Genomic DNA, 72,089 nt, shown 5'->3' with positions numbered 1-72,089 from the left:
AAAAAAAAAAAGAGAAAAGAGAGAAAAAGAAAGTATGATGAAAACAATTCTTATAAACATTTAAACTTCACTTATTGGAAGAAGAAACTCAGTTTCTTTATATTTTACCAAACATCAAGTTTGGTGTCTTCCAAAGGAAGTATCACGGTTTAAATGAGACAAGAATTGATGGTTCATAAAGTTTTAATAAAAAGTACACACTTGCTACGGTTAGATGAGACTAATGTGTGTTGTCTTGTTGTGGTGACTAGGAAGTCAAAGAATCTTCAAGGAAAAGGACAAGACAAAGGAAAGCATAGCATAAGGACAAAATCCTATCACATACCTCAAGGAAGAAATCTGCCACTCCTTGAGAATGGTCACGGCAAAGGCAAGGGAAGGAGCAAATTTTGTCTTCATTCATCCATACATGCACACCCTTGATCCCCATAGTGTCTAATTGCATCCTAGCCCTTCATTGCTCATTTAAAAGCATACCACCTTCAAGCCATGCACATAACCGAATCACTCCTCAACATTACAAGCCTTGTGCAACTTTTTCTTTTACATTAAACTCCAAACACTTAATCTTCTCTTCATAACTCCCTAGCAAGTCTGAACCTAATCTCTTTTTCCTCCAAGCACACATCAAACTCCCCAACATTCTTCACATTCCCTCTCAACTAACCAAGTGATCATGGCATCTTCCTCAAGAACCAAAAGACGAAAAGGAAAAGATCCAATAGTAGAGGAAGAAACATATGAATATGACCAATGGAAGTTCAAGACTTGGTCTCATCAAATGCAAATTCAATGGATGAACGAGAAAAGAATCTATCCTGAGATTCCATTCATGTTGCCAGATGATGGATGTCAAGAAATAAAGAACAAGATCCGGAAGAGGAGATGGGAGGAACTTACATCACCAATCTCTCGAATTAATACCAATATCATAAGAGAGTTTTATGCAAATGTCCCAAGAATTGACATGCGTGAACCCCCAACGTACAAGAGCTATGTGCGTGGGGTGGAAGTAGACTTTGGCCCGGATGCAATCAAGAAAGTCTTGAAACTAAAGTCAGTGCGCTTTGATGAACCGGGATACCAACAAAGATTAACTGAGGATCAAAATTATGAAGAGATCGCAAGAGACATTTGTTTTGAGAACTCAGAATGGGAGGGAGATAACAAGAACAGATACAAGTTCCTGAAGAGATGTAACCTCATTCCGGAGGCAAAAGGATGGTATGAGTTGATGAAAAGGTCAATTCTGGGGACGGTGAACACCTCAGAAGTTAACAGGGAGAGAGCCTTAATGCTGCATTGTATCATGGTGGGTGGAGAGATAAGAGTTCATGAGATCCTGGCAAGAGACATTCTAAAGATAGCTGAAAAGAATTCGGCCGGATCTTGGTTGTACTATCCGAGCACCATTTGGAAGTTGTGTGCAAAGGCCAAGGTCCCATTGGAAGAGGAAAATCCAATGTGGTTAAGCCAAGGCATGCCCATAACTATTGAACGAATGATGATGCCCCTTGAAGCACACCAAGGCCGAAGGCCACATGGAGGAAGGGAAAGAGAAGAGCAAATGGAAGAATATGAGCCACACATGGAAGAAGAGCCACAAGATGAGGAAGAGCAGCCACACTTTGTCCCACATGGCAATATGGATATGACTCAAATGCAAGAAGCAATAGGAAGGTTATCTCAACAATACACAAGAATCCAAGCAAGGCAAGAGGAATATCATTCTCTGTACATGCAAAACCAACAAGCACAAGAAGAAAGAGAGCTGAGAATAATCAACAAACAAAATGAATTTGAGTCAAGATTTCTTGCGATGCAAGAAGAACATGCCTTTCAATCTCATGAATCTTTTGGGAAGCTGGAACAAATGCAAGCTGAAAGTTTGAAGGCCTTCAAGGAGTTCACAACACTCCAAGAAGCAAGGTATGAAGTGCAAGCCGATTATAATGTCAATAGCCAAATCAAACTAAACTATATCGGAGAACATATGCACAACATGGATCCGGCATTCCCAACTTTTGATGAATTTTTCAAAATGAGAAGTGAGATGGAAGTGAATAGGGCTATGAGACTTGAAGATAGAGTGGAAGAGGCTATGAATAAGGCTGGCTTTTGGCAAGATCAAGAACCACCAAACAAGGATGGTGGGAACACTAGCAGCCAAGTGTATGAAAGGAGGAAGAAGAGGCATGACAAATGAAAGGTGGACTTGCTCCTTGTTCAAAGAAAAAGCATGCATTCTATCTGTTCTAAATTGTCTTTGCATTTCTAAGTAGTCCATTTTAAAATCTTTGCATTATGTGTGTCTCTTTTAAAATAAATAGGCTAGTTTATGTGTGTACTTGTGTGTTCATTTTCACTTAACAAGAAGCATATGTTATCCCCTGCATCTTTTAATTCAATAAAAGAACAGTTTGAATGTGAAGAATAATAGTCTCTGTTAGTTAGAAGTGGAATAAAAGTAAGTGGTGGTATGTGTGTGATTGTATAATAGCTCACTTTTAGTGAATAAAGAGCTAGGATATCTCCTTCTAAGTAGAGAGTGGCCTACTGTCTATGAATCTCAATTGAATAGAATTCCTTGGTTAGAAAGAAAAACAAAAAGAAAGAAAGAACAAAGAAAGCTAAAAAGTGGCAAAACAAAAGAAAAACAAAAAGAAACAAAGCTGGACACCAATAGCTTGAACTCTGAAATATATGCCTGTGATGTTTTTGTACTAGGATCTGCTTGGATTAATAAGCTCTTAGGAGTGCCTCAACACTTGATGACTTGGGTTAACTAACCCGGGATCATCAGCTGAAAATCCACTATCAAGAGCAACCTAACTACAAAGCATTTAGTAGCCCAAAGAGGTGCTGGGCATCAATGTTTTAAGAAGGAATGTGAGCCAAGTGTCTATGGTGAATAATGTGTCAAGTAGAAAGAAAAGAAAATGAACTTGCTACACATGACACTCAAATAAAGCTTGTGAATAAAGTAAAAGCCAAGGATAAAGGAATAATGAGAGGTCATAGCAGTATGTCACTTGAAGCTTGAAGGAGACTTTCTAGGCCTAGGAGTCAATAAGAAGTGAGCATTTGCATATCCACATAAAACCCCATGAACCATCAATAACACTCTGCTAGCATGAACTTCCTCTTCCATTTCATTCTTTCTTCTTAATAATTCATTTCTTGCTTGGGGACAAGCAAGCTTTAAGTTTGGTGTTGTGATGACAAGTCATCCTAGCCCATTTTAGCTAGTCTTTTTCTTTAGTTTTCATTAGAATTATGCACTTTCTTGAGCTACAAGCAAGCTAATTGAGTAGATTTTCATGTTTCCCTTGATTGAACCAACCATATGTGAATTCATGCCATTTCATGAGGTTTTGTGCTATATTTGTTGCATATTGTGGAAGATTGAATACCTCATGATTTTGAGCAAAGCTTTGATTAGTTTGGTTGATCAATGATAGGTGAAGAAGGCTTGGAGAAAGGTTGAAGCAAAGAGGAATGGCTAGAAGTGAAGAAAGGGATAAGTGAAAGTGAACTTGGAGGCATGAAGTTAGCCCCAACGTTAGCCCCCTAACTTGGAGGCTAACGTTGGGCATGAAGTACTCCCTGGGCTCCCACGTTTGAGCCAACGTTAGCCCCCTAACTTGGAGGCTAACGTTGGCACATGACATTGCAAAAGAGGTGGCCAACGTTAGCTCCAACGTTAGCCCCCTAACTTGGAGGCTAACGTTGGAACTTGAGAGTTTCTCCCCTGGGCACCAACGTTTGCGCCAACGTTAGCCCCCTAACTTGGAGGCTAACGTTGGCACATGAACCACAAAGGGAGGGGCACCAACGTTTGCGCCAACGTTAGCCCCCTAACTTGGAGGCTAACGTTGGCACCACTAGCATATAAGGAAGGCCAACGTTAGGGTCAAAGTTAGACCCCTAACGTTGGCACCAACGTCCAAACCAGGGAATTTAGCTTGCTGATATGAAAAGTTAGGGTCAAAGTTAGACCCCTAACTTTGACCCTAACGTTGAGACCAACTTTGGCTAACTTCATTTCCGGTTCAATTGGTTCACTTCGGTTCTTCTTCAATCTTCAAAGAGCAATCAACCAAGGCCTCTTTCAACCCAATTCCACCAAGAACAAAGGCCCAACTCAAGGCTTGAAGATCATTTTGGAAAGTGTATAAATAGGATAGAATTCAAGTTATTCGGGGAGCTTTCCTTTTAGAATTTTCATAATAGCTTTCCTGGGAGAGTTTTCCTTAGGAGCTTTCCTTTTAGAATTTTCATAATAGCTTTCCTGGGAGAGTTTTCCTTAGGAGCTTTCCTTTTAGAATTTTGATAATAGTTTTTGGGAAGCTTTTGTTACTGAGTGAACTTGAATTTCTTTGTTTCCTTTTACTTTCAATTTCATTTTACTTTTGTCTTGGATCTTAGATTGGAGAATTGAAGAAATTCTGTTTCAATCTCAATCTTGGATCTCTCTGCTTTCTTTACTGTTAATTGAATTTCATTTCCGGTTCATTGTTCTTCATCTCTGTTCTTTGCAATTTACAATTCCCTTGCAATTATCTTGTTGGATCTAGGAAGGCATTGAGATCTAGACTTGGTTTTCTAGTCTCTGGGTCCTGAGATCTGAATTTCTCATTTCAATTCCCTGTTTATTGCTTTTTTTGTTCATTTACTTTACTGCTTCAAGATCCGGTTCAATCCCAATTCCCTTTCCCTCTTCTGTTTGATGCAATTTAGTTTTTCCTTGTTTAATTTCTGCAAATCCACATCCCAATCCCCTTTACATTTCAAGCAATTTACATTTCTTGCACTTTAAGTTTCTGCAATTTACATTTCTTGCACTTTAAGTTTCTGCCATTTAATTTCTTGTTCTTTAAGTTTCAGCAATTTACTTTCCCGCTCTCTTTAATTTCATGCAATTTGCTTTCTGCAAATCACAAATCACCCAACCAACACTTGATTCGCTTGACTAAATCAACCACTAAACTAAAATTGCTCAATCCTTCAATCCCTGTGGGATCGACCTCACTCCCGTGAGTTTTTATTACTTGATACGACCCGGTACACTTGCCGGTTAGTTTTGGGTGTTTTGGGAGAGATTCGTTTCTCACCAAAATATCTCATCATAAACCTTATACTTCTTCGATTCGGCTTGAGTTTGTTTCAAACTGATGCGCTGGTTTTCTTCTTATTGATCCTATTGAACTTCTTTGATCAAAGGGTTATCTTTGAAGTTGTCAATCAATTTATTTCTAGCAAACTTCCTTGCTTGAACGTCTTTGTTTATCTGGAAATTGGATACATTCCCCTAAATCTATGATTATTATTCTTGACATATATCTTTCCTTTCCGAATCTGGTATCCTTCTGAGTAGACTCGAGAATTGTTTTGATATCACATACGACTTGTAGACGTAGTAGTGCGATGCGTTAGTTCTTTAAGACGTGATATGTGTATATGGAAGTTGAAGCGGTAGTGTGCGACGTTATAAGTTATGGGTGTTTTGTTCCTTGCGAACGGGTTTGCGGTTGTCAGGCTTGTGATCGAGTATGGGGATTGTAAAGTGCTTGATGGAGTTGGAAAGTTGAAGCATTGAGGTTGATGTGAGATTAGAGTGCGAATGTTGAGCACGTCGTTTTAACCCCATCCTGTTTTATAGCCTTTGATGCTTTGCCCTTCTATCACATGATTGACCCATGTTATATTTTGCATTGAGCCTACCTTGTAATGTTTGCTTTGCAATCACACTCCTACCTTTACATCCTTATGCTTATGACAATCAAAGTATTTGAAAATCGTATATATGATTATATTTTGAGATATTTTTGCTTCTTCCTTAAATGTGTTCAAGGATGAACTGTTATGGAATTTCTTTCATTTTGTATCAATTTTTGAGGGCAAAAATTTTTATAAGGTGGGTAGAATGTAAGACCCAGAACTTTTGAAAAGTCTTATTATGATCAAGTCTCAAATCATATAGTTATTTATAGCCTTAATTTCAGAGATTATTTTATTAAAGGTAATTAACGCAAGTTTTGATTTATTGAACTTGAGATAAGTTATGATTATTATCCAATTTTATAATTATTGGATTATTTTCTATATTTAAAGTATAAGGTTGATAGTTATGAGATAATAAGGATTTTATATGATTTAGATTAGATAAGTAATATTTTAAATATTATTACTGCTATTTTGGAAAATGAAGAAATTAAGTATATTACTTCTAATTATTTGATATGGGCATTTTATTGAAAATAAATTGTAAAATTGATGAGCAAATAGTATTTTTCTATATATAATTAGTGCTGGATTTAAATTGAGTTTCAATTACTATATTTTCCCCAAATTCGTTTGAAATTACTATAATGCCCCTAACCCTAATTTTGCTAAACCCATTCCCTTCCATCCTCCCTCCACGCTGCGCAGTCCAACCCCTTTCCTCACTGCCTTTGCTGCGTAGCAACAACAACAACAACAACACACGCAATTTCCTTTGTTCTCCAAGAAAGAAAGAAACAAAGAGAAAGAGAGATCTGAGGGGGAGTAGAGGAGACCGGAAAAGAAAGGGGAAAGGAGGCCACGTTGCTGCCGCTGCTACCAATCCGCTCCGCCAGGGTCGTCCCGTCCACGGAGCCATGAGTCGCGCCGTGTCACTGAGAGGAGAAGGGGAACTCACCGCGTCGCTGTCACCTATAAGCCGCACTGTTGCCCGTGCCGCCGCTAGTCCACCATGGAGCCAACGTCAAGCTCGCGGGTGAGGGGGAGACACAGCGCCGCCGACTTCGCCAGTATTTCGCCGTCGAATCCTCCTTGCCGCCGCCGTTCAAATCGTGATTCGGAGAGGGAAGAGATGCGAGCCATGGCCGGAGGAGAGAAGACGCCGTGTCTGGAAGCTGCCGTCATCCTCGCCACAGGGTCAGCCGCTGTCATGTATGGCAGAGCCAGAAAGAGAGAGTTCGGGAGCAGAGCAGGCGAGAGAGATCTAAGGCTGAGCTGGGAGTCCAACCACCGCGTCCAGCCGCTGTTTGTGTCGCCGGCGCTGCCTCTGCTGGAGTTGCCACCATCAGAAAAGGGGTTTCGACCGCCGTAGGTGTCGCTGCCGGAAAAAGGGAGCTGCGTCTCTGTGTTTCTGATCGCCGGGAGTGGTTCTACGACTTCTGGGAGCACCGCTGGAGCCTTTGGCTACTTTTGCCGTCGCCGGAAAATTCTATCGGTAAGGACTTTAAGTTGGTTCTCCTTTCCGTTGAGTTTCTGGGAACCTCATTGTCACTGCACATGGTTCAGGTCACCGCTGCTGCTTGAGGTAGCTGTCGGGCTGTCGCCAAACCGGTTTGAAGACCGCCGCTGTTTCGGTTCAGCCGTTCCTTCTTCGGTTTGGTATGCGTTTCGATTTGAAAGCCTTTTCGTTACTGTTCTGTAATCTCACACTAAGGTTTGTGGCATTAATCGCTATAAGATTGAGTTTCGGTTGTTGTATGTTGCGATTAGAGTTGCTGAGACTGTTGAGAAAACAAGTGGAGCCGGGTTGTTGGTTGCCGCCAATTTGTGTAGAGGCGGAAAGGACTCTGTGACGCCTTTGGGCTATGGTTTTGCGTTTAGGTAGGGGCGCTTTCCGAAAACTATAGTTTATTGTTGGAATTATTACATACGGATACTGATATGAGATATTGTGTATTTGGTGATTGTATCTGCCTTATGTGTTATTTGATTGACTCGAGAGATTATGGATGTTGGTGTGGTTGAATTGTTGTGCGGCTTTGTGAAATGTAATGTTTTGAAGTTGATTCTTTAGAAGATTTGAAATCTGAGTTTAATCCGTTGAGGATTGGTTTGAATTGAGTCAATTATTTTGATGATGTGAAAAATAGAATACACTCTTGAATTCAGCTTGGCTTGCTTTAAATGATCTGGTTTTTGATAAATGATTGTTATTGAACCGTTTCTTTAAAGCTTTGGAAATGAGTTTATTCGGCTGATAACGATTTGATTTTTGAAACGGTTTCCTTGAAATATGGAATTGAGATGACTGTTGGATTTGGCTTGCCTTGAACTGATTTTGGAATTTGGGCTGTTGGAAAAGGATTGTGGAATGGTTTTGTTGGGACCCGAACCGGGTTGCAAAGTCCAAGTTTTAGGGGAGATGCTGCCGGAATTTCTATAAAATCCGAGTCTTTATTAAAATATTGTTTGGAAAAATGATGAGTTAAAGACTTCTACTATTTTATTTGAATTATCAAGAAAAGGATGGTTAATGCTTTTGAAATGAATTATTAAAGAGGAAATTATGATTTAGTCTTACTTCGTAAGAAAGGCATTGTATCTCTTTCAGGAGAAAGTTAATTAGGTGAAACTTATGTTTTAAAGTTGTTTTAAATGTGACAAGGGCAATGCCTTTGAATTTGACTCGAGGGTTTCAATTAGAGGAGTTTCAATGACTTTGAAAGAACCTAAATGTCTATTGACAAGTTCCATTTTGAAATGTTTTGAGAAAGGTTTTAAGTACTCTTTGAATCCTGAACTTTTGCAAGACAAACAATTTTGAACAGTTGAAACGCTTTAGAATTTGTCATGGGGGTTGAAGCTGGTTTTGCCTAAGTAAAGGAAACGGCTTTGAAGGAAGTAAATGATTACATGACTCGGTTTGGCTTAGATCTTATTTTATTACTCAAATCGGAAAGCCAAGGTCTTAATGATTTTAAATGAATTTGGCGAAATGAGTTTTGCTATTCTCCCCTAAGGACTTGGGACTCTGCCGAGAAACTTTTGTTACAAAAATCCCATTGTTGGATGGGTGATTTTGAATGTTTCAAAAGGAATCTTTAACTTTCCATGGTTTTGAAAGTTTTGGAAAGAGGAAGCCGAGAGTGGCTTGTTTTAAAAAGGGGAATTTTCCTTGAGTAAAAGTGGCTTATGAGCCTGAGATAATTTGAGAAATGAGATCTTTAAAGAGTTGAAACTTGATTTCAAAGTGAAATGAATTGAGAAAATGATTTATGGCTTAAATGCCGATTTCATGAATTTGATGATTTTGAATGTGGAAGTGTTGTTTTGTTGAGAGCCGGAATGGCTGTGTATGATTATGAATATTGGCTGGTTCTGGATTGAACCGTGAGCCAGATGGCTGAGATGGATGTTGATCCATGGCTGAGAATGAATGCATATATGCTGAGATATTGATAATTATGAATGTTTGCACTTCCACCATCGGAGATGAGGGTTTCCCTGGGAGGAAGCAGTGGCTAGCCACCACGTGCTCCAGGTTGAGACTCGAAGCTCTTGTGACCCTATGTCGTAAGTGTGGCCGGGCACTGTGAAAGGCCCGAATGAGCTCGCCCCCATAAATATTCACCAGTGAGGGTGATGGATATGGATCATGATTATGATCAAGTTTATGATGAGTATAACTCGAGTTGGGGATGCGCGACAGAGGGACAGTCCAATGGTTAGCTACCAGGACTTGTCGGGTTGGCTTTATAACCGACAGATGATATCATCAGTCACTAGGGACAGGCATGCATCATATGCATCTATGTGACATTTTTTGGGTGTGCATATTATACTTGGTTTGCCTATGTGACTAATTGCTAATTGTCCTACTTGCAATAATTGTTTGTTTGTGCTTGCATCTTCCTATTTGTGTTTGCTACTGGGACTCTGTTGGACTGTGGTGATTGGTTGATGGTTGGATTGTTTGGGCCTAGGGCCATGGTTGAAATGAGATGAACCGATGGTTGATTTCGGTTTTGTGTTTTTGGTTTGGAATAAAATATGAAAGGCTGTTTTGGTTCAGCATAGATAAACCATTTTGAAAGGCTTTTGAGTTTTTGAGAATTGAACGGTTCTTCTTTCAGAAAAGATTTTCAGACTTTACTTTTACTGTAAACCGTTATTTTTGAAAAGGAGGCATAAGATGGTTATTAATCACTGGTACGGTTTATCTTCACATATCCTATTACAGTAATTCCCAAAAACCCTCTACTGAGAACCCTTTCGAGGATGATGTTCTCACCCCCCTACATTTTTCCCCTTTTAGGATATGGCGTAGAAGTTATGAAGAGTTCATTTAGTTGTTGTTGAGATGCTCTGTATTGCTTTAGTATATTTTTGTTCCCTCGCCTTTATCTTGATACATTTTGTAAGAGGGATAGGAATTGTATTGGTTAATGCTTGTAATATGATATATAGATCTATGTATATATATGGATGTATCCTTTATGAGATTTTGTAAGTTGTATGGTATGTATGGATGTATGTTATCGAACGAAAGTATTTTGGGAGCGTTATTGAACAGGCTCATTTTTTAGTATTAAATATTATAAGTATCGTCGTAATGTCCGAGCTATCAGAGTTGCGTAGCCGGAAGCGTGAGCTTTGTTAGTTAGGGTATTACACTTCTTCTATTGGAAATTTTTCAGTTTGAATTTTGAAATGGAACCAATTTTAAATAAAACTTTATTTCTATTATTTTAATACCGTAAAATTTCGGAACAATTGGACTTGTAGTTTTAAAGATATGAATTTTTAAAAGATGATGCATTATGCAGAAAATGCCAGATTCTGTTTTCCTAAATTAGTAACTTTGGGAGTTTATAACTTTTGATCCTTGATAGACATTGAGATGCAACCAATTGGAGGTGAAATTAAGTATGTTTAGCATATGTGATTTAAATTTCAGGGTTTTCCATGTTTTAATAAGTGAGTTATGGGACTAGAAAGAGGTTGTGTTCAATGATTTGTAAAACAGAATTCTGCAGAGAATTATCTAACTTCAAAGCTACGTTACTTCTTCATTAAAAATGGAATGACCCTGGAACGAATTGAGAAAGAAATTTGGATGAGTTATGTTTAACCACATTAATTTTGAAGGTAGTTGGATTTAATTTGGATTTTATATGAAATTTTGAATGTTGTATGCTGCTGCTGTCTTCTGGTTTTAAAACATTGCAAAGTAGTCACGGTTTTGCTTATATTCCCGAAGCTAGAGTCAGCGAAAAATTGTGATTTTTGGTTAAATAGAAAGCTTAATCCGAGACGGTCACATGGATATAAAGTTTGCGTGATTCCGATTTCATTGGATATTTTAAAAACAAAATGGAAATCAGGCTGCCAAGTTGTGTCGGTAATTATTTTGGATATGGAATTTAAGAAATAGATTTTCTATTCTATTATCAAATGTTTTTGAGAATATATTGTTGTGGCAATTGCTGAAAGAGGCTGATGAAATGTTGAGAAAGAAGGAACCCGTAAGGGTGGCTAAGTCGTATTTTTAAAGGAGATTATGTCGAAATTTTTATAAAAGTATAAGGACTTAATCAAAATCAATATTTAAGGTTTATTTAATGATAATAACTTCAATGATTCTTTTAAGAAAATATTATTTGGTATACGAGATTGTTGGCAAGGGCGTGGGTCTTGTCCCGCTTGCGTATTTGCAATTATGAAAGAAAAAGGAAAGAGTAAAGTACTTACTGTATGATTATCTGTTGCTTGAGGCAACCCAAGAGATATTTGTTTATTTGTTTGTTGTTTGAAGCAACCCAAGAGATGTTTGTTTGTTGCTTGAGGCAACCTAAGAGATATTGTTTGCTTATTTGTTGCTTAAATACAACCCAAGAGATATTATATATATATATATATATATATTTGTTGCTTAATGCAACCCAAGAGATGTTTGTTTATTTATCTGTTGCCCTGAGACAACCCAAGAGTAATTTTCCGTTCTCAAGAGTATATTTCCTGCGAGTAGAAAGCAGAGGCTATCTCAATAGAGCTGCTAATAATTATATGCACATTTATTTGAATAGAAAATCGTATTCGGTAAATCGTGAACTTGTGACCGTATAAATGTCGGGAATGCAGTTGCTAACCGACACATGAGCTCATGGCCTGCACTAGGACTAGACATTCATCATATGCATCTACGTGACATTGTTTGGGTGTGTATATTATAATTGGTTTGCCTAAGTGAATAATTCTGTTTAATTGCTAATTGATATACTTGATGTAATTGCTCTTAATTGTGTTTGAACCTCATTACCTGTGTTTGTAACTGATTGTTTGGATTGTGGTGATTGGATGTTGATTGAGTTGTTTGGGCCTGAGGCCGTGACTGGTACGTTTGAGGTCTAGTTTTGTATAAAGTATCTGACTGGTTTAGCATAGACTTAATGAACCTATGCTTGGAGCAGGATGATCATTTATACCGCGTAGGTAACTTCTTTTACGTTATGGTCTAGTAAAGTATGAAAAATCAAACTGGTTCAGCATAGACTTAATGAACGTATGCTTGGAACAGGTTGGTCATTCATACAGTCTAGGAAAACTTTTAAGAGTTTTATAAAGAAAATGTGGGTCTAGGATTTTGAATAATTAACTAATGCTTTTAAAGAAGGTTAATTTTCTTTTAGATGTCTCTGAATGAAATTAACTATTTGCGCTTTATTCTATACTTTTGCAGCATTCTCGACCTCTACTGAGAACATGTGGTTTGGTTCTCACCCCCAAATTTTTCACCCTTTCAGTGACACAGGTTTGAAGATGCAATATGAAGCTGCAAGCGATTAGTAGGCTTTCTTTATGGTTTTAATTGCTTTCATAGAGTCCCCTCGCTCTTGTCCTTTGAGCTTTTATTTTAACAGAGGGGTAGGTGTTGTATTTGGGTTTATATGACTTCTTATGTATAAGAATTATTATTAATAATACTTATGTGATTGTTATTATTATTTGCAATATTTATCCTTGATACATGTCCTTAATAAATAAAAACAGAATTTTCTGGCATTTTCTTAAAACTGAAATGCGATCTCAATACAAAGGCTCGATAATTAAGTAGTTAATACTAGAAAAGGTTACGTAATGTTCTTTCTAGTAGAAATACGCTGACTTAAGCAAGGTATTTTGCTGGAAGGGATGTTACAGCTTGACTAACAAGAAACTAAAAGATATGATTCTAGAATTTAAAGATTGAACCTTTCTTAACAAGAAAGTAACAAACTTGAAATTTTTGAATCAAAACATTAATTGTTAGCAAGGATTTTCGAAAATATGAAATAAAATTAAGAAAAAGATTTTGAAAAATTAGTTTTAAAATTTTTGAAAACATTAAAAGAAAAATAAAAAAGATTTTGAAAAATTTTAAGAATGAAATTCGAAAATCATAAAAAAATGAAAAAGAATTGATTTTGAAAAAGATTTGAAAAGATAAAGTTTTTAAATTGAAAATTTGACTTGACTAACAAGAAACAACTAAATTTTAAAAATTTTTGACCAAGTCAACTCAAAATTTCAAAAATTATGAGAAGAATACGGAGAAGATATTTTTTTTACCTTTGAATTTTTAATGAGGAGAGAGAAAACAACAAAATGAAACAAAACATAAAAATTTAAGATCAAAACAAATAATGCATGCAAGAATACTTTGAATATCAAGATGAACACCAAGAATACTTTGAAGACCATGATGAACATCAAGAACATATTTTTAAAAATTTTTAAGAAAAGAAAGATATGTAAGACACCAAACTTAGAAATTTTTAATGTTTAGACACTATGAACTCGAAAATGCATATGAAAAACAACAAAAAAACACAAAACAAGAAAATCACAATATTAAACAAAGAAAATCATCAAGAACAACGTGAAGACCAAGAAAGAACACATGATGAATTTTCAAAAATTTAAGAAAAATTAAAAATATGCAATTAACACCAAACTTAAAATTTGACACAAGACTCAAACAAGAAACATAAAAAGTTTTTTTGGTTTTATGATTTTATTAAATTTTTTTGTTTTTTTTCGAAATTATTTTAGAAAAAGAAAATAAAGAAATTCAAAAATTTTAATAAGAATTCCAGGATTCATGCAATGTTAGTCTAAAGCTTCGGTCCAAAAGAATTAGACATGGCCAAATGGCCAGCCAAGCTTTAGCACAGTATTATAAATGAGAATCCAAAGGCTCCTCCAATAGCTGCAATGATAAGTGGAAGCTTCAGTCCAAAGGAATTAGACAAGGCTTAATAGCCAGCCAAGCTTCAACATATCATCATGGAGCTCTAAGGTGGAATTCATTATTAAAATTTTTTAAGAACATTTTTTTCGAAAACTTTTTTTTTGAAATATTTTTATAAACTTTTTGAAAAGAAAATAAAGGTTGAAACAAGAAAGAAGGTTACCTAATCTAAGCAACAAGATGAACCGTCAGTTATCCAAACTCGAACAATCCCCAGCAACGGTGCCAAAAACTTGGTGCACGGAATTGTAATCACACGTTTGCAACTCCGGTATAACTAACCAGCAAGTGCACTGGGTCGTCCAAATAATAAAACCTTACGCAAGTAATGGTCGATCCCACGGAGATTGCCGGCTTAAAGCAAGCTATGGTCATCCTGTAAATCTTAGTCAGGCGGTTCAAATGGTTATGATGTTTTGATAATTAAAAGATAAATAAAACATAAAATAAAATAAAGATACTTATGTAATTCATTGGTGGGAATTTCAGATAAGCGTTTGGAGATGCTTTATTGCTTCTGAACCTCTGCTTTCCTATTATTTTCATCCAATCATGCGTGCTCCCTTCCATGGCAACCTGTATGTTAGTGGATCACCGTTGTCAATGGCTACCATCTGTCCTCTCAGTGAAAATAGTCCAGGTACGATTTCTGTACGGCTAATCAACTGTCGGATCTCTCGTCTCGGATGAAAAATACCAGGCACAGCTACTGCATGGCTAATTATCTGTCGGTTCTCACTTGTGTCAGAATAGGATCTCTCTATCCTTTTGCACACTGGCACTACGCCCAACATTCGTGAGTTTGAAGCTCGTCACAGTAATCCCGTCCCAGATCCTACTCGGAATACCACAGACAAGGTTTAGACTTTCCGGATCTCAGGAATGCTGCCAATTGGTTCTAGCCTCTACCACGAGGGTTCTAATCTCACGGATTCGAATGCTCTATTGTCAGGAGAGGCAAGTCAAATCTGTGGATCAGAGACCCAAGAGACTATACTATGGCTGTCATCCAATGACTACGTTGAACATCATGTAGACCGGTTGTGGTTGTCAGGCACACGGATCTTGGCTAAGCGAGTAACGAAGATAGTGGGTGATTGTCACGGGTCACCCCTTTATTCTGACTTAACTGAATTAAGTACGAGAGTATATCTTGGAGAAGAAGTAAGCGTGAATTGAAAGAGAAATAATAGTACTTGCGTTAATTCATGAAGAACAGCAGAGCTCCGCGCCTTAATCTTTTAGGTGTAGAAACTCCACCGTTGGAAAATACATAAGAGAAAAAGGTCTAGGTATGGCAGAATGGCCAGCTTCCCAATGTGAAAAATGGCATAAGATGATAAAAGTCTTCGAATACAATAGGAAAGACTAGTATTTATGCTAAACTAGTTACTAAGGATTACAGAAATTAAGTAATTAAGTGCAGATAGTGCAGAAATTCACTTCCGGGGCCCACTTGGTGTGTGCTTGGGCTGAGCATTGAGCTTTACATGTGCATAGGCCTTTTCTAGAGTTAAACACCAGCTTGGATGCCAGTTTGGGTGTTTAACTCCAGTTCTGGTGCCAGTTCCGGCTTTTTACGCCAGAAAAGGGTCTTTGGCTGGCATTTAAACGCCAGTTTGGGCCATCAAATCTCAAGCAAAGTATGGACTATTATCCGTTGCTGGAAAGCCCAAGATGTCTACTTTCCACCACAATTGAGAGCGTACCAATTGGGCTTCTGTAGCTCCAGAAATTCCACTTCGAGTGTAGGAGGGTCAGAATCCAACAGCATCTGCAGTCCTTTGTCAGCCTCTGAATCAGACCTTTGTTCAGGTCTCTCAATTTCAGCCAGAAAATACCTGACATTACAAAAAAACACACAAACTCATAGTAAAGTCCAAAAATGTGATTTTTTCATAAAAAATAATAAAATTATAATAAAAAATAACTAAAACATACTAAAAACTACCTAAAAACAATGCCAAAAAGCGTATAAATTATCCGCTCATCATGCTCCTTCAATCTCTTCAAGAGGAGTGCCTTGATCGGATGAGCGTAGTAGAACCAAGTGGTTCACCGCTTCGGCTATGGTATCCATGAATTACCCTTGTGTGCTTTGGAATCCTTCTTGCTCTTGGAGAAAGGCTTGAAGGTCTTGTTGGTCTTGGGCCAAGGGTGGAAAAGCTTCACATTAGGGTGAAAATTGAGATTCATAGTTTGGGAGAAAGGTTGTATTTGTAGGAGGTGACTCATGTTGGCAAGTATTTAGAGGTGGTATGTAAGAAGGTGGATGTTGGTATTGGTGTGGTGTTTGAAAATGTGGTGATTGAGGGTTATATTTGGTGTATGGGTCATAGGCATATGGTGGTGGAGGTGCATAATCACAGTGAAATCCACCATATCCTTGGCTTGGGTATGTGCATTGGGAAGGGTATGGCTTATTGTAATATAGAGGAGGTGGCTCTTTCCAAAATTGATGCTCCAATCCCATGATGTAATCCAAAATTGAGGTTATCAAGCCCTACAAAATAAGCACAACCAAACTCCAAACCAAGAGGGTGATAACTCATAGAGAAAATTGAAAATAACAACTAAAGACATCAATTAACAAAATAAACAAAATGATAATTACCAACAAAAGAAAACAAGCAACCAAAAAGTATCTATTCACACTATGGACATATTTACAACAACCAAAATATAGCACTCATGATGCTAGTTCCCCGTCAACGGCGCCAAAATTTGACGACGACCAAAAGCATGGGTTTGGATTTTTGTACTAAAAATAGGATTGACGTTGCAAGTATAGTTCAAACCCAACCATTGATCATCAATCAAATTATCATTCTAAAGATTGTCACAATTCAAAACACAATTATAACCGAGAGTATTTAGACTCTCGGGTCTTTCTCCCTAGGAACTAATGCCAATGAATGCACACAATTTTAGTTGTGAGTAGCAAGGGAGTTTTCAATGATAAGGAAGCAAACAAATAAAGAGATAAAAGAACTAGATAAAATTGTAATTAATAAACTAATAAAGGAATAAAAAAACTATGTATGTAATATAAACAAGTAAGGCTAAAAAGTAATGGAAAAGTAGTTTAAAACATAAATGAAACCTTGAATTGGAATGAGTTATGGAATCCCTTCCTTACCATAACCACAACTATGATAATTATGATGGATTAATCTCACTAAGTCAACCCTCACATCGGTGAGTAAGTTAAATGAGCATAAGTGTTCTTAACCCACAATTCCTAGCTTGCTTGCTAATTACCTTAGTAACAAATTAGCGTTAGTGGGAACAAGAACAATTAACAACCCAAGAATTATCACTAAATGTTGCACATTATGGCTCTAGTAATCCATACACTCATTTCCCCCAAGCCAAGGGGTTGAAATTACCCCAAAATCAAAATTAGCATTTCATCAAACACATAGTGGGCATAAACATAAAACATGGCAAAATTGGGAAATTGATAAAATCTATGAATCATAAATGATCAAAATTAATAAAGGTAACTTAAACAAATATATAAAAGCCATTAAACATCAATTTAAACAACTAGAAATCCAAAATTAGAAAACTATATAAATTGGCAAGAGAAATGAAAATATGAGAAAGTGTAGAACAAGTAATGTCATAAAAGAGAGAATTAAAGAAATACTTACAATAAGATAGCAAAATCCAAGAACAAAATTGAAGTATAAAATGCTACATTGAAATCCTAATTAAAACCCAGAGAAAACCTAAACTAAACTACTCTAAAACTACTCCTAAAAACTCTTCTATGAAGTATGGTAATGTATGGTATGATATATAGTTGCTTCCCCCTTCAAATATGCTCCAAAGCCTTCAAAAATGGGCTAAAAAGCCCCCAAAACGTGAGTCCACGTGCAATTTTAATAGAGGCACACGCTGGTACCTATGCGGACGCACAGGTCTGTGCATGGGCACACTTGCTGATTTTCCTCCTGTGCGTGGGCACAGCCCTGTGCGGACGCACAGGTCCTGATATCCATTCTGTCCTGAGCATGGGCACAGGTCCTAATTTTGACCCATGTGCGTGGGCACAGAAGGTGTGCATGGGCACAAGCTGAAATACTTTTTTCTGTTTTCTTCATGTTTTCTTCCTTTTTGCATACTTTTTTCCACTTCTACCAATCCATTCTTGTCTCTACGACCTGAAATCACTCAACAAACATATCATGGAATCAAATGGAATAAAAGTGGGATTAAATTGCTCAATTTAAGCACAAAAATGCATGTTTTCACATTTAGGGATCAAACACAAAAGTATGCTATTTTGGTGAATAAGTGTGAGTTTATGTGATGAAATCCATCCAATTCAAGCTAAAATATATCATCAAATATGGACTCATCAGACCTCTATAGTGTGAGCTTGAAAGTAAGGTCAGAGCCTTCGGGAGGTAAGGATATAGGCATATGTGAACTTTTCTATCTTTTGTTAGTTCAGCTCTGCCCCTTGTAAGGCTTTGCTATCAAAGTAGATAGGTTGTTTCCCAGTGTCATCTTCTCAGACCAAGGATGAATCTATAGCTCGGCTTCCCACTGCCAGGTAGAGGATGAGCTCTTCTCCCGTGACTAGTACTCATGGAATTATTCAAATTGCTTCCCCTTTCTAAAGTTTGAAGATAAGGGTAGAGACTTCAATGCTGACCCTACCAAAAATCTGGATAGTGCCGCCAGCCTTCCATTTAGCTATTGGACTTTCGTGAGACAAGTCGGGCTCTTCCATCTAGTATGGCTGAGTACTTGTTTAGGTTTGCTTCTATGTCTCTTTGAGTGAGCATGAAACCTAGGAACTCTCCAACTTCTACTGTGAAGGTGCATTTTGAGGGATTTAGTATCATTTCATATTTTCTGATTATGGAGAATACCTCAGATAGGTCAGACAAGAGGTCTAAGTTTTCTTTAGTTTTGACGAGCATGTTGTCCACATAGACTTCCATGAGTTTCCCTAGGTGAGGAGAAAACACCTTGTACATCAGTCGCTGGTATGTTGCTTCGGCATTGCTTAATCCAAAAGGCATTACTACATAATAATAGTTAGCCTTTGATGTGATGAAAGTGGTCTTTTCTTGGTCCGGTTTATACATCTCATAAAGGAAAGGTACCGATAACCGGAGGCTGAGTCGACCAAAGCGTCAATACTAGCGAGAGGGTATGGATCCTTAGGGCAAGCTTTGTTGAGGTCTATATATAATCTACACACATCCTCCTCTACAGTGGGAAACTTCATGCACATGTGAGGTGTGGAGAAAACTGTTGTAAGTTATTTTAAGGTTGTCCAACCTATTAGGGCGTTATATGCTGAAGTGACGTCAACCACGATGTAATCGATGCGTAACGTCTTTAACTTCGTTCCCTTTCCAAAAGTAGTGTACAGGGAGATAAACCCAAGAGGTTGGATCGGCGTGTCTCCCAGTTCGAAGAGGTTATCTGAGTACGCCTTTAGATCCTTCTCTTCCAATCCGAGTTTGCCAAAAGCGGGTTTAAACAATATATCTGCCGAACTTTCTCGATCCACTAGGGTTCTATGGAGGTTTGCGTTGGCAAGGATCATTGTTATCACTACTAGGTCATCATGGCTAGGTGTTACCCTCTGAGCATCTTCTTTAGAGAACGCAATGGTTGGCATATCAGGAGTTCTGTCATCTTTTCTGACTTGATACACTTCTTTAAAATGCCTCTTTTGTGATGATTTCAAAATTCCTACTCCAACAAATCCTCCATTTTTCAGGTGTATGTGTCGTTCTGGAGTTTGAGGTGGACACTCTTGTCGACCTCCATCTTCATCTCACTTTCTTTTCCTATAGTCATCTGACTTATCAGCTAAGTACCTGTCTAGCCAACCTTTCCTGGCTAGCTTCTCTATGACATTCTTTAAGTCATAACACTCATTGATAGAGTGTCTGTAAAGCTTGTGGTATTGGCAGTATTCCATCCGACTTCCTTCCTTTTTGTGTTTGAATAGGAGAGTAGGTGGAAGCTTCTTGGTGTGACATATCTCCCTCTATACATCTACAAGAGAAACTCAGAGTGGTACCTTTAAGGTTTTTCTCAGTTGTACTCTTCTTTTTTCTTGGCTTCTTTCTCCTTTTTTCTGAGGTGGGTAGGACAGGTTGGGCCTCGGGAGGGGATCTCTTAGTCACAAATTCTCCTCATGTTGATATATTTCTTTGCTTGCTCTTGTACTTTATACAAGGAAGCCAGATGTCGCTTGGATATGGACGAAGAGAACGACCCTTCTTTAAGGCCATTAACTAGTCCCATTATAACTGTTTAGTAGGTAAGCTTTGTATTTCCAAGCATGTTTTGTTGAATCTTTTCATGTAATCCTGGAATATTTCTCCGACTTCTTTCTTAACTCCTAGAAAGCTCGGGGCATGTTTCACCTTGTCTTTCTGAATTGAGAATCTAGTAAGAAACTTCTTTGCCAAGTCATCAAAACAAGTTACCGGCCTAGGAAGTAAGTTATCAAACCACTTCATCGTGGCATTTGTTAGGGTTGTCAGGAAGGCTTTGCAACAAGTAGCATCAGAGGCATCGGCTAGGTATATCTGACTTTTGAAATTGCTAAGATGATACCTCATGTCGGTCGTTCCATGATAGAGATCCATGTCGGGGGTTTTGAAATTTCTTGGTACTTTGGCCCGCATGATTTCTTCAACGAACGGATCCTCACCTCCCAAGGGGCTTTCTTCCCGATCCGCGCTATTGCTCTTTCTTCGGATGTCAGCTTCCAATCTTAAAAGCTTTTCTTCCATCTCTTTTTGTCGTCGTACCTTCCTTCGCAGTTTCTGTTCTGCTTCTCATTGTCGTTTAGCTTCTAACTCAAGTTACTCCAGTCATCCACGGTTTTCATAGACTAAACCGAGTATCTCCGTTAGATGGGGAGGTTCTTCATCCTCTAGCGGATGGATCTCTTATTGGATCCACCTTGGTTGGGGTTTTTCGAAGTCCCTTCTCTGTGGGGGATGTGCTTTCTTTCCCGAGGAGGAGATATTAGTAGTGTGAGATCATCGCGGTGGAGTTCTGGTTCTGATTCAGATGCTGTGTGACCGTCTTTGTATTGATCATCCTTCATTATCAAGGGTTGAATTACAAGTCCCCGGCAATGGTGCCAATGTTCCGAGGGTTACCTAAAACATTCATTTGGGCCTGAATGTGAGGTCCAGACTCCTTATGAGGCATCGTCCGGCTTGTTCTTAAATCGAGGTGCCATCGTCCGATTTTCTCGCGAGGAGATGAGGGGTGGTACCTACAAGAGACTCCGATGCTTAAGTTAGCAAGGGCTTTAAGCAAGGTTTTAGTAGAATAGAACGTGTGTATACCTGAAGGGGTGTCAGTGTATTTATATTAGAGTTTGGTTACCACTTTTTTTTTTGGAGTAGTTCCATCTTTAATTGATGGATAACTGTTTCCTTTATCTTTGAGAGTTTGTTGGTATGTATCTTTTAGGAGAGATAGAGATAGTACTGGAGATTCGAAGAGGTAGCTAGTTATTTGGATAAGTAACGCTAGTATTATCGCTGTGTCCGACTTCTTTTAAGAGGTCGAGTGAATAGTAGAGGCCACCCTTTTTGGGTGGGCCTTTTTGTCTTTGTTGGTTCTGGCTTTATATTTTAGGTCAGGGTATGAACAAATATTATATATAAATTAAAATACAAAAAAAAATAGACATAAAACAGTAAAAACAGAGAAAAAAAGAAGAGCTGAAATAAGAAGAGAAATAAAAGTGATAATTTTTATAGTTTTATTTGGTCATCTATATATAGAAGATCAAAAGACAATAATTATGTAACTAAATTAATTTATATTTATTGCATTCAATTTGAATAAGTAAAAAATTATCTTATTTTGATTTAGTTCTTAATTCAAACAGTTTAATTTTAAGTCGGTATATATGATTTGATTTTATTTAATTATTTAATTATTAATTAAAAATATCTTTGTTATCTATTTAAATATTTTAATTTAGTCCTTATATGTGTGTCTACTGAAACAACATAGGCACCGTAGTAATTTTCTTAATCTAATCTAATTTAAATATTTTTATTTTAGATTGGATTAATTATTTTGATAAAAATAAATTAAATTAAAATAAATAAAGTCAATAAAAGAAATATTATATAATTAAAATAATACATAAATAAAAATAAATTATATAATAAGTTAAATATATTAAATAATAATATTACTAGTGTATTCATCTATCTTTTTTATTTATTAAATATATAATATTACAAATATTAAATTAGTCAAGATGGTAAATACTTTGCAATTTAATTAAAGAGTTTTGGATTCAAGCTTTAGTAATATCAAAATACATTCTTTTATAGATAACGAAAGGTATATTTATACATCAAACTTTTCCCTAATTCTCACTATATATAAAAATATCTTTAATATGGTTTAAATTGGATTGAATCTGTTTGCCAAAAATATTTGAAACTCAAGCCAATTTGTATGTGCAGATTGATAAATTTGAGATATATAACTCAATTCAATTTGTATTAAAGATTTTAGCTTGGATTAGATTGAATTTTTATGCCCTAGATGTTTCCGTACCCTTTTTCAATTATGTTTGGGATTTTTCCGTGGGCAAGAATATTTCTTTTTACTTTTTTGGTCATGGTCAAGAATATTTCTTGGATTGAAGTTTATGGAAGGTTCGTGATTTCGGAGAATAGAATTTCTGCGATTAATTTAAATGATTGCAAAAAATATTGGACCGGAAGCAGACACGGATATGGGCCCAACTTTATTCTTGGCTCTGGCTCATTATTTTTCAATTTGTGCGTTGTATTGGGATTTGGGAGAGAGGAAAAACAATGAAAAGACAAACAGAATCTTCTTTCTCTTTTATAATTATAAATTTATTTTTATGTGTTTTTTTTTAATAAATAAAAAAGTAAAGTATATTTTTTATCTCTAAAGTTTGACAAAAGTTTTAAAAATATACTTAAGTTTTATTTTATTTTAATTTTGTCCCAAAAATTTTCGATTTGCATCAAATATATCCTTGATAGTTAATTTTTCAAAAAATTTAAGACCAATTTAACAACAATTTCATAAGAATAACTTTTAACACAAGAAAATTAAGCATAATTTTCATGCATTATTATTAGATTGGTCTTAAATTTTTTGAAAAATTTAGCCATCGAGGGTATATTTGATGCAAATCGAAAACTTTTGGGACAAAATTGAAACAAAATAAAACTTAAGGGTATTTTTAAAATTTTTGTCAAACTTCAGGTACAAAAAATATACCTTACCCTAAATAAAATATTCTATTTTTATCATTTACTTTTACATATAGTATTTTTAGTTTTACAACTAGTACAACTTTGTGAAACTTGACAGCAAAATGGGCTAATAATGCAATTTACCTGGTATTGCTAGCGAAGCTAGAAAGAAAAAAAAATAGCTCTATATAGTAAAGAAATACTTCTATTTTAATTCAAATAAAATATAAAAAATTAAATTAAATAAGAATAGAAATTTAAAATTTGTGTTTAAGTTCAAATTTAGAAAATTTGCATTTAACAAACTTATAAATAACAGGACGATTAACGATTTCTTAAAATTTATTAAAAATTATCCTTTGATATTAGCATCTAAATAATTATTATCAAGATCTTGATGTTGAAAAGTAAATACAAAATAAATTATAAATCCAAAATCCTAAACCTTAACGAGGCAAAGCATAATTTTTAATGAAATTTAAGAAATTGTTAATCGTTTTATTATAAATTCATACATTTGAAAAAATGCATATTGTACAAGACTTGGCTGGTATGGGTGAGAGAAGGATCGGAGACTCGCCAGTCTTGGTGATGATGGGCGAGATTGGACCTCTAGAGCGGTGGGGGTGGTATCTGCAAAGACATTCCAACGCTTAAGTCAGAATGGATCTAAAAAGTAGAAGTTATGAGTGTGAAAACGTACTAGAAGGAGCCCTTGGCTCCTTTTTTTATAGTTTGTCTTGTTTTCTTAACTTATCTTGTTGGTTAAGATAAGGGAGGTATTTGAATTTGAATGTTAGTTATTGGTTCTCGGCTTCTTGGCCAGTTTGGGCCATAAGAATGTCGTGGGATTGGGGACTAGGTCGTCGTTGGGCCGTTTGGGACTCCAGACACTGGGGTCCGGAATAGTTGCCCCCGCAGCATGAGAGCAAATGTACACTTGGTCTCATCGTTGGATGATGAGTTCGGTTTACTTGAAGTTCAGAAGGTCGTCTGACCGTAGTCAGAGTGTAGGTTATTTCTGCATTTGTCCGTTGCATTTTCTAATAGTGGGTCTTGTCTGTTATGTTTTCCAAGACGCCATAATGATGCGTAGTGGGAGAGAAAAGGGCTTTTCTCTTTTTTTCTGTTCTCACCCCTTGTCCCTCCATATTTTTACTATTCTTATCTCACTCCAGATGCTTTTTGCTAACTTTGGTGCTGCACGTTGGCTTGGTGTTTGGGGTTTCTTCAAGGGTCCGTGGTACCACATTTCCAGCGTCTGTTGTTGCTCCACCGTTGGGGTTCGACTTCTGAGAATAGGTTGGTGTTTTTTACCTTGTTCTTCCATTTCGTACATTGCTTTGGTTTTGTTTCTTCTTTTCGAAGGTTTGCTCTCCATAGCAGTAGTAGGAAAATAGTAGGGTACCATTGTTTTAATATGTCTTATATTTTTTATATACTTTAGTGTAGAATTTTGTGCTCTTTTGTTTCCTAGGGAATGGACTGACGGTGGTGCCCTTTTTAGATATAGGTATTGTTCCGAGGGTTACCTAAAACTGAAAGTCGATCTCGGATGAGATCTTCGGGTGTAATCGGAGTTGTTGGGTCCGACTTGCTGAATCTTGAAATGCTGCTGATCCTTGATCACCGGAGGGTGGTGGTACCTACAAGAGACTCTGATGCTTAAGTTAGCACGGACTTTAGGCAGGTTTTTTGTGTAAAATCAAAGTGTGTGCTATACCTGGGTGCTCTAGCGTATTTATAGTAGTGGGGAGTGACCTTCCTTGAGATAAGTTTGTTATCTTATCTTTTCTTTTATGGAGGAGATATTTATCTTTTAGTACACCGCCTTTTGGTGAGCGGTGATCCTTTGCTTTGGGCATGCTTTGGGCCTACATGGTGATTTGGCCGAGCTCTTTAGAAAGAGGTCAGTGACGAGCCAGCCTTCTAAGAGGTCGGTCGTTTTGGTCTTCGTCCAACCCAGATCGCATAGCTCGAGCCAAGGTCTGAACAGTGCCCCTGCTTGAGCTTCGATCTTCCCTTGAGGTCGTGTTTTTAAACTTCGACCCCTTAGAGGAAGTTGTGCTCAAGCATTAGTTTTGAGTAGCTCATTTCCGCGCGAGTCTGGCGTTTATTCTGCTTGAATGCGAAGCGTTTTTTAGCTTCTTTAACTACGGCATGATTTCCGAGAGCGTTTCCCTAGAAACGTGCGACCGCTTTAAAGAGTTTCTTTAATTTTTTAATTCTTTTCTACTGTTTTATTCCCTCACTTTTGATTTCAAAAAAAGGGGTTTAAACCTTGTTTTTCCATTTCTTTGCTTTTATCTTGTTTCCATTGTCTCATACTTGAAAGAATTTCTCTTCTTTGGCTCTTGCTCCTCTGATCTCTTGCCCTAAGCTTCCTACTTTCCTTTCTGAGGCGCTCATTGGTGTGGATTTGCTCATCGCGCTTACTCCTTCTTCATCGTAGGTTGGTACTCTTCTTTTAATAGTCATCTTTCTTTTGTACTTTACTGTTTGCATGCTTTTCTTTTCCGCACAAAGTTTCGATCTTTTGTTGAGCTTTCTTTAAAAAGGTTGAGGCTTTCTGGAAAGATTGCATGTCCTTGATCCCTTCAAAGTTGTGTTTTTTTGTTTTGCTATCTTTGTAAAGAAGTGTTGCTGTCTGGATTTCTATTTGCCTCTTCGTAATTTCTTTTGCTTGAGCGGGCTAGGGCGAGTGTTTTTTGCGTCATTTCTTTTTCTGCATTCTGCTCCGTTGCCTCCAAAGGGTGCCTCTGGGATTTGGTGAGCCCTGGGGAGCCCTTTGTTTACCATACCCGTTGCTTGTCAGTTGCTTCTCCCTCTTTTTTTTTGTTTCTGTCCGAGTTGTTTTGGTAGTGACCCTTTGTTATTTTCTTTTGCTGTAGGTGTAGTTTGTTGTGTATCTCTTCGTAAAAAGCATTGTCGAGATATCCACCAAGGTTCCTGCTGGTATGGCCGATTGGTTAGATTCGATTGTCCTAATGTGTGTGACTGTGGCCGATCCTAAGTACTGTGAGAGGCTTAGGAGGTTCCATCAGGTGTGTAGTAATAGGGAGGACGAGAAGAATTACGAGCTGGTGTCTCCTAATCCTGAGGAGAGGGTTAGTTTCCCTCCCTTAACTCGGGGAGAACGTCCTTTCTTCTACGCTTATGACTATTTCTTCAGCCAGCTAGGTGTTACCCTTCCTTTTACTGCTTTCGAGACCGACCTCTTGTGGACCTGTAATGTGGCCCCTTCTCAGCTTCATCCGAATTCTTGGGATTTTATAAAGATTTTTCAGCTGTTGTGTCAGGAGCTGGACCTGCCCTAGCTCTCTTCCTTTACTTGTTTGTTTTGACCAAGCCTGGGGTAGCCAAGAAGAAGGCCTCTTGAATTTCCTTCCGAGCTACTCAAGGGAGAAAGGTGTTTTCGATATTTGACGAGACTTTTCGTGATTTCAAGAACTACTATTTCAAGGTCCGAGCTGTTGAGGATGCTCGGCCTTTCTTTTTAGATGAGAATAATGAACCCACCTTCCCTTTGTGGTGGCAGAAGGATACGGTGGTAGTTAAGTATCCTTGGGAGAGTTTAAACGAGGTAGAACAAGCTTTTGTGGGTGTTTTGGAAGAGCACTGGAGGGAACCTCCTCATTTGGATACTAAGAGGTTTCTGGGAGATCCTTCCCTCCTCCGTGCTGAACTGGGTAGCGTCCGACTTCTTTTTTGATGGCTTTCTTCTATTATTTGCCAATTTATCACTTTCTTATTTGTAACTTGTTTTCCTGGATTCTTTTTTCAGAAATAGTGAAATGTACAGACTCTATGAAGGCCTTCCGTAGGGCTAAGAAGGCGACGGCTGCACAAAACTTGACGGTGAAGACCTCGGGAGAAGAGTCTTCTCAGGTGCCCATGAAGAAGCCGACTTCTGATACTTCGGGCCCGAGGAAGATCATTCCGACACCACAAGTTTGGACGATTCCATTTGACCCTGTTCAACCGAGCTCTGCTGCTGCCTCCTCTCCTACTGCTGCTGGTCCTCCTCCAAAGCGGCAAAAAACTATTGGTACTTATGATCTGAATAGCAAGGATTTTGACGGCATGGGTTTTGCCACCGAGGTGATATCTCCTCATGGTAAAGTTCCGTTGGATGATGTGTCAATCCTTTATCATTTGGATTTTATTACTAGCAATAGTATTCGGATGGCCAACCCGGGTGCGGCCTTATTTCATGTTGTCCGGGATTCTCCAGTTCATGCGACTAAGGCCTTTATGGAAGACGCCAAGTCAGAGTTTAATAGAATTAAGGGTTTGAAGGATGAGCTGGATGCTAGAGTGGCTAAATTGGAGTTGGATGTGGAGAAGGTGAACTCCCGAGCTACTGCTGCTGAGGCAACTGCGAACCTGACTGGAAAAACGGCGAAAAAATACAAGGAGAGCTACACCTGTACATATGGCGAGCTACTGGAAATTAACGAGAGGCTTCAGTCTGCCCAGGCTTATTACGTCGAGCTCCAGGGTCACATGGTAGACAGTGTGACCGATGCATATGAAAATTTGAAGGCCTAGGTCCGGGTTCTTGCCCCTGAGCTCGACCTCACTTTATTCAGTCTGGATAATGTAGTGGAGGACGGCAAGATCGTGCCTGCCCCAGATGATGAAGATGAGGGTCATCCTCCTGTGCCGCCAGCCAAGGCTTCTGCAGCTTCAGCCTCTTCGACTCCTTCTGCCGAGGTGGTTTCGCCTGGCTCCGATCCTTATGTGGAAATACTAAATGTCCCAGATGGAGTTGTCAATGCCACCCCTCTTGCAACTAGGCCTCCCTCTCCAAAAGATGTAGCTGCCGAAGAGACTTCGGATCCTTAATGACTTTTTATTATGTTCATGTATTTGTACAGTCCGATCTGTGGACTTTTGATAAACTTATTGTTTTGTAAGTTTCTGTGGATGATTTCCTTGACACTTTAGTTGCTTCCTAGCAACTTTTATTTTAAAAACAAGACACTTTTAAACTCTTTGGGCTCCCTTTTGGAGGGCCCATGAGTCTTTTAATGTTTTTAATTGATGATTTTTATCTGTGTTGAGATGTATATATTTGGAGGTTGTTTTGCAACCTTTGCTTGGAGGAAGTTTGACTTGTCTGATCCTTTTGGTCAGCTATCTTACTCCTAGCTGTTCGGGCTCTTTAGTTGAGTTTGCCTCTTAGGTTGCCGTCCGGGCTTTTTAGTCAAGTCCTTATAACTTTTTAGGTATAGTTCCTTTCTAGTTTGCTTTGGACGACTTTTTAGCCTCATTTTGAGATCGTGCTTTCTTTGAGCGAAGTTGTATCCCTTTTAGCTAAGCACCTTTGAGCCTTAAGTTATTTTTTAACCTTTTTGGAGTTTCACTTGTTCTTGTCGAGGTCGTATTTGTCCCTTTAGGTTATGTCCTTTTGGGTGCCGACCTGTGATGCCAGGGCATCTTAGGCTAGTTTCACTATCCTTTTTCTGAGTTTTTAATAGGTTTTATGCACTTTTTTGAGCTATAAGTAAGCAAATTGGGTGGAAATTCATGCATACCTAGATTCATCTAACCATGGTTAATTTGATGCAATTTCATGAGAATTCTGCTATAATTACCTGTGTGCTAAGAATGATGAGAATTCTCATGACTTTAGCAAGGCTTTGATGCATGTATTGGTTGATGACAGGTGAATGAAGGCTTTGAGAAAAGTTGAAGAAGGAGCCTGGAAAAGATAAAGAAGAAGCAACGTTGGTGGCCAAGTTGGACCACCAATGTTGCCTCAAACGTTGAAAGGGAGGCAGAGTAATTGTCTGCATAATTTGCTGATGCTCACGTTGGAGGGAGCATTGGACATCCAACGTTACCCCCAACGTTGTGAACAAATGAGCTTTCTAGGAATTCTGAAAAACTGTAGCGATACGCACGCATGCTGTACGTGTACGCGTGGATTTGAAATTTTGACAATCCACGCGCACGCGCAGCTGACGTGCTCGCGTGGGTGGGTGACGTTAGACCCCAAATGCTACCTCCAACGTTTTTGGCCAACGTCCGCGATGTTGATCTCAAAATTTTGAAACTGAAAATGCGCAATGACGCGTGCGCGACCATGGCGCGTACGCGCAGGCGTAGCTTCTAAAGAATCCACGCGCACGCGTGTAGCACGCGCACGCGTTGATTGGCAGACGTTGGAGGGAACGTTGCCAGTCCAATGCTGAGGCCAACGCCCTTCTACCTTTGTTTAAAACTGGAAAATGATATTTTTGCATCCACGCGCACGCGTGCAGCTCGGGCACGCGTGGGTAGAAAAATGTTGGCCCTCCAATGTTGAGTTAACGCCAATGACAGCAACTTCATCTGGTTTTTAAGAAGGAGTTTGAGTCAACATTGGCCATCAAACGTTGACTCCAACTTGAAGAATCAGAACTTGCAATTCAAACAGATCTCTTCTCAACAGCAAGGAAAACCAATTGGAGCTATTTCAACCCAATTATATCAAGGCCAAAAGCCCAATTCAGAGATTAAGGATCAATGGAAGAAAATGTATAAATAGCTTAGAATTTATGTTAGAAAAAACCCTTTTTTTTTCTCACGGAGGACTTTTTACTTCATTTTTGGCTTTCATTTCAAATTCCAGAATGTATCTTTCAATTCGAATTTCTATTTTGAGAGCTATGAACAACTAAACCCCTTTCATTGGGTTAGAGAGCTCTATTGTAATTCATTGGGTTATTTTTCTTTAATTTCTCTTACTTCTTTACTTTCTAGCAAAACTAACCCACTAACTCATTAACTATTTGATTAATTACCTCAATTTCTCTAACCACACTTTTTCATTAATTGTGAAATTCTTCACTTGTTGGTTACTGCTTGTTGTGCTACTTGTATGACAGGTAGAAGAGAGGTTTCAACCTTTTTTGACAGTGAACCGAAGAGAACCTTCTTGAGATTAAGGAGGGAAGCAAAAGGAAAGAGGGCTGTTGGTGCAGAAGAAGAGGAGGAAGACTTGGATATAGCAATGGAGGATGATATGGAAAACCATCATGAAGGAGAGGTGAACAATGATGCCAGAAGAGGTGGAGCCAACCCTGCTGGACAAGAGAGGAGAGTTCTGGGAACATACATAAATCCGAATCCAGGAAATTGTGGCAGTAGCATTCAAAAGCCAATTATCCATGCTAATAATTTTGAAATGAAGCCTCAACTCATAACTCTTGTGCAAAACAACTGTTCTTTTGGAGAAAGTGCCCAAGAGGATCCTAATGAGCATCTCACCAAATTCCAAAGGATATGTGACACAGTTAAATCTAATGGTGTACATCCTGACACCTATAGATTGCTACTGTTCACATTTTCTTTGAAGGACAAAGCATCAAAATGGCTAGAATCATTTCTCAAGGAAAGCTTGACCACCTGGGAGGATGTAGTGAATAGATTCTTTACAAGGTTCTACCCTCCACAAAAAGTAAACAGGCTAAGAACTGAAGTGCAGACATTCAGACAGTAGGATGGTGAGACTCTTTATGAAGCCTGGGAGAGATTCGAAGATTTGACAAGGAAATGCCCCCTGATATGTTTAATGAGTGGGTGCAACTTCATATCTTTTATGAAGGACTGAATTGTGAATCAAGGAAAGCTGTAGACCACTCATTTGGAGGTTCTTTAAACAAGAAGAAGACCATTGAAGAAGTCATTGATGTTATAGAGACAGTGGCTGACAATGAGTATTTTTATGCCTCAGACAGAAGCAACAACAGGGGAGTCTTGGAATTAAACCATATGGATGCAATCCTGGCCCAGAATAAGATGATCACCAAGAAACTGGCTGAATTGACCAAGCAAATGGAGAAGAATAAAGCTACAAATATCCACACTCAATCATCACCTCAAGGAGATTTGGACATAGAAGAAGGAGTTAACTGGGAGGAAGCTAATTACCTTGGAAACTCATCTAGGCAGGCTAATGATCCATACTCTAAAACTTATAACTCTGGTTGGAGGAACCACCTAAACTTTGGGTGGGGGAACCAACAAAACCAAGGCCAAGACCACAGACCCCATAATCCTAACCAGTATAACAACTCCACTCACCAAAACTCCAACCAAAAACCATACCAGACCACACAAAATACTTATTCACAGCCACTATACCAAAGCCACAATAACCACTCTCAACACTCCAATTTCAACCAATTATCACCACATGATGAAGACAGAATGGCCAAAATGGAAGCTATGCTTGCAAACCTTTGCAAGGAGTTTAAAGACATGAAGAAATTCCAAGAGGAAGTGATATCCAATTTACAAAACCAAGATGCTGCTACTCAAAAACTTGAAGCACAAATTGGATATGTGTCAAAGCAAGCTCCTGGCTACAGTTCAGGTAATGCCACCAAAACAACTTCAAGAGAGGAATGCAAAGCTATTACCCTCAGAACTAGAAGGGAATTGATAGAAAATTCAAAGTAGACTCAAGAGAAGAAAGCAGAGGATAGTTTAGATGACAAGGAAGAAGCACAAACACCTGCTCCCACTTCATCAAAAGAAAAAGAAGTGCTAAAGCCATATGTCCCAAAGGCTCTTTACCCTCAGTGCGTAATGAAGAATGCAAAGGACAGCCAATTCTTCAAATTCTTGGAGATTTTTATGAAACTTCAGATCAACATTCCCTTTGCAGAAGCACTAGAGCAAATGCTACTTTATGCTAAGTTTCTGAAGGAATTGATGACCAAGAAGTGAAGCTGGAGGAATGATGAAATTATGGTATTAACTGAGAAATATAGTGCTATCATTCAACACAAGCTGCCTTAAAAATTGAAGGACCCAGGAAGCTTCTAAATTCCCTGCATCATAGGGGAAATAACAGTTGAAAAAGCCTTATGTGACTTGGGAGCTAGTATATATTTGATGTCGTTAACTATGATGAAAAGAATGAATATTGAGGAAGCCAAACCAACAAGAATGGCCCTTCAATTGGCAGATCGATCATTCAAATTCTCTCATGGAATAGTGGAAGATTTGTTAGTGAATATGGGAGACTTCATCTTCCCTACTGATTTTGTGGTGTTGGATATGGAGGAAAAAGCTAAGGCTTCAATAATTTTAGGGAGGCCATTTTTAGCTACTGCTGGACCCATCATTGATGTCCAAAAGGGTGAACTTGCCCTTAGGCTACATGAGGAGAGAATGGTATTTAATGTATTCAAAGCCATGAGCTATCCACCAGAGTCACTAGGGGAGTGTATGAGGCTAGATACAGTGGGAACTGTGGTGCAAGAAACCTTTGAAGAAGCACTTGAAGGATTGACAGAGGGTGATTCCATGTTAAGTGTTGAGGTTGCTGATGCCAACTCAGCTGAAATGTCTATTCCAAGCACATTGGAGGAGAGGAAAAAGGAGAAAGATGCACCCAAACTGGAGCTAAAAGTACTACCTCCTACTCTCAAGTATGCATACTTGGGAAGTGATAGAAGTTACCCAGTGATCATCAATTCTGCCCTTAGTCAAGAACAGGAAGAGGAATTAATCAAGGTGTTGCAAAAGCACCAAGATGCCATTGGATGGACCCTTGCTGACTTAAAAGGGATAAACTCATCCATATGCATGCATAAGATCTTGCTGGAAGATGATGCCAAACCCTCCATTCAAGCCCAAAGAAGATTGAATCCTGTCATGAAGGAAGTGGTCCAAAAAGAGGTTATGAAGCTATGGCAGGCAGGATTAATATATCCCATTTCAGACAGCCCATGGGTGATCCCTGTCCATGTGGTTCCAAAGAAAGGAGGGATCAGAGTTGTACCCAATGAGAAGAACGAACTCATCCCCACAAGAACAGTAACAGGCTGGAGGATGTGCATTGACTATAGAAAACTCAATGAGGCAACTAGAAAATATCATTTTCCACTCACTTTCATGGATCAGATGTTGGAAAGATTGGCAGGACATACATACTACTGTTTTCTTGATGGATATTCGGGTTATAATCAAATAGTGGTTGATCCAAGAGATCAAGAAAAAACATCATTCACCTGTCCATATGGAGTTTTCGCTTACAGGCGCATGCCTTTTGGATTGTGCAATTGCCCTGCAACTTTCCAAAGATGCATGTTGTCTATTTTCTCAGACATGATTGAAAAATTCATTAAAGTCTTCATGGACGATTTTTTAGTTTTTGGAGATTCCTTTCCCAATTGCCTTAATCATCTTGCCTTAGTGTTAAAAAGGTGCCAAGAGATGCACCTAGTTCTAAACTGGAAGAAATTCCACTTTATAGTGACAGAGGGGATTGTCCTTGGCCATAAAATTTCAGAAAAAGGCATAGAGGTAGACAAAGCCAAGGTGGAATTAATTGAGAAATTATCTCCACCTAGTAATGTCAAGGCAATTAGGAGTTTTTTAGGCCATACTGCTTTCTACAGAAGGTTTATTAAAGATTTTTCTAAAATTGCAAAGCCTTTGAGCAACCTATTAGTCTCTAATACACCTTTTGTGTTTGATCAAAAATACACACTAGCATTTGAAACACTGAAAAGAGAACTTTTCTCAGCACCTATCATTGCCCCACCTAATTGGAATTTGCCTTTTGAACTGATGTGTGATGCATCAGACTTTGCTGTTGGGGCAGTGCTTAGACAAAGGAAAGGCAATTTAGTGCATGTTATATATTATGCCAGCAAGGTTTTGAATGAAACTCAAAGGAATTATATGGTGCACAAAATTGTGATCCCTGGTAATGGCCCCAAGAACTTGGTACTCTATCTTAATTCATAATTTGTCACAACTTCGATACAACTAACCAGCAAGTGCACTGGGTCGTCCAAGTAATAAACCTTACGTGAGTAAGGGTCGATCCCACGGAGATTGTTGGTATGAAGCAAGTTATGGTCACCTTGTAAATCTCAGTCAGGCGGATATAAAATAGTTATGGAGTTTTCGAAAATAGATAAGAAAATAAGGATAGAAATACTTATGTAAATCATTGGTAAGAATTTCAGATAAGCGCATGGAGATGCAATCGTTCCTCTGAACCTCTGCTTTCCTGCTGTCTTCATCCAATCAGTCTTACTCCTTTCTATGGCTGGCTTTATGTAAGGGCATCACCGTTGTCAATGGCTACATCCCATCCTCTTGTGAAAATGGTCCAAATGCTCTGTCACAGCACGGCTAATCATCTAAGGTTCTCGATCATACTGGAAAAGGATTCACCCTCCTTTTGCGTCTGTCACTACGCCCAGCACTCGCGAGTTTGAAGTTCGTCACAGTTATTCAATCCCAGAATCCTACTCGGAATACCACAGACAAGGTTTAGACTTTTCAGATTCTCATGAATGCCGCCATCTATCTAGCTTACACCACGAAGATTTTGATTAAGAGATCCAAGAGATAATCGTTCAATCGAAGGTAGAATGGAAGTGGTTGTCAGGCACACGTTCATAGGGAATGATGATGATTGTCACGTTCATCACATTCAGGTTGAAGTGCGAATGAATATCTTAGAAGTGGAATAAGTTGAATTGAATAGAAAAACAGTAGTACTTTGCATTAATTCACGAGGAACAGCAGAGCTCCACACCTTAATCTATGGAGTGTAGAAACTCTACCGTTAAAAATACATAAGTGAAGGGTTCAGGCATGGCCGAATGGTCAGCCCCTCTGATCTAAGAACTAGGCATCCAAAGATGATCTAAAGATACAATCCCGGATTCAAAGATATCTAATACAGTAGTAGAAAGTCCTATTTATAATAAACTAGTTACTAGGGTTTACAGAAGTAAGTAATTGATGCATAAATCCACTTCGGGCCCACTTGGTGTGTGCTTGGGCTGAGCTTGAAGTCTACACGTGGAGAGGTCATTCTTGGAGTTGAACGCCAGTTTTTGTGCCAGTTTGGGCATTGAACTCCACTTTGCAACTTGTTTCTGGTGCTGGACGCCAGAATTGGGCAGAGAACTGGCGTTGAACGCTAGTTTGCGTCATCTAAACTTGAGCAAAGTATGGACTATTATATATTTCTAGAAAGCCCTTGATGTCTACTTTCTAAAGCAATTAGAAGTGCGCCATTTTAAGTTCTGTAACTCCAGAAAATCTGCTTTGAGTGCAGGGAGGTCAGAATCCAACAGCATCAGCAGTCCTTCTTCAACCTCTGAATCTGATTTTTGCTCAAGTCCCTCAATTTCAGCCAGAAAATACCTGAAATCACAGAAAAACACACAAACTCATAGTAAAGTCCAGAAATGTGAAGTTAGCATAAAAACTAATGAAAACGTCCCTAAAAGCAACTAGATTCTACTATAAACATACTAAAAACAATGCCAAAAAGCGTATAAATTATCCGCTCATCACAACACCAAACTTAAATTGTTGCTTGTCCCCAAACAATTGAAAATCAAATAGGATAAAAAGAAGAGAATGTACTATAAATTCCAAACTATCAATGAAACATAGCTTCAATCAGATGAGCGGGACTTGTAGCTTTTTGCCTCTTGAATTGTTTTGGCATCTCACTTTATCCATTGAAGTTCAGAATGATTGGCTTCTATAGGAACTCAGAGTTCAGATAGTGTTATTGATTCTCCTAGTTCAGTATGATGATTCTTGAACATAGCTTCTTTATGAGTCTTGGCCGTGGCCCTAAGCACTTTGTTTTCCAGTATTACCACCGGATACATAAATGCCACAGACACATAATTGGGTGAACCTTTTCAGATTGTGACTCAGCTTTGCTAAAGTCCCCAGTTAGAGGTGTCCAGGGTTCTTAAGCACACTCTTTTTTTTGCTTTGGACCTTGACTTTAACCGCTCAGTCTCAAGTTTTCACTTGACACCTTCACGCCACAAGCACATGGTTAGGGACAGCTTGGTTTAGCCGCTTAGGCCAGGATTTTATTCCTTTAGGCCCTCCTATCCACTGATGCTCAAAGCCTTGGGATCCTTTTTATTTGCCCTTGCCTTTTGGTTTTAAGGATTATTGGCTTTTTGCTCTTGCCTCTTGGTTTTAAGAGCTTTTGGCTTTTTCTGCTTGCTTTTTCTTTTTCTTTCTATTTTTTTTCGCCTATGTTTTTTTCTGCAAGCTTTGTTCTTTGCTGCTTTTTCTTGCTTCAAGAATCATTTTTATGATTTTTCAGATTATCAAATAACATGTCTCCTTGTCATCATTCTTTCAAGAGCCAACATATTTAACATTTATGAACAACAACTTCAAAAGACATATGCACTATTCAAGCATACATTCAGAAAACAAGAAGCATTGTCACCACATCAATATAATTAAACTAAGTTCAAGGATAAATTCGAAACTCATGTACTTCTTGTTCTTTTGAATTAAAATATTTTTCATTTAAGAGAGGTGATGGATTCATAGGACATTCATAACTTTAAGACATAGTTACTAAATACTAATGATCATGTAATGAAGACACAAACGTAGATAAGCACTTAACATAGAAAACAAAAAACAGAAAATAAGAACAAGGAATGAGTCCACCTTAGTGATGGTGGCGTTTCCTTCTTGAGGAACCAATGATGTCCTTGAGCTCTTCTATGTCTCTTCCTTGTCTTTGTTGCTCCTCCCTCATTGCTTTTTGATCTTCTCTTATTTCATGAAGGATGATGGAGTGCTCTTGATGTTCCTCCCTTAATTGTCCCATGTTGGAACTTAATTCTCCTAGGGAGGTGTTGATTTGCTCCCAAAAATTCTGTGGAGGAAAGTGCATCCCTTGAGGTATCTCAGGGATTTCTTGATGATGAGCTTCCCCATGTGTTTCTTGAGCTCCATGAATGGGCTCTCTTGCTTGCTCCATCCTTTTCTTAGTGATGGGCTTGTGAGATGAATCTTTTCATCTCCCATGGCTCAGAGGTAGAAGCAATTGCCTTCCCTTTCCTCTTTCTTGAGGTTTCTCTGGCCTTAGGTGCCATCAATGGTAATGGAAAAATAAAAAGCTAATGCTTTTACCACACCAAACTTAGAATGTTGCTCGTCCTCGAGCAAAAGAAGAAAGAATAGTAAAAGAAGAAGATATGGAAGAGATGGAGGGATATGTGTATGGATGTGAGTGGTGAATGGAAAACAGAAGGGATGACCATGAATGGAGAGGGAGAGGGTGAGGTGGGTGGGGATCCTGTGGGATTCACAGATCCTGAGATGATCCTGTGGTGTCCACAGATCCTGAGGTGTCAAGGATTTACATCCCTGCACCCAATTAGGCATGCAAAATACCCTTGCACACAACTCTGGGCGTTCAGCGCCAGATTGGTGCTTGTTCTGGGCGTTGAACGCCCATTTGTTGCTCATTTCTGGCGTTGAACGCCAGAACCATGCTTGTTCTGGGCGTTCAGCGCCAGCTCTTCTCCAGGGTGCATTTCTGGCGTTCAAACGCCCAGATGCTGCCCATTTTGGGCGTTCAGCACCAGAACCATGCTCTGTTCTGGCGTTGAACGCCAACCAGGTGCTTCTTACTGGCGTTTAAACGCTAGTAAGGTCTTCCTCCAGGGTGTGATTTTTCTTCTGCTATTTTTGATTCCGTTCTCAATTTTTTTGATTTATTTTGTGACTCCACATGATCATGAACCTAATAAAACATGAAAAACAATAAAAATAGAGATTAGATAAAAATTGGGTTACCTCCCAACAAGCGCTTCTTTAATGTCAATAGCTTGACAGTGGGCTCTCATGGAGCCTCACAGATGTTCAGAGCATTGTTGAGACTCTCCAACACCAAACTTAGAGTTTGGATATGGGATTTCAACACCAAACTTAGAGTTTGGTTGTGGCCTCCCAACACCAAACTTAGAGTTTGACTGTGGGGGCTCTGGTTGACTCTGCAATGAGAGAAGCTTACTGTGCTTCCTCTCCATGGGTACAGAGAGAGATCTTTGAGTTTTAAACACAAGGTTGTCCTCATTTAATTGAAGGATCAATTCTCCTCTGTCCATATCAATCACAGCTCTTGCTGTGGCTAGGAAGGGTCTTCCAAGGATGATGGATTCATCCTCATCCTTCCCAGTATCTAGGACTATGAAATCAGCAGGGATGTAAAGGCCTTCAACCTTTACTAACACGTCCTCTACTTGTCCATAAGCCTATTTTCTTGAATTGTCTGCCATCTCTAATGAGATTTTAGTGGCTTGCACCCCATAGATTCCCAGTTTCTCTATTACAGAGAGGGGCATGAGGTTTATCCTTGAACCAAGGTCACACAGAGCCTTTTCAAAGATCATGTTGCCTATGGTACAAGGTATTACGAACTTTCCAGGATCCTGTTTCTTCTGAGGCAATCTCAGTTGATCCAGATCACTTAGTTCATTGGTGAACAAGGGAGGTTCATCTTCCCAAGTCTCAATACCAAATAATTTGGCATTCAGCTTCATGATTGCACCAAGGTACTTGGTAATTTGCTCTTCAGTAACATCCTCATTCTCTTCAGAAGAGGAATACTCATCAGAGCTCATGAATGGCATAAGGAGGTTTAATGGAATCTCTATGGTCTCTAGATGAGTCTCAGATTCCTTTGGTTCCTCAAAGGGAAGCTCCTTATTGATCACTGGACATCCCAGGAGGTCTTCCTCCTTGGGATTCACGTCCTCTCCTTCCTTCACAGGTTCGGCCATGGTAATTAATTCAATGGCCTTGCACTCTCCTTTTGAATTCTCTTCTGTATTGCTTGGGAGAGTACTAGGAGGGATTTCAGTGATCCTTTTACTCAGCTGGCCCACTTGTGCCTCCAAATTTCTAATGGATGACCTTGTTTCATTCATGAAACTTACAGTGGCCTTGGACAGATCAGAGACTAAGTTTGCTAAATTAGAGGTACTTTGTTCAGAGATCTCTGTCTGTTGCTGAGTGGATGATGGAAAATATTTACTATTGTTAAACCTATTTCTTCCACCATTATTAAAGCCTTGTTGAGGCTTTTGATCCTTCCATGAGAAATTTGGATGATTTTTCCATGATGAATTATATGTGTTTCCATAAGGTTCACCCATATAATTTACCTCTGCTATTGCAGGGTTTTCAGAATCATAAGCTTCTTCTTCAGAAGATGCCTCTTGAGTACTGTTGGATGCAGCTTGCATTCCATTCAGACTCTGAGAAATCATATTGACTTACTGAGTTAATATTTTATTCTGAGCTAATATAGCATTCAGAGTATCAATTTCAAGAACTCCCTTCTTCATAGGCGTCCCATTATTCACAAGATTCCTTTCAGAAGTGTACATGAACTGGTTATTAGCAACCATGTCAATGAGTTCTTGAGCTTCTGCAGGCATTTTCTTTAGGTGAATGGATCCACCTGCAGAAGTATCCAATGACATCTTAGCTAATTCAGACAGACCATCATAGAATATATCCAAGAAGGTCCATTCTGAAAGCATGTCAGAAGGACACTTTTTGGTCAGTTCCTTGTATCTCTCCCAAGCTTCATAGAGGGATTCACCTTCTTTCTGTCTGAAGGTTTGAACATCCACTCTAAGCTTGCTTAGCTTTTGAGGAGGAAAGAACTTGGCTAAGAAAGCCTTGACCAGCTTATCCCAAGAGTTCAGGCTATCCTTAGGTTGAGAGTCCAACCATATTCTAGCTCTGTCTCTTACAGCAAAAGGAAAAAGTATGAGCCTGTAGACTTCAGGATCTACTCCATTAGTCTTAACAGTATCACATATCTGCAAGAATTCAGTAAAGAACTGAAAAAGATCTTCAGATGGAAGTCCATGAAACTTGCAGTTCTGCTGCATCAGAGAAACTAGCTGAGGTTTCAGCTCAAAGTTGTTTGCTCCAATGGCAGGAATGGAGATGCTTCTTCCATGTAAATTGGAATTTGGTGCAGTAAAGTCACCAAGCATCCTCCTTGCATTATTGTTGTTGGGTTCGGCTGCCATCTCCTTTACTTGTTCGAAATTTTTAATAAGATTGTCTCTGGATTGTTGTATTTTAGCTTCTCTTAGTTTCCTCTTCAGAGTCCTTTCAGGTTCTGGATCAGCTTCAACAAGAATGCCTTTTTCCTTGTTCCTGCTCATAAGAAAGAGAAGAGAACAAGAAAAGAAGAGGAATCCTCTATGTCACAATAAAGAGGTTCCTTATTGATAGTAGAAGAAGAAAAGGAATAGGGGTGAAGAAGAATGAAGAATCCAAACACAAGGGTAAGGATAGGAGCAGTGATGTGAGATGAAGAGAAGTGTTAGTAGATGAATAAATAATTAGAAGGAGATGAGGGAGAAGGATTTTCAAAAATTATTTTTGAAAAAGGGTAGTAGTTTTTGAAAATTAAAATAAAAAATTAAAATAATTAGTTCATTAAAAAGAAATTTTGAAAAAGAGGGGAGATATTTTCGAAAATTAGAGAGAGAGAGTTAGTTAGGTGATTTTGAAAAAGATAAGAAACAAACAAAAAGTTAGTTAGTTAGTTGAAACAAATTTTGAAAAGATAGGAAGTTAGGAAGTTAGAAAAGATATTTTAAAATCAAATTTTTGAAAAAGATAAGATAAGAAGATATTTTTGAAAAAATATGATTGAAATTAGTTTTGAAAAAGATTTGATTTTTAAAATCACAATTAATGACTTGATTCACAAGAAATCACAAGATATGATTCTAGAACTTAAAGTTTGAATCTTTCTTAACAAGTAAGTAACAAACTTGAAATTTTTGAATCAAAACATTAATTGATGATGTTATTTTCGAAAATTATGATATAAAATTAAGAAAAAGATTTTTGAAAAATATTTTTAAAATTTTCGAAAATAACTAAGAAAAATGAAAAAGATTTGATTTTTGAAAAAGATTTTGAAAAAGATAAGATTTTTAAATTGAAAATTTGATTTGACTCATAAAAACAACTAGATTTTAAAATTTTTTGAAAGAGTCAATCCAAATTTTCGAATTTATGAGAAGAAAAAGGGAAAGATATTTTTTTGATTTTTTTGAATTTTTAATGATGAGAGATGAAAACATGAAAAATGATGCAATGCATGAGAATTTTGGATCAAAGTATGTGATGGATGCAAGAACACTATGAATGTCAAGATGAACACCAAGAACACTTTGAATGTCAAGATGAACATCAAGAACTTATTTTTAAAAATTTTTATATGCATAGAAAACATGCAAGACACCAAACTTAGAAATTTTTCATGTATAAACACTATGAATGCAAGAATGCATATGAAAAACAAGAAAAGACACAAAACATGAAAACATCAAGATCAAACAAGAAGACTTACCAAGAACAACTTGAAGATCATGAAGAACACTATAAATGCATGAATTTTTCGAAAAATGCAAGATGTATATGCAATTGACACCAAACTTTCAACTTGACTCAAGACTCAAACAAGAAACACAAAATATTTTTGATTTTTTATGATTTTTTAATTTTTTTTTGTATTTTTATTTTATATTTTTCGAAAATTAGTGTGGAAAAGAAAAAATAAGGATTCCAAAATCTTTAAGAAGAATTCCAGGAATCTTTCAATATTAGCCCAAAGCTCCAATCAAAGGGTTGGACATGGTTTAATAGCCAGTCAGCTTAGGATGGAATTACATGCATTGTGGTGATTAGTTGAAGACCAATCCCAAAGCAGTTTGGGTATGGCTTTACAGCCAGATAGGATTTAACATGTTACCATGAAACTCTAGAATTCATTCTTGAAAGTTTTGAAGCCATAGAATAATTTAAAATTTTTTTTTGAAAAGAAATTTTTTTTTTCGAAAACAAAGGAGAAATTTTTGAAAAGTTTTTTGAAAAATTTTTGAAAATAAAACAAAAAGAAAATTACCTAATCTGAGCAACAAGATGAACCGTCAGTTGTCCAAACTCGAACAATCCCCGGCAACGGCGCCAAAAACTTGGTGCACGAAATTGTGATCCCTGGTAATGGCCCCAAGAACTTGGTGCTCTAATCTTAATTCATAATTTGTCACAACTTCGATACAACTAACCAGCAAGTGCACTGGGTCGTCCAAGTAATAAACCTTACGTGAGTAAGGGTCGATCCCACGGAGATTGTTGGTATGAAGCAAGCTATGGTCACCTTGTAAATCTCAGTCAGGCGGATATAAAATAGTTATGGAGTTTTCGAAAATAGATAAGAAAATAAGGATAGAAATACTTATGTAAATCATTGGTAAGAATTTCAGATAAGCGCATGGAGATGCAATCGTTCCTCTGAACCTCTGCTTTCCTGCTGTCTTCATCCAATCAGTCTTACTCCTTTCTATGGCTGGCTTTATGTAAGGGCATCACCGTTGTCAATGGCTACATCCCATTCTCTTGTGAAAATGGTCCAAATGCTCTGTCACAACACGGCTAATCATCTGAGGTTCTCGATCATACTGGAATAGGATTCACCCTCCTTTTGCGTCTGTCACTACGCCCAACACTCGCGAGTTTGAAGTTCGTCGCAGTCATTCAATCCCAGAATCCTACTCGGAATACCACAGACAAGGTTTAGACTTTTCGGATTCTCATGAATGCCGCCATCTATCTAGCTTACACCACGAAGATTCTTATTAAGAGATCCAAGAGATAATCATTCAATCGAAGGTAGAACGGAAGTGGTTGTCAGGCACGCGTTCATAGGGAATGATGATGATTGTCACGTTCATCACATTCAGGTTGAAGTGCGAATGAATATCTTAGAAGTGGAATAAGTTGAATTGAATAGAAAAACAGTAGTACTTTGCATTAATTCATGAGGAAAAGCAGAGCTCCACACCTTAATCTATGGAGTGTAGAAACTCTACCGTTAAAAATAAATAAGTGAAAGGTTCAGGCATGGCCGAATGGCCAGCCCCTCTAATCTAAGAACTAGGCATCCAAAGATGATCCAAAGATACAATCCTGGATTCAAAGATATCTAATACAATAGTAGAAAGTCCTATTTATAATAAACTAGTTACTTGGGTTTACAGAAGTAAGTAATTGATGCATAAATCCACTTCCGGGGCCCACTTGGTGTGTTCTTGGGCTGAGCTTGAAGTCTACACGTGGAGAGGTCATTCTTGGAGTTGAACGCCAGTTTTTGTGCCAGTTTGGGCGTTGAACTCCACTTAGCAACTTGTTTCTGGCGCTGGACGCCAGAATTGGGTAGAGAGCTGGCGTTGAACGCCAGTTTGCGTCATCTAAACTTGGGCAAAGTATGGACTATTATATATTTTTGGAAAGCTCTGGATGTCTACTTTCCAACGCAATTCGAAGTGCGCCATTTTGAGTTCTGTAGCTCCATAAAATCCACTTTGAGTGCAGGGAGGTCAGAATCCAACAACATCAGCAGTCCTTCTTCAACCTCTGAATCTGATTTTTGCTCAAGTCCCTAAATTTCAGCCAGAAAATACCTGAAATCACAGAAAAACACACAAACTCATAGTAAAGTCTAGAAATGTGAATTTAGCATAAAAACTAATGAAAACATCCCTAAAAGCAACTAGATTCTACTAAAAACATACTAAAAACAATGCCAAAAAGCGTATAAATTATCCGCTCATCATTATACCACTACTGAGAAGGAACTACTGGCAATAGTGTTTGCATTTGACAAGTTTAAATCATATCTCATTGGATCTAAAGTTATTATTTTTACTAATCATGCAGCACTAAAATATTTACTTGCAAAATAAGAGTCAAAACCAAGACTGATAAGGTGGATTTTGCTATTGCAGGAATTCAACATTGAGATTAAAGACAAGAAGGGAGTGGAGAACAAAGTAGCAGATCATTTGTCCAGAATTCCCTGTGAAGAAGGTAGCACCCACAAATCAAGTGTCAATGAATTCTTCCCTGATGAGCAACTAATGCTGGTTCATAAGGCACCTTGGTTTGCGGATATTGCTAATTTTAAGGCTGTCGGGAAAGTTCCTTCAATGATCAACAAGCATAAAAGGAGGAAACTCATCAATGATGCAAAGTATTTTATTTAGGATGAGCCATACTTATTCAAAAAATGCTCGGATAGATTGCTCAGAAGATATATTTCAGAGGAGGAAGGAAGGGAAGTTTTATGGAATTGTCATGGTTCTTACTATAGAGGCCATTTTGGAGGAGAAAGAACCACAGGAAAAGTCTTGCAGTGCGGGTTCTTTTGGCTCACCATCTTCAAAGATGCACGAGAGCTAGTGAAGAACTGTAATGAATATCAGCAGGCTAGAAATCTGCCCAAGAAAAATGAGATGCCACAGCAATTCATCTTGGAACTTGAGTTGTTTGACGTATGGGGGATTGATTTCATGGGACCATTCCCAACCTCATACTCAAACAACTACATTTTGGTGGCAGTAGACTATGTGTCCAAATGGGTGGAGGCCATTGCAACCCCTAAAAATGACAACAAGGTGGTCCTGAACTTCCTCAGAAAGAATATCTTTAGCCAGTTTGGAGTTCCCAGAGCACTCATCAGTGATGGAGGAAGCCATTTTTGCAACTAGCCATTAGAAACCCTCCTCCTGAGATATGGGGTGAAGCACAAGGTTGCCACACCCTATCACCCCCAAACAAGTGGCCAGACAGAAGTATCCAACAGAAAGCTAAAAAGATCCTGGAGAAGATGGTGGGAGCTTCAAGAAAAGACTGGTCGAAGAAGTTGGATGATGCTCTTTGGGCATATAGGACAGCCTTTAAGACACTGGTGCACAAAATTGTGATCACACTTTTCACAACTCCACACAACTAACCAGCAAGTGCACTGGGTCGTGCAAGTAATACCTTACGTGAGTAAGGGTCGATCCCACGGATATTGTCGGCATGAAGCAAGCTATGGTCATCTTATAAATCTTAGTCAGGTGGATTCAATTGGTTATGAGTTTTGATAATTAAAAGATAAATAAAACATAAAATAAAATAAAGATACTTATGTGATTCATTGGTGGAAATTTCAGATAAGCGTTTGGAGATGCTTTGTTGCTTCTGAACCTCTGCTTTCCTATTGTCTTATTCCAACCATGCGTGCTCCCTTCCATGGCAAGCTGTATGATCCTCTCGGATGAAAAATACCAGGTACGGTTTCTGCACGGATAATCAACTGTCGAATTGCTCGTCTCGGATGAAAAATACCTGGTACAGCTACTGCACGGCTAATCATCTGTCGGTTCTCACTAGCGTTGGAATAGGATCTCTCTATCCTTTTGCACGCTGTCACTGTGTTCAACATTCATGAGTTTGAAGCTCATTACAGTCATCCCTTCCCAGATCCTACTTAGAATACCACAGACAAGGTTTAGACTTTCCGGATCTCAGGAATGCTGCCAATTGGTTCTAGCCTATACCACGAAGATCCTAATCTCACGAACTCAGTTTGTGGATTAGAGACCCAAGAGAATATACTCCGGCTGTCGTCCAATGACTACGTTGAATATCATGTAGACCACTTGTGGTTGTCAGGCACGCGGATCTTGGCTAAGCGAGTAATGAAGATAGAGGGTGATTGTCACGGGTTACCCCTTCATTCTGACTTAACTGAATTAAGTACGAGATTATATCTTGGAGAAGAAGTAAGCGTGGATTGAAAAAGAAACAATAGTACTTGCATTAATTCATGATGAACAGCAGAGCTCCGCACCTTAATCTATGAGGTGTAGAAACTCCACCGTAGAAAATACATAAGAGAAAAAGGTCTAGGCATGGCCGAATGGCCAGCCTCTCAAAATGTGAAAAATGGCATAAGCTCCCTAATACAATAGTAAAAAGTGCTATTTGTACTAAACTAGTTACTAGGGATTACAGAAAATAAGTAACTAAGTGCAGATAGTGCAGAAATCCACTTCCGGGGCCACTTGGTGTGTGCTTGGGCTGAACATTGAGCTTTACACGTGTATAGGCCTTTTCTAGAGTTAAACACCAGCTTGGATGTCAGTTTGGGCGTTTAACTCTAGTTCTGGTGTCAGTTCTGGCATTTTACGCCAGAAAAGGGTCTCTGGTGGACGTTTGAACGCCAGTTTGGGCCATCAAATCTTGGGCAAAGTATGGACTATTATATATTTCTAGAAAGCCCAAGATGTATACTATCCAATGCAATTAAGAGCGCGCCAATTGGGCTTCTGTAGCTCCAGAAAATCTGCTTCGAGTGCAGGAGGGTCAGAATCCAACAGCATCTGCAGTCCTTTCTCAGCCTCTGAATAAGATTTTTGCTCAGGTCCCTCAATTTCAGCCAGAAAATACCTGAAATTACAGAAAAATTCACAAACTCATAGTAAAGTCTAGAAATGTGATTTTTGCATAAAAACTAATAAAAATATAATAAAAAGTAATTAAAACATACTAAAAACTATGTAAAAATAATGCCAAAAGGGGTATAAATTATCCGCTCATCAGACACTAATTGGGATGTCTCCATATCAGCTGGTGTATGGTAAGGCTTGTCACCTGCCATTAGAGCTTGAACACAAAGCTTTCTGGGCTCTCTAGTTGTTGAATTTTGATAGCCAAGCTGCTGGTGAAAGGAGGCTCTTGCAACTGAAAGAATTGGAAGAATTCAGATCCCAAGCCTATGAAAATGTCAAAATGTAGAAGGAGAAGGCAAAGGAAAAACATGACCTCAAGAGGGCACCAAGAAGCTTTGAGAAAGGACAGAAAGTGCTGCTTTACAACTCCAGATTGAAACTTTTCCCTGGGAAATTAAGATCAAGGTGGTCAGGCCCTTTTCTTATCACCAAGGTTTCTCCTTATGGACATATAGAAATTATGGAAGAAAAATCACAGGAGACCTTGACTGTAAATGGACAAAGGCTCAAGCACTATTTGGGTGATATGAAGGAAAAGCCTAAGACAAAATACAGACTCGACTGAGAGAGTTAACCGTTAAGCTAGTGACGTTAAAAGAGCGCGTGTTGGGAGGCAACCCAACCAAAGGTAGTTCTCTTTCCCAAGTTAAATTCAATAAAAGAGTTAAGTAGATTCTCTGTATTACAAGGAGCTAAGTTTGGTGTTCCACACCAAAACAATCCAAAGGTGAATGTGTAATTCTAAGTTTGGTGTTCCACCAAAGATTTAATTAAAGAACACATCGTAACCCTCAGCATGACTAGTCACTAGCTCCAACCAAGCAGGGAAATTACTTAACAATAGTTTAATTACTAGTTCATAGTTTGTATTTCTAGTTCATAGTTGTTTTCTTAATAAAAGCACATGAGGTTCTATGCATGAATTTACTCTGCTGCATATAGAAGTAGGCAAGAAACTAAGTTTGGTGTTCACACACCAATCTAAATTCAAAAGCCTACAAACATGCATACATGCTAACAATCTCTCAAGTGCTTGGGGAACAAGCAACTTCCAATCACTTGCAGGAATTCAACCAATCTCTTGGAAGGAATACACACCATCAGATAAGAAGAAAAAGAAGGACTCAAAAACCAAAGATGGTGATGACAGAGAGGAAGCAACTGGACTTTAAGAGGTTGTATTGTTACTTAACTATTTCTATTTTGGAATGTGCAAATAGGAAGTCTGAGGGTGCCCCTATTGATAGTTAACCTTTAGTTTAAGTCATTTTGCATTCCGTTGTGTTTAATTTTGCAATAAAGTGTGTAGCCTAGGTGTGTGTGTTCACTTTCACTTGTTTAAATGCTTGTGTTGTCCCCTGAGTCTTTTCAATTTGAGTAAAAGTAATGGTTGAACATAAGTGGAATAGTTCCTTTTTAGCAAGAATTGAAATAACAGTAAGTGGTGGTATATATGTTTGATTATGTAGTAGCTCACTTATAGTGAATAAAAGGATAATCTGCTCCCCTTTTAGTGTAAACTAGCATGCTGTCTATGAATCTTAGCTAATAAAAGTCCTTGGCTGAAAGAAAAACAAATAGAAATAAAGAAAAAGAAAAGCCAAAAGTGGCAACAAAAACAGAAGAAAGCAAAAGAATAAGGCTAGACAGCAATAGCTTGGACCTTAGGACATATGCCTGTGGTGTTTTTGTACTAGGATTTGCTTGGATGATTAGGTTCTATGGAGTGCTTTAACACTTGGTAACTTAGGTTAACTAACCCGGAATTATCAACCGAAAATCCATTATCAAGAGCAACTTAGTTACAAGGCATTTAGTAACCCAAAGAGGTGCTGGGCATCAATGTCTTAAGAAGAATTATGAGCTAAGTGTCTGCAGTGAGTATGTGTTAAGTGAAAATGAGCTAAGAAGTAGCTACAACACATGACACTAAGCTACAAGTGAGAAATAAGCTCACAGGAAAAGAAAAATAAAGAAAAGCAATTACCAAGGATGAGTGAATAATAACAGGTCATAGCAGTATATTAGTTGATGCTTAAAGGAGACATTCTAGTCCTAAGGATCAATAAAAAGTGAGCTGCTGCATTGTCTTCATAAAACCCCATGAGCTACTAATAATGACTTGCTGATATAAACATCATTTTTTGTTTCATCCTTTCTTCTCAAATAATTCAGTACTTGCTTAGGGACAAGCACGATTTAAGTTTGGTGTTATGATGCCAGGGCATCTTAGGCTAGTTTCACTATCCTTTTTCTGAGTTTTTAATAGGTTTTATGCACTTTCTTGAGCTATAAGTAAGCAAATTGGGTGAAAATTCATACATACCTAGATTCATCTAACCATGGTTAATTTGATGCAATTTCATGAGAATTCTGCTATAATTACTTGTGTGCTAAGAATGATGAGAATTCTCATGACTTTAGCAAGATTTTGGTGTATGTATTGGTTCATGACAGGTGAAGGAAGGCTTGGAGGAAAGTTGAAGAAGGAGCCTGGAAAAGATGAAGAAGAAACAACGTTGGTGGCCAAGTTGAACCACCAAGATTGCCTCAAACGTTGAAGGGGAGGCAGAGCAATTGTCTGCATAATTTGCTGATGCTCACGTTGGAGGGAGCGTTGGACATCCAATGTTACCCCCAACGTTGTGAACAAATGAGCTTTCTGGAAATTCTGAAAAACTGTAGCGACACGTACGCGTGCTGTACGCGCACACGTGGATTTGAAATTTTGACAATCCACGCGCACGCGCAGCTGACGCGCACGCGTGGGTGGGTGACGTTGGACCCCAAACGCTACCTCCAACATTCTTGGACAACGTCCGCAATGTTGATCTCAAAATTTTGAAACTAAAAACGCGCAACGCGTAGGCATAGCTTTTAAAGAATCCACACGCACGCGTGCAGCACGCACACGCGTGGATTGGCCAATGTTGGAGGGAACATTGCCAGTCCAACACTGAGGCCAATACCCTTCTACTATTGTTTCAAACTGGAAAATGATATTTTTGCATCCACACGCACGCGTGCAGCACGCACACGCGTGGATGAGCATTTTTACCCCATGGGCGCAAACACGCCAGGCACACGTACGCGTGGGTAGAAAAATGTTGGCTTTCTAATGTTGAGTCAAACGCCAATGACAGCAACTTCATCTGGTTTTTAAGAAGGCGTTTGAGTCAACATTGGCCATCAAACATTGACTCCAACTTGAAGTACCAGAACTTGCAATTCAAACAGATCTCTTCTCAACAGCAAGGGAAACCAATTGGAGCTATTTCAATCCAATTCCATCAAGGCCAAAAGCCCAGTTTAGAGATTGAGGATCAATGGAAGAAAGTATATAAATAGCTTAGAATTTAAGTTAGAAAAAACCCCTTTTTTCTCACGGAAGACTTTTTACTTCATTTTTGGCTTTCATTTCAAATTCCAGAATGTATCTTTCAATTCGAATTTCCATTTTGAGAGCTATGAATAACTAAACCCCATTCATTGGGTTAGGGAGCTCTATTGTAATTCAATGGATCAATAGTAGTTTTCATCTTCTTCTTCTTTCTTTTCTCTTGATTTTTGTTAGAAAGCTTTTGATTTTAATTCAATTGGATAGTTGTCTTGACAAAGAAGCTATTCATAATTGGAATTCTTCAGATCTTTGAGAGAGGGATGAAGAATTCATGCTAGAATTGCTTTCTCACATTGGATTAGATTGGGGGTTGGATGGATATAGTGACATGTAATCCTACCAATACTTTGATCTATGAATTTGTGTGGTATAGTTAGTGACCGAACTTCAACTCTTCCCATGAGCAATTAAATCAAAACATTGGGCAAATGTTCATGCTTAGAGAGATTGGTGAGCCAAGACATTGGGATCCAATCATCTAAGATGGCCAAGCAATGTCAATGAATGCATTGATTGAGGAAGAGATGAAATTGATTTGATCCGCAGAGTTCAATATCTCCCAAAGCCCAATGAATCCCCATCTCTGATCTACCCATTCTGTTTATATTCCGCTTCTTTAATTTCATGCTTAATCCCCATTCCCATTTAATTTCTTGCAAGTTAAGCTTCTGTCATTTAATTTCCAGTAATTTAATTTCTGTTCATTTACTTTCTTGCAATTTAAGTCTCCCGCCAATTTACTTTCTGCAATCCTAATTAAATTCTGATTTCGCTCAACTAGTATAATTCTCCAATTAACATTGATCAACCAACCAATCCCTGTGGGTTTCGACCTCACTCAATAGTGAGTTTTTACTTGACGACAATCTGGTACACTTGCCGGTAGGAAATTTGTTGAGAGGCAATTTTCATGAATCAAGTTTATGGCGCCATTGCTGGGGATTGGTTTTGTATTGACAATTATTAAATTAGAGGATAACTAGATTGAGCACTTTTCTTTTCGTTTGATTAATTCAACTTTACTTTCAGTTATTCATTTTTGTTCTCTACAACTTTTTTTAGTTATTTTTCTTTAATTTCTCTTACTTCTTTACTTTCCAGCAAAACTAACCCACTAACTCATTAACTGTTTGATTAATTGCCTCAATTGCTCTAACCACACTCTTTCATTAATTGTGAAATTCTTCACTTGCTGGTTACTACTTGTTGTGCTACTTGTATGACATGTAGAAGAGAGGTTTCAACCTCTTTTGAGAGTGAACCGGAGAGAACCTTCTTGAGATTAAGGAGGGAAGCAAGAGGAAAGAGGGCTATTGGTGCAGAAGAAGAGGAGGAAGACTTGGATATAGCCATGGAGGATGATATGGAAAACCATCATGAAGGAGAGATGAACAATCATGCCAGAAGAAGTGGAGCCAACCCTGCTGGAGAAGAGAGGAGAGTTTTGGGATCATACATAAATCCAAATCTAGGAAATTGTGGCAACAGCATTCAAAAGCCAATTATCCATGCTAAGAATTTTGAATTGAAGCCTCAGCTCATAACTCTTGTGCAAAACAATTGTTCTTTTGGAGGAAGTGTCCAAGAGGATCCTAATGAGCATCTCACCAAATTCCAAGAGATATGTGACACTGTTAAATCTAATGGTGTGCATCCTGACACCTATAGATTGCTATTGTTCCCATTTTCTTTGAGGGACAAAGCATCAAAATGGCTAGAATCATTTTCCAAGGAAAGCTTGACCATCTGGGAGGATGTAGTGAATAGATTCTTAACAAGGTTCTACCCTCCACAAAAAGTAAACAGGCTAAGAACTGAAGTGCAGACATTCAGACAGCAGGATGGTGAGACTCTTTATGAAGCCTGGGAGAGATTCAAAGATTTGACAAGGAAATGCCCCCCTGATATGTTTAATGAGTGGGTGCAACTTCATATCTTTTATGAAGGGCTGAATTGTGAATCAAGGAAAGTTGTAGACCACTCATCTGGAGGTTCTTTAAACAAGAAGAAGACCATTGAAGAAGTCATTGATGTTATAGAGACAGTGGCTGACAATGAGTATTTTTATGCCTCAGACAGAAGCAATAACAAGGGAGTCTTGGAATTAAACCATATGGATGCAATCCTGGCCCAAAATAAGATGATCACGAAGCAACTGGCTGAATTGACCAAGCAAATGGAGAAGAATCAGGCTGCAGCTACCACACTCAATCATCACCTCAAGGAAATTTGGACATTGAAGAAGGAGTTAACTGGGAGGAAGCTAATTACCTTGAAAACTCATCTAGGCAAGCTAATGATCCATACTCTAAAACTTATAACTCATCTAGGCAAGCTCCCTTTGCGTCCTGTGGCCTCCGTTTTAACCCAGCCAGTATGACTTTATTGGCAGCTTCTGCCTGTCTGTTGGCTTGTGGGTGTTCTACAGATGTGAATTAGTGCTTTATTTTCAGGTCAACTACCAAGTTCCTGAAACCTGTATCGATGAACTGAGTACCATTATCTGTGGTAATGGAGTAAAGAACCACAAACCTTGTGATAATGTTTCTATATAGAAATCTCCGACTTATTTGGGTGGTAGCAGTAGCTAGTGGCTTGATGACATGTCATCATGTCATGTTTTTCTATGCTTTTTCATATAAGAAATTGATGATTAGTGCTTAAATATTGCATTCTTTTGTGCTTAAATGGTATATTTCCTTGATCTTTTGATTTATAACTTCGTAGGAAATAAGAAGAAAAAGAAGCAAAAAAAGCACAAAATAAGCTAAAAAGAAGAAAAGAGGAATTTTAGGCACACTTTGAAGATTGGGAACGCTTTGGAACCTTAAAAGCGTGGCCCATGACCATGAAGCCATGGCATGATACAGCACGCATGATTGCCTTATGCATGCATTTAATTACTATGCCAATTAAGAATGAATGAACGCTACATTACTTGGCATTATTAATAAAGTAATAAAGCATGCATGCATGAAAGTTTCATTACTAATGCCAATTGGCAAATTAAGCTACGTTAATGCATTACTAAGTATAATAAAATAAATATAAGCATGCATGCACGAAACATTTAATTAGTAATGCCAATGAATGAACCAAGGCGTTAAATGAATTAATTAGCATTACTAATTAATTAAACCAATGAAAGCATGCATGAAATTTACTTAGTAATGCCCAATTGGCCCAGCGTTCATTAATGTAAGGGAGAGCTACATTAAAACAAGGAACAATGAGCGCTCATTAAATGGAATGCTACGCTCAATAATTTGAGCGTTTTCGGGCTTCTTTATCAAAGAAACAAAGAACAAGCGCTCAATCAAAGGCATAGCGTTCAAACTTCCAACTGAGCGCTATACAAGGAAACCCACAAAGGGGAGCAACCAAGGCTCGAAGAGGGAACCACGCACCAAGGAAGCGCTACGTTCACATCTCTTCACTGAGCGCTACACCAAGGAGCCTGGGACAAGGAAAGCATGCAAAGAGTGAACGCTAAGTTGACTAACTCAACGGAGCGCTCCACTAGAGCATGCATCCAACCAAAATTCAACCAAATGCACCCTGACCCATGCCACTTGAACCAAGCAATCCGGATCCACTCTCATTCAAATCCAAAGCAAGCAAGGCCTAATTGATATCACTCAAAGGCACAAGGATCAGTTAGATTAGGAATTTCATTTAATTGTAATTTATTTTCAATTTCAATTTCATTTTTATTTTGTGAAGCCTATATAAAGGTATCTGTTTCATTTTCAAAGAAAGGCTAGCTCTGCTAGAGAGCAATAGGAGTAGGCGTAGAATAGAGAGCTCTTTGTTTAAATTTTCCTTTGTGAACTTGAGAATTGAAACTGAGATTTGGGATTTCCTTTCTTTTCTGTTTCATTTTCCTTCCTCTGCAATTTCCTTTCTGTTTTGATAGAGAGAGCATTGAGCTTTTGGCTTTATTTTTGTTTTTGCTATTCCATTGAAATTGTTAATTTCTCTTTGAGATTTCAGAATTGATTTAAGTCTTCTTCTGCTACAATTTCCTTCTCTGTGATTTTTACTTTCTGTTCCTATTGCTCCCAATTTATTTTCCTGAACTTTTGTTCCTCTGCACTTTACATTTGAGGTACTATGATCTGAATTTAATTTTCTTACTCTTTAAATTTCCTGTCACTTGTTCTCAAGATCTCTTCAATTGCTTGCTTTACTGCTTTCATTTAATTTTCTAGCACCCAGCCCCCTTTACATTTCATGCAATTTACCTTTCTTGTCATTTAAGATTTTGCCAATTTACATTCCTTGCTCTCTAAGCTTCTACCATTTATGTTCTACAACTTTAAATTTCTTGTCATTTACCTTCTGTTGGCTACATTTCATTCAAGTCACCAATGTTAGCTTGACTAGACTAATCACTCACTTAAGTTGCTTGATCCATCAATCCCTGTGGGATTGACCTCACTCTTGTGAGTTATTACTACTTGATGCGACCCGGTACACTTGCCGGTGAGTTTGGTGTGGAAATCAGATTTCCACCCTTCAAGTTTTTGGCGCCGTTGCCGGGGATTGATTTAGATCAACAATGATTAAGTGGGTGAGAAGTCTAGATTAAGCATTTTCTTTGTTTTGTTCTCTGTTTTAAATTGACACCAAGGTGTTTGAGTTATTATCTCACTAAGAAATTCTTCTCTGAGATATGAATTTCAATTTTCATTGGTGTTGTGGTTTAAAAAATTCAAATGGAGTTCAACTCATCTTATGATCAAATAAATTTTATGGGATATTACCCACCATCACCAATTTCTAATGATGGCTGGGAATATCACCAACAAATTACAGATCCTGAGCACTACAATCCATGGAGATATGTCTCAAAACCATAAGATGAGCAAGAGAATCATATGGGATACTTCCCACCACCACAAAATGATTCAAATCATTATTCTAATGGTGGCTGGGAGTATCACTAAGGAATGAAAGAGTATGAACACCTCCCAGAGCCATAAGATGACTCGTACTGCAATAACAACCACTCATATTATGACTGGGAGTGGCAAAATCAAAGGAATCTTGATGATCCATACTTTGTTCATCAAGAGCCATCATCACTTGAGCAAACCTTCAATTCATTCATGCCAAATTGTCCAACCTCACCTCCCAGTTTTTCACTTGAAAAATTTTCATCACTTGATTTTACCTCAACAAAAAGCCTCCCTCAAGATCCATATAACTCACCTCACCAACCACAAGATTCATTTCACTACACAGAAGACTCATTTCAACATTCACAAAATTCATTCCATAACTCACAAGATTTATTCCATACCACTCAAAACAACATCACCACAACATATCCATGCCCACAAAATCTCTCTCAACCTTCATCCCTTGAGCTAGCATTTGAACAATACCTACAAACATCCATAGACTCTTGGAAAGAACAAAAAACCCTCTGCAAGAAGATGGATGAGCACTTAGAGAAAATAAGGAAACAATCAAAACTGCTAAGCAAGGAAGATGAAGACTACTGGGTTGATGTGAATGAGGAAGTAGAAGAGCAAGAGGAAGAGGCTACTATGTCAAGTGAATTTTTAGTGAAGAAGGAAGAGGTGGTGGAAATATTTGAACCTAAACATGCATATCCACGGAAGCCACTTGAGATGACAAGGAAACATGAAAACTCACAACCCTCACAAACTTCCCTGAACCAAAGATGCTCAACACTTGAATCTATGATTGAAAGATATGAAGAGAAGATGAAGAAATCATGGGAAGAACAACAAACCTCTTCTATGAAAGTGCTATTAACACAAATGTTGAATGAAAAAGAGGAAATGGAAGAACAAGAAAGTGAGGAAGACAATCAACAAAATCCAAACTCAAGTGAAGCAGGGAATTACATAGATGAAGGGCTCATTGAACCACCAATCCAAAGGGCGTTTGATGAAGATAATGCTCCAACCATCACACAATCGTCAAGTATTGATATCCAAGAAGTGAAGGCAACTAACAAAAGCACCAATCCTGTCCCTGATCCAGCAAGCAAGCTCAATCAAGCCATTTACAAAAGGAAGCTTGCTGAGGAGAGGCCAATACAAGGGACAATAGCTGAGTCTTCTTCCCTCTCGAGGTCATTCCTCTTAACAAACTGGAAGAAGAGGAAGAAAGTGAAGAACAACATGTCAAGCTAATGACACTAAAAAAGTACTTGTTGGGAGGCAACCCAACCTTAGGTAACATTTGATTTCTCTGCTTGGTTTATTTTCTTTCTTTGCTTTGTTTAAATTTCAATAAATTGGCATATGATTACATTCTAAGTTTGGTGTTGCCCTGCAACAAATTATTTTCAATCCCTCTGGATGATTGCATCAATTCTAATTGAAAGTGTCACACTAAGATACTAAGTTTGGTGTGCCACTTAATTCTCTATGCAATTCATTAAGCAACACCACTTGTCTGCATAATCATAATGCCCTTTGCAGTATTATCTTTCTTTTAGTTAGACAATTTTAGTTTTCTCTTTGTTTTAGTCATTTACTTGTTTATAATGCTTTCTCTTATTAACTGTTTTTGTTAATACATCACCAAGAGATCCTTATTCATGACAGATTCTTGGCTCAGTGATTGTACTTAACATATAACAGTTTCATTTGCTTAGTTTTAGTTCAAATAAATTGACATAGGATTGCATTCTAAGTTTGGTGTTGCTATGCAACAAAAATTTGCTTCCAATCTTTACTGGATACTTGCATCAATTCCAAGTAAAAGTGTCACACTAAGTTTGGTGTGTGACGTTAGGACTTTTGCTAGTAAAGAATTTTATAAAAATAGTCGCATTGTAGATGTAGTTTCTACCCAACAGAAATCCCTTCGTGCAAATGTTTTGGTTGTCACAAGTAACAAACCCCTAAATAAATTGATAACTGAAGTATTCAAACCTCGGGTCGTCTTCTCAAGGAACTGCAGGGAAGTATGTTCTTATTATTGGTTATGAGTTTTGTAAATTGGGGGTTTTAAAAGTAAGGAACAAGTAAATTAAATGACAAGTAAAATAAATAAATAACTATAAAATAAACTCTTGGCAAGGTGTGACAATTTGGAAGTCCTATCCTAGTTATCCTTATCAATGGTGATGAGAATTGAGTTTAATCTCACTTAGTTAACCTTTACTAAACAAAAGAAAGTCAAGTGGACTAATCAGTTTGATCCTCAGGTCCTAGTCAATTTTTAAGGAAAGACTAGAGTTATTAGAATTCGATTCTATTAGCAAAAATAACAATTATCAATCACGATGAGTTTGATAACTCAAGAGTTACCAATTACTTAACCAAAGCCAAAAGGGAAAAAATAAACTTACTCGAATAAAAATGTCTTCAGATTGGAAGCAATAGTAACATAAATATAAAAGAAAGCAATCATAAACTGAAATACTTCAAATAACATTAATTAAGAGAATTATATGTAACATGGAAGAATTCATAAATTAAATTTGAGAAAATAATAAAAGGGAATATTAAACCTGATAAAGAGTTGGAATACTTAACCTGAAATAATAAGAAATCCTAATCCTAAAACCTAAGAGAGAGAGGAGAGAACCTCTCTCTCTAAAAACGACATCTAAACCATAAAAAATGAATAATTGAAGACCTCCTCTGAATGGATGCATTCCCCCAGTTTATAACCTCTAATCTGTGCTTTCTGGACTTGGATCTGGGCCAAATTAAAGGGCTTCAAAAATTGCTGGGAGCGTTTTCTGTAATTTCTGGTGCGTGGCGTCTGTCACGCGTCCGCGTGGGTCACGCGGTCGCGTTATCTGGAGTTTTCCTTGTCACGCGTTCCCTTCGGTCATGCATCCGCGTCATCTGTGTTCTGCTTAAGGCGCGCGTCCGCGTCAGTCATGCGTTCGCGTCGCTGCCTTTTCGCGCTGGGCATGCGGCCGCGTCGTCCATGCGTTCGCGTCGCTGCCAGTTTCTTCAAAAACTCTATTTTGTGCCTTTCTTCCATTTTTGTATGTTTGCTTTCCATCTTTTAACTCATTCCTGCCTAAAAGGATCTGAAACTTCTCAACACACAAGTCACGGCATCGAATGGTAATAAATGGTAATTGAAATAAATAATTTCAAAGCATAGAAAACATGTATTTTACATATATCACATAATAAGGAAGGGAAAGTAAAACCATGCAATTTACATGAATAAGTGAGTGAAGGATTGAATAAATCTCTTGAATTGAGCACAATATATGTCATAAAAAATGGGTTTATCAGTGTGCCACTTATCTTTTATGCCATGTATCATGCACACCCTCTTAGGTTTACAATCACAATGTCTCTATTTCCTATGCCTGGATGACTATTTTGCTTGCTTAAACACATGTACTACTAACATTTCATTGTGTAAGGCATTCATGATCCATCTTAGTCCCATAGCCATTGTTCTAATTATTGCATGAGGATGAGCAAGCATTCTGAGTTTAGCAAGGGAAAGGGAAAAATAAAAGGAAAATGACAACAATAGAGAAGATGAATTATAAGGTTGTAAAGTTCCTTTTCCTCTCATTTGTTTCCAGCACTTTAAATTGCATGATTGTCTTTATCTTCTCTGTATGCATGTGTGGTATGAATAAGCATAGCCTAAATTTTGATTTGCAACATATTGCTGTGACATTATAACTACAACTTGAGTTTTATGAATTCAAAAGCAATAAAGTATCATGATCATAAACAAACAAGGCATTAAAGAAAAACTTAGCATGTGCATACAAGTATTGGAAGGCTAGTATGGTTAATTGTTGCTCAATTGCATTGGATTTTATTTAATTGAAGTTTTCATCTAGGACATTTTGTGAAATCTTTTGAAATCATGAAAACCTTGAAGAAGCAATTGCAAAATAAGACAAGAAAAGAAAAAGGGAAAGAATGAGAAAGCTGAATGCTCTGAGTACCAATGACAATTAAGTTGTTAAGTACTTGTGGTGTTTATGTATCAAGCAAAAAGCTTGAAAAACTTAGAGTCAAGGTTAGGCTCAAGTACAAATGCACTCCCTCAAAGCTCAAAGGCTCTGAGCATCAATGATTAGAGAGTCAAGAAAAGAAACAAATGAGCTTAAAGAAGTCCTCTAATTAAATGCTTGTGGTGCTTATGTGTCAAGTGGTAATACTTGAAAACAAAGTATTTAGAATCGTAGTTTTGTTATCAACTCATGGGGCAAAGCACTCAAAAGGAGAAGCTAATAAGAAAATCAAAAGCTTATTTCAAGGAAGAAATATAAGAAAAAGATTTCATAAATTGACCTTGATAGAAGCATCAGTCATTTACATTTCTTTTGTGATTGTAGCGTGCATAGAAAACTAGCCAACCAAGAACATTGAGTTGCTATTCTTCTTACCTTGGATTGTCAATCTTTATTGCATGATTCTTTTCTTGCTTGGGGACAAGCAAGGTTCAAGTTTGGTGTTGTGATGACATGTCATCATGTCATATTTTTATATGCTTTTTCATACAAGAAATTGATGATTAGTGCTTAAATATTGCATTCTTTTGGGCTTAAATGGTATATTTCCTTGATCTTTTGATTTTATAAACTTTGTAGGAAATAAGAAGAAAAAGAAGCAAAAAAAGCACAAAATAAGCTAAAAAGAAGAAAAGAGAAATTTTGGGCACACTTTGAAGATTTGGCACGCTTTGAAACCTTAGGCCACACTTTTAAAAGCGTGGCCCATGACCATGAAGCCATGGCATGATACAGCATGCATGATTGCCTTATGCATGCATTTAATTACTATGCCAATTAAGAATGAATGAATGCTACATTACCTGGCATTACTAATAAAGTAATAAAGCATGCATGCATGAAAGTTTCATTACTAATGCCAATTGGCAAATCAAGCTACATTAATGCATTACTAAGTAAGTATAATAAAATAAATATAAGCATGCATGCATGAAACATTTAATTAGTAATGCCAATGAATGAACCAAGGCGTTAAATGAATTAATTGGCATTACTAATTAATTAAACCAATGAAAGCATGCATGAAATTTACTTAGTAATGCCCAATTGGCCCAGCGTTCATTAATGCAAGGGAGAGCTACATTAAAACAAGGAACAATGAGCACTCATTAAATGGAACGCTACGCTCAATAATTTGAGCACTTTCGGGCTTCTTTATCAAAGAAACAAAGACCAAGCGCTCAATCAAAGGCATAGCGTTCAAACTTCCAACTGAGCGCTATACAAGGAAACCCATAAAGGGGAGCAACCAAGGCTCGAAGAGGGAACCACGCACCAAGGAAGCGCTACATTCGCATCTCTTCACTGAGCGCTACACCAAGGAACCTGGGACAAGGAAAGCATGTAAAGAGTGAATGCTAAGTTCACTAACTCAATGGAGCGCTCCACTGGAGCATGCCTCCAACCAAAATTCAACCAAATGCACCCTGACCCATGCCACTTGAACCAAGCAATCAGGATCCATTCTCATTCAAATCCAAAGCAAGCAAGGCCCAATTGACATCACTCAAAGGCATAAGGATCAGTTAGATTAGGAATTTCATTTAATTGTAATTTGTTTTCAATTTTAATTTCATTTTTTTGTGAAGCCTATATAAAGGCATCTGTTTCATTTTCAAAGAAAGGTTGGCTCTGCTAGAGAGCAATAGGAGTAGGAGTAGAATAGAGACCTCTTTGTTTAAATTTTCCTTTGTGAACTTGAGAATTGAAACTGAGATTTGGGATTTCCTTTCTTTTTTGTTTCATTTCCCTTCCTCTACAATTTCCTTTCTATTTTGATCGAGAGAGCATTGAGCTTTTGGCTCTCTTTCTGTTTTTGCTATTTCATTGAAATTGTTAATTTCTCTTTGAGATTTTAGAATTGATCTAAGTCTTCTTGCTGATTTACTTTTCTGCTACAATTTCCTTCTCTGTGATTTTTACTTTCTGTTCCTGTTGCTCCAAATTTATTTTCCTGAACTTTTGTTCCTCTGCACTTTACATTTGAGGTACTGTGATCTGAATTTAATTTTGCTGCACTTTAAATTTCCTGTCACTTGTTCTCAAGATCTCTTCAATTGCTTGCTTTACTGCTTTCATTTAATTTTCCAACACCCAGCCCTCTTTACATTTCATGCAATTTACCTTTCTTGTCATTTAAGATTTTGCCAATTTACATTCCTTACTCTCTAAGCTTCTGTCATTTACTTTCTGCAACTTTAAATTTCTTATCATTTACCTTCTGTTGGCTACATTTCATCCAATTTACCAATGTTAGCTTGACTAGACTAATCACTCACTAAAGTTGCTTGATCCATCAATCTCTGTGGTATCGACCTCACTCTTGTGAGTTGTTACTACTTGATGCGACCTGGTACACTTGCCGGTGAGTTTGGTGTGGAAATCAGATTTCCACCCATCATGGCTCTGCTTCAATCCACTTCGTGAAGTAGTCTATGCCTACGATGAGGAACTTGACTTGCCCTGAACCCTAGGGGAAGGGTCCGAGGAGATCGAGTCCCCACTTTGTGAATGGCTAGGGTGATGTAACGTAGATGAGCTCTTCAGGTGGTCCCACATGGAAATTGGCGTGTTTCTAACATGGTGCTTTTTTTTGACAAACTCTGTTGCTTCCTTTTGCAAGGTCGGCCGGTAAAAGCCGGCTCGGAGTACCTTCTTATAAAGAGCTCGCGCCCCAAGGTGGTTGCCACACATACCACTGTGTACTTCTTCCAGGACTTCCCCTGTGTTGGAGGTCGGCACACATTTTAGGAGGGGTGTTGAAATCCCTCTCCTATATAGGATGTTGCCCACTATGGTGTAGTACTATGCTTCTCGTACTAGCCTTTTTGCCTCCTTTTTATCTGTGGGAAATGTCTCAGACTTGAGGTAGTTGATTATGAGAGTCATCTATCCTTGATCCTGACCTGATATGGTTAGGATCTTTTCTTCTTCCGAGATTGATGGGCTTTGCAGTATTTCTTGGATGAGGCTTCTATTATTTCCCCTTGGTCTGGTGATGGCTAGTTTTGAAAGTGCATCAGCTCGGACATTATGTTCCCGAGGTATATGTCGGACCTCATATCCCCCGAATTGTCCGAACTATTTTCTGGTTTTGTCCAGGTATTTTTTTCATGGTGGGATCTTTAGCTTGGTAACTCCCTTCTATTTGTTAGGTGACTACTTATGAATACTAAAGATTTTAAGCTTTTGAACTCCTACCTTCTTAGCCAGCCTTAAACCAGCCAATAGTGCCTCGTATTCAGCTTGATTATTTGAGGCAGAGAACTCAAACTTTAAAGAGAGCTCAATTTGGGTCCCCTGGTCACTCTCTATAATTATGCCTGCGCCACTCTCGGTTTTGTTTGAGGAGCCATCTACATATAGATTCCATTCTATAGGGGGTACCCGAGGTGTCAATATACTCTGCGATGAAGTCGGCCAGGTACTGTGATTTAATAGCTGTCTGTGCTTCATATTTGAGGTTGAACTTGGATAACTCGACTGCCCATTGTAGGATTCTTCCATCCATATTTGTTTTTTGTAAGATGCGTTTAATAGGTTGGTTGGTGCGTACTCTGATAGTGTGAGCCTGGAAGTAGGGGCGGAGTAGTCGAGAAGTGAGTATGAGGGCGTAAGCAAATTTTTCTATCTTTTGATAGTTTATTTCAGCCCCATGTAGAGCCTTACTAATGAAGTATATGGGTTGTTGGCCACTTTCGTCTTCTCTGATTAGTGCCGATGCTATTGTCTGACTTCCTACAGCGAGATATATTATGAGTTCTTCACCTTCCCGTGGTCGGGTAAGGATGGGTGGTTTCCCCAGACATTTCCTGAAATCTTGGAAGGCTTGTTCGCACTCTGGAGTCCATTCAAACATCTTTTCCTTCCTTAATGTTGCATAAAAAGGGAGAGATCTTATAGCTGATCCGGCTAGAAATCTGGATAGGGCTGCTAGTCTTCCGTTGAGCTGTTGTACCTCTTTGACGCAGGTCAGAATTTTCATGTTGAGTATAGCCTGGCATTTATCCAGTTTCACCTCGATTCCTCTTTGGGTGACCATGAAACCCAAGAATTTTCTGGCTTCTACCGCGAAGGTGCACTTTGCGGGGTTAAGTCGCATGCCATGCTTTCTTATGGTGTCAAACACTTTAGTGAGGTCGGATAACAACAATTCCTCGCTTTGTGTTTTTACCAGCATGTCATCTACATAAACCTCCATTAGCTTCCCGATGTGGTCAGCAAAGACTTTGTTCATCAATCTTTGGTATGTAGCTCCTGCGTTTTTGAGTCCAAATGGCATGTCTATGTAACAGTAATTTGCCTTTGGAGTTAGGAATGAGGTCTTTTCTTGGTCGGGTGGATACATTGGATTTTGGTTGTATCCCAAATAAACATCCATGAAAGAGAGGTACTTGTATCTGGAAGAGGCATCCACTAGAGTGTCTATATTCGGGAGCGGGTAGGGTGATGACCGGATAATTTATACGCTTTTTTGCATTGTTTTTAGTATGTTTTTAGTATATTTTAGTTAGTTTTTATTATATTTTTATTAGTTTTTAAATAAAAATCACATTTCTGGTCTTTACTATGATTTTTTGTGTTTTTCTATGATTTCAGGTATTTTCTGGCTGAAATTGAGGGACCTGAGCAAAAATCTGATTCAGAGGCTGAAAAAGGACTGCAGATGCTATTGGATTCTGACCTCCCTGCACTCGAAGCCCATTTGGCGCGCTCTCAATTGCGTTGGAAAGTAGACATCCTGGGCTTTCCAGCAATATATAATAGTCCATACTTTGCTTGAGATTTGATGGCCCAAACCGGCATTCCAAGTCAGCATAAAATTTCTGGCGTCAAAACGCCAGAACTGGCATAAAAGCTGGAGTTAAATGCCCAAACTGGCACCAAAGCTGGCGTTTAACTCCAAGAAAAGTCTCTACACGTGAAAGCTTTAATGCTCAGCCCAAGCACACACCAAGTGGGCCCGGAAGAATATTTCTGCATTAATTACCTATTTCTATAAACCCTAGGCTACTAGTTTTCTATAAATAGGACCTTTTGCTATTGTATTTTTATCTTTTAATCTATCTTTTAATCATGTTTTGATGATTGAACCCTCTTTGGGAGGCTGGCTATTCGGCCATGCCTAGACCTTTTGTTCTTATGCCCAAGAACATGATGAATGTGATGATTATGTGACACTCATCATCATTCTCACCTATGAGCACGTGCCTGACAACCACTTCCGTTCTACATGCAAATAAGCTTGAATATGTATCTCTTGGGTTTCTAATCTCAGATTAGAACCTTCGTGGTATAGGCTAGAACTATTGGCGGCCATTCCTAAGATCCAGAAAGTCTAAACCTTGTCTGTGGTATTCCGAGTAGGATCTGGCAAGGAATGACTGTGACGAGCTTCAAACTCGCGAGTGTTGGGCGTAGTGACAGACGCAAAAGGATCAATGGATCCCATTCCAACATGATCAAGAACCGATAGATGATTAGCCGTGTGGTGACAACGCATTTGGACCTTTTTCACTGAGAGGATGGGAGGTAGCCATTGACAACGGTAAAACCCAACATAAAACTTGCCATGGAAAGGAGTATGAATGATTGGATGAAGGCAATAGGAAAGCAGAAGTTCAGAAGGAACAAAGCATCTTCATACGCTTATCTGAAATTCTCACCAATGAATTACATAAGTATCTCTATCTTATTTTATATTTTATTCATATTTTAATTATCGATTCTCCATAACCATTTGAATCCGCCTGACTGAGATTTACAAGATGACCATAGCTTGCTTTAAGCCGATAATCTCCGTGGGATCGACCCTTACTCACGTAAGGTTTATTACTTGGACGACCCAGTGCACTTGCTGGTTAGTTGTGCGGTGTTGTGACAAAGAATTGAGATTACAATTGTGTGTACCAAGTTGTTGGCGCCATTGATGATCACAATTTCGTGCACCAAGTTTTTGGTGCCGTTGCCGGGGATTGTTCGAGTTTGGACAACTGACGGTTCATCTTGTTCCTCAGATTAGGTAATTTTATTTTATGTTTAAGCTTTTTACTTTTTATTTTCGAAAAAATTTCAAAAGAAAAATATTTCTATTCTGTTCTTCAGAGTTTTTAAGAATGAATTCTAGAGTTTCATGATGATCTGTTGAAGTCTGGCTGGTTGTGAAACCATGTCTAAATTTTTGGACCGAGGTTTCAACTTATCATCACAAGAGCTTGTTGATTTCTATCAATCTTGCTGTTGAAAGTAATGATCTGCTAAAGCTTGGCTGGCCATTGGCCATGTCTAGTGTTTTGGACCGAAGCTTAATTTCACTGAATGCTTGGCTGGCTAGTAAGCCATGTTTAATTCCTGGACCGGAGTTTTAGACTAGCATTGCATGATTCCTGGAATTCTTGTTAAAAATTTTGAAATCCTTATTTTTCTTTTTCCAAATTAATTTTCGAAAAATTGCAAAAAAAAATTAATAAAATCATAAAACCAAAAATAATTTGTGTTTCTTGTTTAAGTCTAGTGTCAATTTTTAAGTTTGGTGTCCTGCATATTTTATTTAATTCCCTACATTTTTCGAATGTATGAATTTTGTTCTTTATTAATCTTCAAGTTGTTCTTGATGATTTCCTTGCTCTGATCTTTAATTTCTCTTGTTTTGTGTGTTTTGTTATTTTTCATATGCATTCTCAATTTGTTAGTGTATCTAATATAAAAATTTCTAAGTTTGGTGTCCTGCATGCATTGTTTATTTGATCTTAGTTTTACATGATTAGTTTTATTTTGTTGTTTTTCGTCATTAAAAATTCAAAAAAAAATTTCAAAATTGTGTCTTTTCAAGTTATTAATACAGAGAATTGAAGATTCAGAACATTCAGTAGAGGAATTACAGAGAAAAAGCTGGGCGTTCAAAACGCCCAGTGAGGAAGGAAAACTGGCATTTAAAAGCCAGCCAGGGTACTTGGCTGGGCGTTAAACACCCAAAAGGGTAGTATTTTGGGCGTTAAACGCCAGAATGGATACCATTCTGGGCGTTTAACGCCAGGATGGCACAAGAGGGAAGATTTTGTTTTTAAATCAAATATTTTTTAAATTTTCATAATTTTTCAAAATCAAATCTTTTTTAAGTTATATCTTTTCAATCATATCTTTTCAAAATTAAATCCTTTCCATTTTTTCTTATTTTATTTTCGAAAATCCTTGCTACAATTAATGATTTAATTCAAAATTTTCAAGTTGTTACTTGCCTATTAAGAAATGATCAAATTTTAAATTCTAGAATCATATCTTTTAATTTTTTGTTAGTCAAGTAATCAACTTTAATTTTAAAAACTTCTTTTTTTAAATTGATTTTCAATCATATCTTCTCAATCACATCTTTTTCAAAAATTATTTCAATCATATCTTTTTTATTTCAAATTTCAAAATCTTTTTCAAAATCACTTAATTACTTTCTCAATTTTTATTTTCGAAAATCATCAATCAATTTTTTTAAAATTTCTTTTAATTATTTCAAAATCTTTTTAAATTTAATTTCGAAAATTCTTCCCCTCTTTTCACATTCTTCTATTTAAGAACTAACACTCCTCCACTATCAATAATTCGGACTCTCTCTCTATAAGTTCGAATTCTCATCTCTACATTCTCCTTCTATTCTTCTTTTCCTCTGACACCTCAAGGAATCTCTATACTGTGACATAGAGGATTCCATACTTTCTTCTCCTCTCTTTCATATGAGCAGGAGCAAGGACAAAGGCATTCTTGTTTAAGCTGATCCTGAACCTAAAAGGACCTTAAAGAGAAAGCTAAGAGAAGCTAAAGCACAACTCTCTGTAGAGGACCTAACATAAATTTTCAAACAAGAAGAAGACATGGCAGCCGAAAATAACAACAATAACAACAATCCAAGGAAGGTGCTTGGTGATTTCACTACACCAACTTCCAATTTCTATGGAAGAAGCATCTCAATTCCTGCCATTGGAGCAAACAACTTTGAGCTTAAGCCTCAATTAGTTTCTCTAATGTAACAGAATTGCAAGTTTCATGGACTTTCATTGGAAGATCCTCATCAGTTCTTAGCTGAATTCTTGCAAATCTGTGACACTGTCAAGACCAATGGGGTTGATCCCGAGGTCTATAGGCTTATGCTTTTTCCCTTTGCTATAAGAGACAGAGCTAGAATATGGTTGGATTCACAACCTAAGGAAAGCCTAAACTCTTGGGAAAAGCTGGTCAGTGCTTTTCTGGCCAAATTCTTTCCACCTCAAAAATTGAGTAAGCTTAGAGTGGAAGTCCAGACCTTCAGACAAAAGGAAGGTGAATCCCTCTATGAGGCTTGGGAAAGATACAAGCAACTGATTAGAAAGGTGTCCTTCTGACATGCTTTCAGAATGGAGCATCATAGGTATCTTCTATGATGGTCTGTCTGAACTGTCCAAGATGTCATTGGACAGCTCTGCTGGAGGATCTCTTCATCTGAAGAAGACGCCTACAGAAGCTCAGGAACTCATTGAGATGGTTGCAAATAACCAATTCATGTACACTTCTGAAAGGAATCCTGTGAATAATGAGACAAATCAGAAGAAAGGAGTTCTTGGGATTGATACTCTGAATGCCATATTGGCTCAGAATATTGACTCAGCAAGTCAATATGATTTCTCAGAGTCTATCTGGAATGCAAGCAGCAACAGGCAGTACCAAAGAAGCTTCATCTGAAAAAGAAGCTTATGATCCTGAGAACCCAGCAATGGAAAAGGTGAATTACATGGGAGAACCCTATGGAAACACCTATAATCCTTCATGGGAAAATCATCCAAATCTCTCATGGAAGGACCAATAGAGGCCTCAACAAGGCTTCAACAACAGTAATGGTGGAAGAAATAGGTTTAGCAATAGCAAAACTTTTCCATCATCTTCTCAGCAACAGACAGAGAATTCTAAGCAGAGCCACTCTGACTTAGCAACCATAGTCTCTGATCTAATTAAAACCACTCAAAGTTTCATGACTGAAACAAGGTCCTCCATTAGAAATTTAGAGGCACAAGTGGGTCAACTGAGTAAGAAAATTACTGAACTCCCTCCTAGTACTCTCCCAAGTAATACAGAAGAGAACCCAAAAAGAGAGTGCAAGGCCATCAACATAACCCACACGGCCGAACCTGGAGAGGAAGAAAAGGCAGTTATTTCCACTCAGGAAGACCTCAATGGACGTCCACTGGCCTCCAAGGAGTTCCCTAATGAGGAACCATGGGAATCTGAGGCTCCCACTGAGACATAGAGATTTCATTGAATTTACTTCTGCCATTCATGAGCTCTGATGAGTATTCTTCCTCTGAAAAGGATGAAGATGTTACTGAAGAGCAAGTTGCTAAGTACCTTGGAGCAATCATGAAGCTAAATGCCAAGTTATTTTGTAATGAGACTTGGGAGGATGAACCCCCCTTGGTCACTAAAGAACTTAATGACTTGACTAGGCAGAGATTACCTCAGAAGAGACAGGATCCTGGAAAGTTCTCAATACCTTGTACCATAGGCACCACGATCTTTGAGAAGGCTCTGTGTGACCTGGGGTCAAGTATAAACCTCATGCCACTCTCTATAATGGAGAAGCTAGGGATCCTTGAGGTACAAGCTACAAAAATCTCACTAGAGATGGCAGACAATTCAAGAAAATAGGCTTATGGACTTGTAGAGGATGTCTTGGTAAAGGTTGAAGGCTACTACATCCCTGCTGATTTCATAATTCTAGACACTGGGAAGTGTATGGATGAATCCATCATCCTTGGTAGACGCTTCCTAGCCACAACAAAAGCTGTGATTGATGTTGACAGAGGAGAATTGGTCCTTGAAGTGAATGATGACTCCCTTGTGTTTAAAGCTCAAGGATCTCCCTCTGTAACCATGGAGAGGAAGCATGAAAAGCTTCTCTCAATGCAGAGTCAAATAGAGCCCCCACATTCAAACTCTAAGTTTGGTGTTGGGAGGCCATCATCATGCTCTGAGTATCTGTGAGGCTCCATGAGAGCCCACTGTCAAGCTATTGACATTAAAGAAGTGCTTGTTGGGAGGCAACCCAATTTTATTACATCTATTTCTTATTGTTATTTTATATTTTCTGTAGGTTGATGATCATGTGAAGCCACAAAAATAACTGAAAAAGCAAAAATAGAATGAAAAATAGTATTAAAAATAGCACACCTTGGAGGAGAAACTTACTAGCGTTTAAACGCCAGTAAGGGTAGCAGAATGGGCGTTAAACGCCTAGTCTGGCACCATTCTGGGCGTTTAATGCCAGAAATGGGCACCAGACTACTGTTTAACGCCAGAAAAGGGAGAAAAGATGGCGTTTAAATGCCAGAAAGGGGAGAAAAGCTGGCGTTAAACGCCTGAAATGGGCAGCAACCTGGCGTTTAACGCCAGGATTAGCAATCAAGGGGGTGTTTACACGCCAACATGGTGCAGGGATGAGAAATCCTTGACACCTCGGGATCTGTGGATCCCACAGGATCCCCACCTACCTCATCCTCTCTCTCTTCTTCATACATTCCCCAAATATCCTTCACCAATCACCTGAATACCTCTTCCCCAAAAAATCCCCTCACCTATCAAATCCTACCCTCTTCTCCATAATCTCTTCACCAATCCACATCCATCCATCATAAAACCCCACCTACCTCACCATTCAAATTCAAACCACTTTCCCTCCCAAACCCACCCATACATGGCCGAACCCTACCCCTCTCTCCACTCCTGTATAAACCCATCTTCACTCATTCATTTTTACACATCATACACACTACTTCTCGGCCGAACCACAAAACCCCTTACATATCCTCCATTTTCTTCTTCTACTCTTTTCTTTCTTCTTTTGCTCGAGGACGAGTAAACCTTCTATGTTTGGTGTGGTAAAAAGCGTTACTTTTTGTTTTTCCATAACCATTTATGGCACCAAAGGCCGGAGAAACCTCAAGAAAGAGGAAAGGGAAGGCAAAAGCTTCCATCTCCGAGTCATGGGAGATGGAGAGATTCATCTCAAGGGTGCATCAAGACCACTTCTATGAAGTTGTGGCCAAGAAGAAGGTGATCCCTGAGGTCCCTTTCAAACTCAAAAAGGGTGAATATCCGGAGATCCGACATGAGATTCGAAGAAGAGGTTGGTTAGTTCTCACCAACCCCATTCAACAAGTCGGAATCTTAATGGTTCAAGAGTTTTATGCCAATGCATGGATCACCAAGAACCATGATCAAAGTGTGAACCCGAACCTAAAGAATTGGCTTACAATGGTCCGGGGGAAATGCTTAGATTTCAGTCCGAAAAATGTAAGGTTGGCATTCAACTTGCCCATGATGTAAGGAGATGCACGCCCCTACACTAGAAGGGTCAACTTTGATCAAAGGTTGGACCAAGTCCTCATAGACATTTGTGAAGAGGGCACTCAATGGAAGAGAGATTCAAGAGGGAAGCCGGTTCAAGTAAGAAGGCACGACCTCAAGCCCGTGGCTAGGGGATGGTTGGAGTTCATCCAACGATCAATCATTCCTACTAGCAACAGGTCTGAAGCTACTATAGACCGGGCTATCATGATCCATAGCATCATGATTGGAGAGGAAGTAGAAGTTCATGAGATTATATCCCTAGAACTCTACATGGTGGCGGACAATTTCTCTACTTTGGCAAGGTTAGCCTTCTCTCATCTCATTTGTCACCTCTGCAATTCAGCTGGAATTGACATAGAGGAAGACATCCTCATTGATGAAGACAAGCCCATCACTAAGAAAAGGATGGAGTAAACAAGAGAGCCCACTCATAGACAAAAGCATGAGGAAATTCCTCATCATGAAATCTCTGAGATGCCTCAAGGGATGTATTTTCCTCCACAAAACTATTGGGAGCAAATTAACACCTCCCTAGGAGAATTAAGTTCCAACATGGGACAACTAAGGGTGGAGCACCAAGAGCATTCCATCCTCCTCCATGAAATTAGAGAAGACCAAAGAGCCATGAGGAAGGAGCAACAAAGGCAAGGAAGAGACATTGACGAGCTCAAGCGTTCCATTGGACCTTCAACAGGAAGAACAAGCCGCCATCAGTAAGGTGGACCCATTCTTTAATTTCCTTGTTCTTTTTTTTTTCTGTTTTTTGTTCCTAATGCTTTATGTTCTATCTATGTTTGTGTCTTTATTACATGATCATTAGTGTCTAAGTGTCTATGCCTTAAAGCTATGAATGTCCTATAAATCCATCACCTTTCTTAAATAAAAAGTGTTTTTAATTGCAAAAAGAAAAAGAAGTACATGAATTTCGAATTTTAAGACAGATTAATTATTTAGATGTGGTGGCAATACTTTTTGTTTTTCTGAATGAATGCTTGAACAGTGCATATTTTTGAATTTGTTGTTCATGAATGTTAAAATTGTTGGCTCTTGAAAGAATGATGAAAAAAGGAGAAATGCTATTGATAATCTGAAAAATAAAAAAATTGATTCTTGAAGCAAGAAAAAAGCAGTGAAAAGCTTGCAGAAAAAATATATATGCGAAGAAAAAAAAAGAGGCAAAAAAAAAAGAAAAAGCAAGCAGAAAAAGCCAATAGCCCTTTAAACCAAAAGGTAAGGGTAAAATAAAAAGGATCCAAGGCTTTGAGCATCAGTGGATAGGAGGGCCCACAGGAATAAAATCCTGGCCTGAGCGACTAAACCAAGCTGTCCCTAACCATGTGCTTGTGGCGTGAAGATGTCAAGTAAAAAGTTTGAGACTGAGCGGTTAAAGTCGTGGTCCAAAAGCAAAAAAGAGTGTGCTTAAGAGCTCTGGACACCTCTAATTGGGGTCTCTAGCAAAGCTGAGTCACAATCTGAAAAGGTTCACCCAGTTATGTGTCTGTGGCATTTATGTATCCGGTGGTAATACTGGAAAACAAAATGCTTAGGGTCACGGCCAAGACTCATAAAGTAGCTGTGTTCAAGAATCAACATACTAAACTAGTAGAATTAATAACACTATCTGAATTCTGAGTTCCTATAGAAGCTAATCATTCTGAACTTCAAGGGATAAAGTGAGATGCCAAAACTGTTCAGAAGCAAAAAGCTAATAGCCCCGCTCATCTAATTAAGACTGATCTTCATAGATGTTTTCGAAATTTATTGTATATTCTCTTCTTTTTATCCTATTTTGTTTTTAGTTGCTTGGGGACAAGCAACAATTTAAGTTTGGTGTTGTGATGAGCGGATAATTTATACGCTTTTTTGCATTGCTTTT

General features: G+C 38.3%; 3 non-coding genes across 3 annotated transcripts; 1 reads left to right on the top strand and 2 right to left on the bottom strand.

The window, feature by feature from the left end:
- Positions 1-30,724: 30,724 nt before the first annotated feature.
- On the bottom strand, positions 30,725-30,831 carry LOC112773367 (small nucleolar RNA R71). The gene has a single exon (XR_003187920.1). It is a non-coding gene; the product is annotated as a small nucleolar RNA R71 (small nucleolar RNA).
- An 8,786-nt stretch (positions 30,832-39,617) lies between these two features.
- On the top strand, positions 39,618-39,725 carry LOC112774658 (small nucleolar RNA R71). Its single transcript, XR_003189132.1, has one exon. It is a non-coding gene; the product is annotated as a small nucleolar RNA R71 (small nucleolar RNA).
- Positions 39,726-51,658: 11,933 nt separating this feature from the next.
- LOC112774597 (small nucleolar RNA R71) lies at positions 51,659-51,766 on the bottom strand. Its single transcript, XR_003189077.1, has one exon. It is a non-coding gene; the product is annotated as a small nucleolar RNA R71 (small nucleolar RNA).
- Between the last annotated feature and the right edge of the window lie 20,323 nt (positions 51,767-72,089).

The sequence above is a fragment of the Arachis hypogaea genome, chromosome 18 (assembly GCF_003086295.3).
Source record: "Arachis hypogaea cultivar Tifrunner chromosome 18, arahy.Tifrunner.gnm2.J5K5, whole genome shotgun sequence".
NCBI classification, from domain to species: domain Eukaryota; kingdom Viridiplantae; phylum Streptophyta; class Magnoliopsida; order Fabales; family Fabaceae; genus Arachis; species Arachis hypogaea.
Note: the sequence above shows the minus strand (reverse complement) of the source record. Positions and strands in the feature narration are given on the sequence as shown.